This window comes from Cupressus sempervirens, chromosome 10 (genome assembly GCF_028749045.1).
Source record: "Cupressus sempervirens isolate cs-2001-9-10 chromosome 10, ASM2874904v1, whole genome shotgun sequence".
In the NCBI taxonomy this organism is placed as follows: Eukaryota; Viridiplantae; Streptophyta; class Pinopsida; order Cupressales; family Cupressaceae; genus Cupressus; species Cupressus sempervirens.
In genome coordinates, this window is record NC_143127.1 from 27,452,716 (window position 1) to 27,524,804 (window position 72,089).

At 36.8% G+C, this 72,089-nt stretch overlaps 1 protein-coding gene across 1 annotated transcript; it reads right to left on the reverse strand.

Moving 5' to 3' along the window:
• Positions 1 to 5,493: 5,493 nt before the first annotated feature.
• On the reverse strand, positions 5,494 to 52,903 carry LOC149532400 (transmembrane emp24 domain-containing protein p24delta3-like). Its single transcript, XM_089805468.1, has 4 exons — positions 52,520 to 52,903; positions 12,811 to 13,020; positions 6,129 to 6,205; positions 5,494 to 5,998 (listed from the first exon to the last, which is right to left on the reverse strand). The coding sequence occupies exons 1-4, from the start codon at positions 52,727 to 52,729 to the stop codon at positions 5,854 to 5,856; spliced, it is 642 nt and encodes a 213-aa protein (XP_089661594.1). The 5' UTR covers positions 52,730 to 52,903; the 3' UTR covers positions 5,494 to 5,853.
• Between the last annotated feature and the right edge of the window lie 19,186 nt (positions 52,904 to 72,089).

Here is a 72,089-nt window from a genome sequence, read left to right on the forward strand (position 1 = left end):
ACTACTACCAATGTTGTGGGTTGGTTTGTAGTTTTTCTAGTTTCTAGTCTTCCCTACCAAATCTTCATTATTGGAAGATAGAATCCTGGAGACCCTTAGTTTCTAGAAACATTGAGCTTTTCCCTGGTGATAGGTTTATTTTGTCCTTATAATTAAGACCTGATAATCAGTAAGTTGTGGGCTTTCTCTCTTTTTTCCAAACCTTGGATTGTTTCTTTCAACCCTCTTATTGAACCACTCAGTTTGCATCTAATGTGGGATCATCTTCCCCTTCACTTTTGGGAGAATTTTCGTTTGAGGTCATTGAAGGTAGATGATACCACAACCTCCATCGGTGTCTCCACCTTTGCAAACATTTTGGTTGACATTGACATCTCCACACCTCTTCTTAGGGATGTGGTTCTTATGCTTGGGGATAGGTCATGGACTCAATCATTGGATTATGAGGTCTCTCGTTTCTATTTTATCAGTGCTCCTCTACCAATCTCTTAGCAACAAATTATTCTCTATCACATTGTAGAGGTGTTGCCATCTGGATGTCATGGATTTTGTCTCTTCCTTTGATGACTCTACTCATATTGATGATGATTTCCCTCAATATGTTGTGTCTACAGTTGATTTGGCCTTCTTTGACCTTGTGGATTCTACACCTTTTACTATTGGTGTGATCTCCTCTAGCCACATGGACCCTTCTATGGATGTTTCTCATGTTCATCTCCAACTTTTGGTTGAATTTATGTAGCCTTGTCAACACTATGTCTCTTGTGTTGAGCCTCGTAATAAGGATTTCCTCGCCTTCTCCACCTCGTGAGAATCCTAGTGATAGTATTGCCTATACGATTTTTCTTTATTGTAGGAAAGATTTTATTTGGTGTCTCACTCTCCCCACATTGTGGGTGAGTTGTCTACCCACTCTTGATGTGGATTACTAGCTATGTTGCCAGTATGTTCTTGATGCTCTCTTGTCAACCTTATTGTCAATGGCCTTTTTATTATGTCTTTGTAAGGGTTAGCCATAGTTTTCCTATTGTTTAATATCAAAACATCTAAAGTGCATTATTCTCTTTTGGCTAGATGAATAAATATATCATGTGATCAACATTGATGTATCATATAAGAGGATCAAGCTAATAAAGTTCCTAATCCAAGGAATAATACCCAATAAACCATCTCCCAAACTCAACCATAATGATAATACAATAACAAAATACGCACAAGGAGAAATAATGCCCAAAATATATCATGTGATCAACATTGATATAACAAGATCAATGTCAAAGCTACAACAACAAAATCATTTGGTTAATTATGACAACATGATTTTGACCATCTCCTTCTAGGAGATAACATGATCCATATGAACCTATCAACTAACCATATCATGCCAAAACTCAAATCTAGAATAAAGAGTGTACCATAACATATTAATGAACCATTTTATCAAACAAGGAGAATGGACAATTTTTCAGTGAATGCATATACCACACCTTGACTAAGGGTCCCTTAAGTCCTTAAGATGTCAACATATCCAATCACTATGAATATAACCACCACCTACTACTGCACCAACCAATGCAAAAGACCCTTCCACATCATTTCCAACATCTCCCAGTAAAATGTAGTTTTGAGTCACACAAGGCATCATTACAACCTTCTCCTTAATGAATATCCTTCCAATCTACATATACACAAATGGTATGTTAGTATCATCAAGTGAAATTAAGATCTCCAAAACAAAGAGATGCATTAATTTTTAATACTACCAATAGGGAATAAATCATATACCACTACATCATCGCTATTAAAAGATCCCACTAAAAGTGTATACAAGTTAAATAGACATGATGATAAAACTATTCTCTAACATGAGAGTTGACCAAAACCTCACACCATCAAAAAACTCACAGTGCACATAATTTGCTCCTCAAAGAAGTTATGTCACCGTAACCAAATCAAGAATCCAATCAAATGATCACCAATCAAAGCACTTACAAATCCAACCAAATCATGTCAAAATTCCTATATACAAAACAAAACAAAGAATCAATGGCATCACGATCACATCCACAAAAAAGTATTTTATTCTCAATGTGTCCAACCTATAAGTGTCAAAAAATCAATACCACGAGTTCACCATGACTATACATGGTAATAACATCTCTCCTCCTCTACATGACAATAAATTAGCAAACTAAGCGACAAAGCTATGTCACCAATCTGAATAAGTATCAACAATGAAAGATCTACGGGCATCAACAACTTATATCAAAGCCATATATGCCATCTCTAAGTATAGACCGCCTACAACACTGCACAAGTTGTAGACCCCACAATGCAACATACATCTCCAAACCAAATATTGATAACCATGTCAACATGGGAGTTATCTAAATGCGAACCAAGAATACAATACATAAAATTTAAGCCTCCAATATGTTAAATGTCATAGACTCATAATGCTACCATAGTTTTCTTTTTAATCATAAGCAACTTAGATCAAAATATCAACAAATAAAGCATGTCAAACCTGCACTCAATCTAAGTAAAATGCAAAGCTCCAACTGGGCTAAAGATTCATCCACAAATGTCAAGGAAGAGATCAACACAACAAGAAGGCAACTTAGATTATTCAACACAAGTTTGAGGAAAAGAGGAACGATGCATACTTTGAAATGAATGCAAGATGTATAAAGAATGATAATTGTACAAGTGAAGAAAGCCACATTGACAAATAAAACCTATATATGGGGTCAACCACATCGCCAATATATTAAATAATTTTGGTCCAAATCCCGAGCTAATCACTCATTAGTTTACACATAAGTGGTCCCAAATCCTAGTTCAATCGCCAATGTAATCTACAATTTGGACAGTTATTTTAAAATTTTCACTAGCCTTTTCCTAATGTTATCTTATTGGACAATGTTATTTCGCCCTTCGAATTTTAAATTTAAAAAAAAAAAAAAAAAAAAAAAAAAAACCCGTAGGGTTGTGCATCACCTACCATTTTACTGGTTCGTGTCTCTAACTACCCTCATTTAGCCAACTATTTTATGTTTTGGGCTTTGGGACAGGTGTCTTGATTTCGAGAAGAATTAGAGTTTATGTTATAACATTTTTAATTAGGCCCGAAATAGAGTTGAGGCTATTGATCTATCTTACATCAATGGTCCAAATTAGTTCCTTTCACCATAAAAATCATAATATGAAAAGTGATGACGACCAAGTTGGTAATAAAGAGGACACATTATTAATTGAACCTTAATGAATTGTCATACTACAAGTCCACTATATAGTGTACACTTGGCATGTGGGCCATGGACCACTTGTGACTTTGTAAATTCACCAAAAAATTAAATAATTTCTCTATAGCAACCGACATATTAACCAACTATATTAATATTTTGTGTTATATGAAACAATTAACTCACCTTTTACATTACAAAAATGTTTATGACCCAAAAAAAAATCGCCTACATTCATATGCATACCAAAAATAAATAAATAAATCGCCACAAATATTATTGGATTTTGATACGGAAAGGAATAATAGAAAATAATTTTCTCCCTTGCCTCGAATGAAAAAATCGCCCTCGATTAAAAAATTTTCCTACACATTTAATGTTTTTGATTAAGGAAAACATGTTTTGAAGGGTGCTTGAAACCCTTTACGCAACAAAAGATTTTCAATGGAGCCCGAACAAAAGACACAACAGACCAAAAGTGAAATAGATCACCAACCAAAAAAAAGTGACTAGGGCGGCCTCACAGATATCACAGTACACATATGCCACCAAAAAAAAAAAACTCAAAAAGAAAAAAACCAATTAAGATACCCGACTCCCAAACGAGTGAGATCTAAGAAGACGATCAAAGGACTGTTGGGAACATTTGTATTTTTTACCTTTAACCTTTGTCCAACCTTCCTTCACCCAAGCAGCCTCCTCCTCCTAAACCAACGCTTCGTCATCTGACCCAACCAGAGAACTAGGCAAGATCACACTCGAAACTATATCCACCAAAGCCTAACCCGCAAAGGGAGTGGCAACTGCGGCAGCCAAATCCAACAACGGATCAAAATCCGAATCAGACGGTGTAGAGCTATTGGGACCATTAGCAACCCCAAAAGAGAGGGGAACCCTTGCACATTTAATGTAGAATTCACCAACATTTTACATATTTTTCTTAGGAGAGGTTTCTTAAAGTTATCCATGCATAGAAGATAGGATGGGTTAGTCATACTAGCAAACAAAAAGCACTGCCAAATTGAACCCATATCCAATTTGGGTCAAATTGGATTGAACCCAAACCAACTGAAATAGTTCAAACCCTAGTTTTACTAATTTCACTACATTAAATCATTAAAATAATTCCTATATATTGAAAAAATGGGTTTATTTGTTTTTAGAGATCGTATTTCATGTTTTAAGTGAAATTTCAAATAATAATAAAAATACTAATGTCACTCAGTATAGAGAAACAAAGGCTACTCATTTTTAGTTAGTTACATCTTTATCTCTAATGAATAACATCGATGATATAGCCTTTTGGAACTTGATGACGACCAATATTTCCCAAATTAAGTTAATCCATATGGGTTCGTTTAGTTGTAGAAATTACCAAATGCAACATTCAGTAATGTTGGAAGCACACTTCTAGAATTCGCACATTCGTAAAATAATTTCTGGAATATCATTTGGACCTATTTGGTTGAACTGGAAGAGGAATCAAAAGATGCATATTCTATGTTTGGTTGCAAGAATTGAAATTGGAATTGGAATAAGTTTTTTTTTTTTTTTTGAATATTTTAGCATCAAACAACATTAATAAGTCTTTCAAGAGTTGGGCTTGTTCAATACATTTGAGAAAAATCTGTTCAAACTCCCTGAATATGCCTCTGTCGTCGTTTGTCTCACCACATTTCACAAAAAAATATCTTCCCTCCAATAATTTGGCTTATGCAACTAGGGCCAGACCCAACGAGATATAAAATTTTGTTTTTAAAAAATGGAATAGGAATAGGCTATTCCTATTCCACCTTTTAAGTAGGAATCCTGCTATGCTCATTTTGGGCTAAAATTAGAATTAATAAATTCTAATTCTACTTTTTGTGTTTACAACCGAATGCTGAATTTCTGAATTCTAGCAGTTGGATTTTCCTATTCCCATCAAATTCCGACTACCAAATGGGCCCTAAAGGGTGAGAAGGAAAAAGGGTAGTAGAAAATCTCACACAATAAAAAATATGCTAGAAAGGCAGACAAACAAAAAGTTGGCAAAAGATTTAAGGGTAGCAGCGCCACAGTTTTTCCTTCCACAACTTGCAATGTCAAAAATACCGCCTATGTTCTTTTAGCCTCCTTTCATACACGTTGGGCACTCTTTGTCCTGACATCTCTTCTGTATCTAGCAATCATCTAAAATAGTAACATGTTAACACAAAATTAACCCATCCATTTAACAGATTATCAGCTAAGAATTTAGTAAACTCAGTTTGGAAATAAGAATTGTTTTTTATTGGAATATATATTTGATAGTTTCCAACATCTAGAGTTTTAGTACATATTGACCTTCAGATCTTTTTAACATTAGTATTAATCAAAATCCAGTGAAGGAAATGCACTAGCCACTTGAAGCTGATTCAGAAACAATTCTTTGCTGTACATATGATACAGAAACTTTAAAAGAAAAATATTTTCAAGTCAACAGAGAAAGAAGTGTGGGGTTAATAAAGATCAAGTGAGGGATAAGTTGTGTCATAAAGTTAACCTTGCATTTTGCACATTCAGAACACTGAACTCAGAACTTATACCCCAATAAATTAAGAATCTATAGAAGAGACACTATAATTGCTTAAATAAGTTTCTTCTTTTCAAAGAATCTCTTGAGGTGCCATAGTTGCCATGCAGCCACTGACAAGCAGACAGTAAGAGACATGATGCTGAACCATGCCACCCTAGAGTTGGTGATCTCACTTATCTCTCGCATTTCTGATTCCCTGCAGAGAAAACAAAGCATATAATACTTTTAATTGAATTGGACTCTATACAGATTAAGCCTAAACTAGCATAGGAGATGTCTACATTACATTTAATAAGGATAACATATATTCGTTGCTTCAAAATTACCTGCTTTTAATGTACAATAAGTTCTCATGAATACTTTCTATTGCTACTTCAATTTTTCTCAGCTCAAGCTCGACACCCTGCACTTGTAGCAAACAGGAAATTTCAGAATTAAATTTGGTAATAAATATAGATGTAAAGGAAAATATATCAAGCAAAAAAAATCCCTGAAATCATTTTCAATCATTGGCCTAGCTACAGCATAAAAAATATTAAACTTCTTCATGAGCGCAATCTTTTTCATATACAAATAAGATTGTCCAAGACGCAACTTGATGGATGAAAGGAATCATTAAATCATAACATGAATATCCTTCTTTGAAGTATCTATCTTTTCGGTTGTTGTGGAGGTGGAAACACCAAAGTTGTCTTTCCAAACAGCCACAAACAATTTTCCCTCTCTTCTGTGTGTGCAGGTTTATTGGAAGCATTAAATCACATGAGGGTTTGCATTTATTTTATTTCATTTCTATTTGTCTCAATTACAATCATCTCTATTATTTCATATATTTTATCACATTTCTAACTTTTACATTTTGTACAGTGTTAGAAGAACAAACTTGGGTTTTCATCTTTTCGGTCCTTAAAGGACTATAGCGTGCTGTGTAGAGTCTGCGTGTCAAGATAATGCCTGTCGCCAAGACACACATATTTGAACCGAAGACTGTTATATCTAGTCTTTCCATTTTTGGAACTAAAATATTCCTTCTTTTTATTTATGATAAGAAATTTCCACTAGTTTATCTAGTTTGGAGATATCTGAATGTATGTTGTGAATTTGCCTCTCAAGGGAATCTAGTCCTCCTTTCAAGGGTAAAATTTACACCATTACATTAATATAAAACAATTTGGGATCAACACTGTCCGTGATTCCATGATTAAAGAGTAGATCTACTGTGTGGGATTCAATTAAAATGGTACTAAGAACCTGGCCAAACAGTGGGAATTCATCTGTCCCAAGTATAAGTTTGCTTTGCAACCCATAGTTGTCCTAAAAGAGATTTAGGATATGAAACTTTGGGAAGGATGAACTACTTATTTGTTAGTCTGTGAAAGGACAATGGTCAAGGATTGTTGTCCAAACAAGGTCTTGTTGATGTGCATTTTATGACCTACCAACAATAGAACAATATATTGAGATAGCTTATCCTCTCTTGATCAAAATCGTGTGTATGCTAAGATTGTGAAAGATGATATAATTGATTCCAAGGTTCCTTTTATACCAGATCTTGACTTCGATAAGCTCAACAGTTGATGTGATATGCCAGTATCACCAGGGGCTTTACAGTATATTTCTCAAGTCAACTTCAAACGATACTCAATACAAGAGTTGTTATATGATGTAGCAGTAAGAGTACTTTTTGGATTTTTCACAAATATGCACAAAAAAAGAGAAAGTAGAGTAAAGGAATTATATTGTGCTCCTAAGAATGTGAATGACAAACATTTCTACGGTGAAGTTTACCAAATTTCGTTTCCCAAATTCAACAACTACGCAAAGTTGGTGCAATCTTCAAGGGGTGTGCAAAGGATCTTGATATCCCAACAAATACCATCATAACAAGCAATATGCATCAAAGATAGAAGTAAAGTTTCCACAAAACACTCTTTGTTATACCTTTAAGAGTTCTCTTTGCAACCTTGCATTCTTCGTTATCCTACAGATTTGCTAGAAAGGTGTTTGAGATGCCCATCTTTGGTCTTGATCTCTTACATCCTTTTAAGGCACTCTGAACTAAGGGATCAACATACTGCTGTTTAAGTGCTCTTTCTCTCCATTGTTGTTGTAACTAATCAACTGGATTTGTTGTTCAAGGGCAGTGCAAAATATCTATTTATCATCACAATTTATAAGGATTTTATCCAGATTATAACATTTTTTGCTAACACTCTGGGTATGTTCAATTTCAAGTTCTCTTGCTCTAACGTCCTTTTTAATAAATAAAGGCATGTTATCGGAGTTCAATTCCATAGGGCAGCTTTCAATCCTTAAATCCACTAATTTGGGAATTGCCGAGTGAGAGCATATCACATAATCCACCACGCTTTCCCCATTGTACATTTTACAACTGATTTTGTTTGGTCTTGGCCAATACTCCATGCCATAGCAAATAACCAGCCCCTTCAAGGCTACGCAGCCCCAACAACTCTGCTCCAAAGTGTGACACAAATCCCTTCTTTTCTTGAGAAATCCCACTGAAATTATCTTCACATTCCTTTAGTCACAAGGGGTTACTGTCCTCTACTAAATCGCTGCACAATTGAATAGACTGGTTATCTACTGTCCTAGCATTGCAATCTCCTATTAAAATCCTGTTTCCTATAGAACTAAAAGCAAAAATATTTTTCTTTAAAGCTGCAAAAGGGTCTTCATTGTCTAGATTTTTCTCCTTGTGGAACTCTGAGCTTTTAGGCACGAAATAACATGCAGCCAACCACGTGATCTCTTCACTGTCCTCAATTTTCAGCAATATAAATTGATTATTTGGATCTTCTCTCTCCACTTTTACATTTTTGCTCCAAGTTTCCTTTATTAGTATTGTGATCCCACCATGACCTTTACCTAATTATGTCTCTTCATTCCAAATAGAGATTTTGTTGTATCCTTCAAATTCCGGAATTCTACATCCTTTGTGTTCATGTGTTTCTATAAGACAAATAATGTCTTGTCCCTCAACTATGAGCCCCAACCCCGGTCCTCTTCTCTGCAGGTATGCCCTATAATTCCAACTCACCATGTTTAGATACTCTTGTGGGACCCCCAATTCCTATTTTTGTGTCGTTGATCTATCAGCGACCTATGCTTTACCATTTTTCAGCCATAACCATTTACCTACTTTCTCCCATTCTTTCCTCCTCTCCTCTTGCTGAATAATAGTTAAGTCATCATCTAAATAGATCTGAGTACCCCTCCCCCTCTTCTTCAAAATCGCATCCTTGTCCTCTACACTTCCTAAAGTAGTTCTCATATGTTTGTCTTTCCCTATTCCCATACTTTTTCCAATCCTTTTGGCTTGTCTTATATTCCCTGTCCAATTCAGCTTATTCCTGAGGAAGTCTCATTTTATAGAGCATAAAAGCAGAGTCTCACTTGGGATGATTTGTGATTTTGGTTTTGGACTTCATCATTCTATATTGCCTTCAAACTATGAGCTTCTATATGTTGCACAAATCTCTAAAATACTGAGGATTTATGTTTGGAGTCAAATATTGAGTTTTCGAATTTATAACCTTTCTCCACCATGAGTGTATATCCGCAAATGTGAAGAACTCCACATTTCTTTTAAATATTTCCTATGACATATCATTTAGCATTGTAGAGTACGTTGAAGGCTCGATGGTGGAATTCAAACTTTAGTGCAATCTTCACTGCAGGAGAACCAATGACTGCACATTCTCAGTGTGTTGGAAGATTTTTTTAACCTTGTATTGCTAGTGGATTTATGCACGGGGTACAAATGACTAGTTATACAAAATTATCTGAGTGTTACACTGCTCATAGTTATTATCCAAACTGTTTCGATCTATCAAAGTTTCCCATGCCTCCATTATTCAAGCGTTCGAGAGAGAATATTAATGCAATCAACGGGTCTTCATATCCTTGCCAGGATTCTACAAGTGCTAAGAAATTTCACTCAGAGCCTAGTCAAGCTCTTATTGAGAAGTTTTTTTATTTTTTTGAATTGGCTTTCCCATGAAATTCCATGGTGCCATGATATTGTTTTTGGATCCTTGGCATAAGTAAACCAGTGCTTTCGGGTGTCTGTTGTCTTCATTGGAGGATTCTCTATTTTCTATGGGACTCCACATATGGCATTGTTGGGTGCATTTAGTGTTTCTAATGAAGTCTTGTTCATTCATTTATTGGGCATGATATGTTGTTGTGGAATAATTCTCATGTACTTTACAAAATTTCTTGATATCACATTTTGATTTTCATTGCATTTTAAAGAAGATTTTGATATTTGAAACAATTCTTTAGATTTGAATTCCTCATGCAATTCAAGCCTTGCTCAGGATTTTTCACTTTGAATATTTACTTGCCCTGCTTAATTTAGTGTGTCCTTGGACTCCCAAAACTAGCTAATTTGCCATATATTCCTAAACAATCTCAGCCTTTGTAATTTCTGATCATTTCACTAGAATGATTGTCTTTTGAAACCGATGACCTTTCTGTTTTTCAAATTGCCTTTTCTAAGGGGCTTTAAAACTAAATACTTTATCCTAGTTCATAATTCCTAATTAGGAAAGGATCAAAAAAATCCCTCAAAGGTTGAAACAACTCTTCAATCTAGACTTAGCGAAAGTCATCACTTCTCATATGATACAAGAGGGCACCTTGGGAGATTGACACTAGAACCACCGAGAAAACAAAGCCAAAAACCAAGCACAAAAAGAACAGGGGTCCCATTTCCAATGGGCAATGTGTGAAAAGGTCACAATAGGTCTATTGAAAGTATTGGGCATGGGTTGAGAAAGCTCATCCTAAGGGATTAGGATTGTACGCATTCTTTTCTTGGCCAGTAAGACAATGTATCTGCCATCATGGATAGCAAATCCTGTCAAGGTCGGGAAGGACCCAAAAAGTCATTGAATTCATGTAAGAGATTGGTGGTGACATTGACAGCATGAAGCACGGTGCTTGCATTTATGAAAAAGCTTGGCCAAGGCAGTGTCATGCAGTGGTGTCGTAACTGGCAATCACTTGAACCAGGAGGCCATTGTCTAACAATGAATGTCATTCCCATCATTGTTACTGGACTCTGCAAGTCGTGGCAAAACTCTACAAGTCTAGGGTTAAGTCCCATAAAACCAGTCTTTTGGCCTCTGGACTCTGACTCGACGAGTTAGCCATCCCAGGACTCTGCGAGTCAATGACTCCGCTGACTCGCCTAGTCCTGACACCAGGAATCGACAAGCTTTATAAAGTGCAAAAAGAAACATTTTTTAATTGTTTTGCTTTTTGACTTTAAAAGTTTTTAGCTTTCCCTCAACTATGCAACATTCTTTCATTTCCAAACATATGAAAGAGGAAAAAAGGGATTAGAGGAAAACATTGGGGTTGATGATGTTGTCTTCAATGGTGAAGACTTGGAATGAGTTGATCAAGAGGATGAAGAGGTAGAGACAATTGCGATGGCAGAGAAGGAGGCTAGAGAACCACAAGACCCATTGGAGGACCTTGAGGCTGAGAGCGAGGAATCTAAGGATGAGGATGAGGATGTGGATGTCACTGAGGTTAAGCCCTACACACTAGCAGAGAAATGACTACAGAATCTCCCATGACCTATCGCGGGTGTACACCTAGGAAGTTTCAGGGTCGATCAGTCACTGATATTGACTACTCTAAGCCTTAGTCTTCTAGGCTCTAGCTTTTATTTTGATATATGCTTTGAGCATTCAGTTACATGGATTTCATATTCCGTGAATATTGCAGACATTTGACAGTGACACTATTTATATTTCTCTGTATTATTTATTTTAACTTATTTCCTTCAGAAAATTCACATTTATACTTATACGATCAATGTAAACTTGTGTATGTGTGCAAAGTAGATTCTATTTATGTCAATTATTGTGTCTTTGATGTTGATTTATTAAATGGTGCATGAAAAAAGTTTTAAATCACTTTGAAATCTTTGAATTTCTAGGGTTTTCAATTTGTCGAGTCCTTGCCGAGTTTTTCTTGAGCTTGAACACCAAGTCTGAGTCTGAGTCAAAACTCAGTTGTCCAAGTCCGAGGCGAGTCTGAGTCTTGTAACACTATGATTCTCATAGGCAAAGAAGCCTATAGAGCATGACTAGCTAAGACAATTGCTGGTTCTAAACACCAAGTCTCCGATGGAAAGAAAAAATGAATCCCTTTTTTGCACCTCTCGTGTAGGGTTGGGCCACTTCCAAAGGAAGTTGTGTGGGAGATTGTTAGGTTGAGATTGAAAAACCAACGGATGGGAGGTAAAACCTTTGATGATACGCTCCTCTCCTAGAAGATATTTAGGAGCACTTACAGAAGAGAAAACAAGAAAGAAACCCTCAAGCTTATCAGGTTGTATGGTTTCATGCATTGTTAGTTAATTCAGTTATTGCATTCTTTCTTTTGGCACGATTGTAATTGAAATGTTAGTTAAAATAATTTTCATGTGAAAGTAGATAATCCTGTAGTAATATTTTTTGACTGCAGTTAGTTAACAAACTTTTCAGTTATTCATGTTCATGTGAAAAGGAAAGTAGTTTCTTTCTGTTGGTAAGGATTAAAAGACAAAAATTTAGTTCCTATGAATTTTTCATTTAATTGTTATTAGTATCTAGTGGTTAGCTTTAGCATGTTACAAATATAGCAAGTGAAAATCAATAGGCCTCAGTTTTAGCAATTGTAAGGAAATTTACACAGCTAACATGAGAATGGCCACTCAGCATATCTTGACTGGAGAATGCAGAATCTGAAAGAAAGCCTAAATTAGAACCCCCTAGTCTATACTGGACAATCTTGCAGCATAACTGGTTCAGAATAAATGATTTGCCTTAAATATTGTTGTTCATTCTCTGATAAACTAATTTAAAAAGCCAAATTCACCTTTGTGGTTGACAAAACTCTTGTCTCTTCACACAAGATCAGTCAATGATAATAAAAAGGAAAATCTTGAGAGGAACAAACTACACTATACAAAAAGGGAAAAAATCTTACTTCAATTTTCTCCTTCCTTGCAATCACTTCCCAGTCCTTAGCAGCAACTCCAACTTTCCAGTCAAGATCAACAGTGGCAACAGCCCCGTAAGGGGAATTTGGAATCCAAAAACATGCTACATAGTTGCCAGATTCAGCTGCTGTGAATCCAAATTGACCTAGTGCAACATTTTCTGTATAATATAATGAATTCCCATAAGGTGATGACACCTGCACAACAATAAAACATAGAATCCACATGAAAGGGGCAATGTTAAAATGTCTAGAAAAACATCATGTGAAACCCAAATAGCAAGCATATATTACAGTAGGATCCAAACCCTATAATTCATTCTACATCTAGTTCATGAAAGAGAGCAATTTCAAACAGGTAGCATTCAAACTAGAATACAAGTATGTTGCTAAATCCTTTTTGTTCCTTAAAACTTTCCAAAAATCCATGTTTTGGGTTTGTTGATGCCTGGGAGTTTTAGGCAGGAATTCGTACCAGACTGTTATTGCAGTCATCAGGATGCGTAAACATAGGTAGATGTGAACGATTTTTAAAAGTAAAAATGTGTAGAGATACCTCTGGATCAGCCAAAATCTTTTCTCTGTCACTTTTGTTTGCAAATAAGGACCATAGGCGTGGGGTGGAAAAATTCTAGGATTTCAATTTGTGCAAAATCAAAGTTATTTTTCCCATATAAATTGGAGGTACCACTTGGAAAAATTCTCCATCTCGCACAATTGCCCCTCCACCTCCACCGTATGGCCACCTCTTCCCTTGTCACCGTACGGCCCTCCAAACCACTACTGTACAATCACTTGTTCCTACACCATACGGCTTCTCACTGCCTACTCCTTGTCGTATGGCCTCCTTGTGCTCCAACATTGCAGTACGGCCTCACTCCACTATGCATCGCCACCCAAAGGAACTACTTGAAGCACTGGCCACCCAAAGCACTAAGGGAGAACTACCTAAAGCACTAGCCACCCAAAGCATTGAAGGAGAACTATCTGAAGCATTAGCCACCCGAAGCACTGACTTGAAGCACTAAACATCCAAAGCATTGACCCGAAGCACTGACCGAAGGACTGACCTGAAACACTGACCCGAAGCACTAAGGGAGAACTACCTGAAGCACTGGCCACCCGAAGCACTAAGGGATACTATTTGGAGCACACGACCAGACTACCTGAAGCACACAGCAAGACTACCTAAAGCATACTATGGGACTTCATAAGGAAACTCTAGAACGAAACATTACAGTGGTATCAGAGCAGAAACCGTTTGGAAGCATCTCCAAAACCGTTCGGGAAATCTCCGAAACTTTCTAGAACATTACCAAAACCTTTTAAGAGCATCTCCGAAACTTTCGGGAACATTACCGAAACCGTTCGGAACATTACATAGAGTATTGGGTTGTAGGTGTAGAAGCCTAAATCATAATGCCTCCTAGAAGAAACACAATTAATGATTTGGCAAGAAGTATGGAAGAAATGAAAAATGTATTTCAATAACTTCAAGTCAGAATGGCTGCAATGGAGGGAAACCACCACAGGATCATGTACATGAAGATGAAGAGAGATAGAAGAAGAAGAAGAAAGAATAGAGTGAACATAACCACCCTTAGGCAAAGGAAACATATAATCTTGAGCAACCTTTGAGAAGCCAAATAGGAACAAAACCAGTTGTTTCCAATTTATCCAGAATTTGGAATTTGGAATTGCGTGTAGATTGGATTATTTGGAATAATAGTTTGATTATGCGGATGTAATGAATCCTCGAGAGAGCGAGGATGGTGACCAAACTAAAGAAGCAAATGCCCTTTGGTGAAGAGAAACACAAATTGATTGTCCTTCGGTGATTGCTGTGTCTTGCAAAGAAAGAAAGAAACTCAACTATATGAAACATACACTAAAGGTTTGGAATAGGGAGAATATCAAAAATGTGTTTGAAGAAACAGAAAGGGTGGAGAAAGAACTGTCAGAATCAAATGAAATTGTAATTGCCAGGGGAATGAGGGTTAAAGAGTTTGAAAAAAGAAAAGGCATTGAAGGATGAGTTGGCAGAGATTCAAGCAAGAGAAGAATGCTAATGCAGCCAAAAGTCTAGGGAAATGTCGCTCAAAGACGGGAATGGAAGTACTAAGTTATTTCACAATGCTACAATAGTAAATAGGAACAAAAAGAGAGCAGCATAAATAAGGAGGCAAGATGGAAGTAAGGTCTGTAGAAGAGTATATACAGAAGCACCGAACTATTTTGAAGAAATCTTAAACCTCAAACACAAAACCACCACATGGAAAGCGATGAAATTCTCCAACAATAATCACAGATGAACAGAACAAAATACTATACAAGGAAATCACTAGAGAGTAAGTCAAGAATGTTATATTTCAATTCAACCCGAAGCTTTGGGACCAGATGGCTTGGCAGCCAATTTCTTTCAGCACTTTTGGGATATTAGAAGACGTAACAGTTGTTGTTGAGGAGTCCAGGAGAAGGAAGGTTGTGCTTCTGAGAACTAATTACAACTTCCTAACACTCGTCCTAAAGAAAAAGGAGGCACGGACCATGAGCAAGTTCCGACCTATAGCCTTGTGCAATATGACACATAAGATTATAACGAAGATTGCTCCAAATAGATTTAAAGAAGTTTTAAAGCACATAATTATAAATGAACACAGCGGTTTCTCTTTGGGCAGGTCAATCTCGGAAGGGATAATAATCACCCATGAAGCAATACATATAGCTAGGAAATTGGCTGAAGGGATTGATGATATTTCACAACAGCAGTTCACAGATGATACTGTTCTTTTGGAGACGTGAGCAAAACAATAGCAAGAATCATGAAAGAAGTATTGCAAAGCCTCTGGACAGAGTATTAACAGGAGGAAGTGTAAAGTTTTCTTTTTGAGCACACAATTGAAGGTGCAAAGGGATATAGCCTATGTTCTAGGTCTCAGAATTGCTACTCTTCCTGGAAGATTTTTAGGTGTGCCATTATTTGCTGGAATAAACAAAATGGGCTACTGAGAGAACTTAATCAACAGGTGCAAAAGTAGAATAGAGACATGGAAGAAAAAGTGGCTCAGCTCTGCAGGAAAGTCGATGATGATAAAAGCAGTACTATCAGTAATCTCTATTTACTCTACGTGCATGAAACTCCCCAAATCAAAAGAGGACGTACTAAATTAGATAATGAGGTGGCTTTTCTCGAGTGAGTTCCCACTGATGGCATGGGACAAAGTTTGCTCCTCTACTGAGGCTAGAGGAGTTGGCTATGGGTGATAAGCTTGTGAGGAAAATGTATACCTGTTGACATCAGAAATGGGTCCAAACACTATGGCAGATATGTCCAGACTAAAATGAAGATACATGAGTTTTGACAATTTGATAATTGCAAATCAACCCAAATGATCCGCCATTTGGAACTAAGCCCTAGAACGCAGGTACATTGTCTGCCACCATGTCAATTGGGAAATTAGAAATGGAAGCAGGGCCATGTTTTGGACTGACTATTGGGGAGGAGAGAAACCCCGTGCAGAGTACCCAGATTTGCATATCTTAAGGGATGTAACATTGAGAGCATGGGAATTGAAAGTCTGCAATTACAAAAGATCTGTTCAACAGAGTTTGACGATCATGTGGGAATGGAAATCACTAGACAAAATCAATGCTCCAAAGAACCAAAAATGGCACTATGACAACTTTTAGGAAAAATGTGTTCTACAAACAAACGGGGAAGGCATCAGTCAGTGGTGCGGAACTGATAAAGAGACCTACAATGTTAGTGCAAGCTACAAAATCAAAGAAGTTGTCATAGCAAGAAGAAACTGACCAACCAAACTAATATGGAGCAAGGCTATTCTACCCAAGACTGGGATTTTCACTTGAACGGCTCTACAGGAAAAGGGTTTTGATAGAAAACAAATTGCAAAAAATGGGGATCCATGGTTATGGGAGGTGTGCAATATGTCAAGCAGAGGAAGAAACAGTGGATCATATTCTGATAAACTGCCAATATGCTAATGATTGTTGAAAATACCTCATAGACAAACTAGAATTTCAATATCCACTCCCAAATGATATTGAGGTTTGGTTCAATGTGGCCCATAGTAAGGACACAGGACCTATTTCGTTGTCTATGGAAGATCATTCCTTCCACAATCATATGGAAATTGTGGAAGGAAAAAAAACAGGCGAATAATTAAAGGGAAATCCATAGACACCAAAGATTTATGGTTAAACAGAAAAAAGAACAGTGGTAGAACTAGTCAATAATGCAATCAAGACGATCAAGAACAATGCCTTCACTAGCTGGGATGACCAGATGCACAAGACCTTAAAAGGCCTTCAAATACCAAAGATTGATAGTGCAGGAATGAAGAACAAAATGGTGAATCCGAGGGAAGGCATCAAATGGACTCCGCCAGAGTTGATCTGGATCAAAAATAATTTTGACGACATGTCCAGGGGCAATCCTGGTCCTCATAAAATTGGATGTGTGACCAAAGTGTGGGAATGCATACAGTTGCAGAAAAATCAATCTTCATCGAAGAAACAATGAACAATGATGCAGAATTCAGAATCGCGCTTGCAGGACTACAAATGGACCTCAACATCGATGCCAAGAGAATACACTTAGAGGGAGACTCATTGAATGTAATAAATGCAATCAGACAGAAAGCCACACTAAATTGGAAATCAGCAATCGATAAGGCCAATTTGGGAAATAATGTCTAAAATTGAAGGACTTCAAAATATTGCACATATAGACAGAGGGAGAACAGCGTTGCAAACAAATTGGCAAAGACAGTGACCAATAACCCAGATGGTACGATCCCACATGAATAAATAGGGGATGGATATGGAGTATGATGGATTTGAATTACAAATCACTTGTATAACTGGAATTGAATGACAAATGCCATACGCCAATGCATAAACCAAATGGAGTCATCTGATGACATGTCAAGCGTATAATGACAATCAGTGGTGGCAAGTTGCATCATGAAATAAACTGGAAAGTACCCACACTGAGGTTTTCTAGGAAATACCATATCATACCATTAATAGCCAATATGTGTGAGTTGATATTGTAAGATTTTGAAGCACAAAGACAGATGGTTGGAGGCTACATACACCTGAAAATAGCAAAGGATGAGTCAGACATTTTGAATAAATGATCTGCAGGCAAGCTAAGGAGAGAGGGACACGCTGATCAGCTTGGAGTCCACAAATGTCCTTCTCCGGTGAAGTAACTGACAAGTGTCTACAATTGGTGCTCACAGTTGTTATGTTTAGTAGCTTCAGTCAGATAAAACTATGAGACTAAGTGCGGCTATATATGTGTGTGTGTGTGTGAGATATAATATATATTAATTAAATAATAAAAATTATATATATATAATAATTTTAATGAATAGACATGTCCATTCATGGGACATGTCTCCTCTTGATATAATTGTAAGAATTTGCCTTAGGGCAAAATCACCCAAGACCAAGAAGCACAATAACTAGCACAAAATAGACCAATAGAGTATGATTAGAATAACAATATGATATTCAATTGATGTAATTGTACACTAGGAGTGCTTGTATATAAAGGCCTCTAAAATGTCTAGGAGTTAGCAATATGATAAGCCTGACAACTAAGCACATCTCTACCAAGAGTGGATTATCCTCCATTAAGCACAAGAGTTAGTGCGATGATGAGAGGATAAGCCTACAAAGGTGTGTCACGTAAAATTATGTTGTAGACACCATGTGCTTAATTAACAGTGCGAACAACTGTGTTGTCAACATGACAACTCAGTTGATTATGCATACTCTAGTGTTGTAGACACCATGTGCTAAATTAGAGTTGCTTACTCCTGTGTTGTCAATAAGACAACTCATATGAGTACACAAACTCCTAGGTGTCTAACATAATACATAATAAAATAATGCATTTATCCTAAGTAAACTTAAGTAAAGTGTAAATAATAATTATTTACACTAACAATAATCTCAATATAAATTAGTGATTGCTGCCAATTGGAAAACATATACCAAATATAATGGCAGTGCTTAATACATTTGCAGCAGATCTAGGAAAAAAACTAACAATAAAGCGTCCATGGCAGATGGTTTTAGGATGGGAATTTATGTGGGCTTACCCCAAATATCATGTCAACACTCATGTAACTGCAATATTTCTTGCATTTGAACTGTGTCATGGGGTGGCAAAGGCAAAAAAACTTTGTCAAATGCTCGTCAAACACGCCTTCCTTGGAGAAATTGATGTTGTACTAGACAATGTGGATAAAAACCATATGGTGTTGGTGCCACAACATTACTACTTAACTAGTGGGCAAGAGTGTAGGGGTGAAATTAAGAAATTCCCACTCCTTTTGAAAGGCTCGGGGATATAGACAAGAACTTGAAATTCCTTCAGCATCGCCGAGTATCCTGCAATGCAAAAAGAGGACATTATATGATGCTGCCAAACTGTGGAGAAGAATGGATTAAAGATGACCCTAGAGATGTGGGGGATGCAGCAAAAAGACCAGCACATAGGTATTGCGGACCAAATTATCCAATGATTTCTCATGCAATGCATGCCAGGAGAACCAAAAAAGGAAATGGCAAAAAGGGGCATGGAGGCAGCTGCAAAGGTGCCCCTGATAATGATGGTCTGTGGCCCCAAGAGGACCATGAGATGGAGATCAAGCTAAGTCTTCCGCTGCCATATTTTGATATAGCATTTAGTTCTCAGAATGATATTTTTTTGTTATAGATAGTGATGGTCTGATTTTCCACAATGCAAAAAAAATTCCTAAAATATGGGTGAAAATCAGATAGATCTATATGTATTCTGCAAATTAGGGTTTTGGTCTTTTCAAAATTGGTTAACCCTAATAAAAACCAAATTTGTGCCCTAAGTAAATCCTTTAGGTCGTATGCCTTTACTTTGAAGATCGAGTGGGAAAATCATTTTTGAAAAGGGTATATATTTTCAAAAACTTTTAAGTTTTTTCTTTTGGCTTCATTATTCCCCCGAAAATTTCCTCACCATCAGATCTTTTTGAGATCTACGGTGGTTGTCTTGTTGCTATGGAAATTTGCAGTCACTTTATCTCATGTGACATGGCGACCAAACAAGTATTATACCTGGGACCCAGCTGATATAAGCATTGTTTTAATGTGTTTCGCCCGCATCGTCAGAACTTTCCAGATCAACAGTGGTCGCTATGTCACCACCGGAAAAAGCAAGAGTTCCGCTGGTAGTGGCATGGCAACCTCCCACAAGAGTGAAACATGGCAGGCCAAAAGTGAATACAGCACCGAAAGCTTTGCCTGTCATTAATGAACCATGTCAACACAACTGACTATAAGAGGTGTCAGAAGAGCAGTAAATATAGTTATGGCTAGAGCATGTGTTATTTTCACGGTGCTGTAATTTTTCAAGAATTATGGTGGTCGCTATTGCGCCACCGAAATGTGTAAGAGTTTCGCGAGTAACAACATGGCGACTACGTGTGAATTAAAACACGATGGGACCTGATTTCGAAAGAGCAGCACCAAAAGGGTTTACAGTTATAAATGACAATGTCGACATGGCAAGGTGGTCTGATGTCACATGCTACGTGGACCCACACTCATAAAAGGATACATGTTGATTAAAGCTGTCAGATTGAAGATGCATCAACGATAGGCGCCGTGTCACTATGAAAACCTACTCAATGTTTAGTGCACACGACATAGCAACCAAAGAAAAAACAAAAGGACCCACCAGAGTTGCATTAAAACCCTCGTGAAATACACATCATCAAATCAGAGATGAATCAACGATGATCACTATGTCGCATACAAAAGTTGCTCGATGTTATGCATAGAGACATAGCGAGAATGTGACACGTGTTCGTGAGTGCCAGTGGGGCCAAAACAAGTTGCCAGCAATGGAAAAAATGCTTATGTGGAGAAACTTGATTGGGATGACTACCAACCTGGAAAATCGAAAATGAGTCATTCACGATTTTATCCCTAGATCGTCGGATTTTTTAGAATCGACAGTGTATTTTCAAAATTAGGTGTTGCCACCGTGTTTCTCCTTACAGTTCATTTATGAAAATTGATGGCTCCTCGTGCGAACTAGAACCAAAGATATATTGCAAAATTTCGCCATTTCCTATCTACGCAAACGAATTTCAGAATTACAGAGAGCAAAGAGCCAACTGAAGAATTGTTACTCGCACGTTTGAAATTGCAAAAGATTTTTAGTATCCACCATTTGTTGCAGAATTTCAAGAAGGATAACTAAAGAGCCAGGTAAGTATCCGAATCCATTAGACAGTGAAGAGTTCTGGTATTTTCTATGTCACTCGTAAACATGCCTCCAAAGAAAGTTTTCTCAGGAAAGGTAGATTATGCAAGTAGAAATATACATGATGACCTTCTTGAATTATTGCTCGAGTCTACAAACGAGCCTATCCAAATGAAAAAGCTAATTTCTGTAAACCCTAGGCTCAAGATTGCGGATGGGCTATATGATAGAGGGAATTGAGTTAAAGATGCTACCACTACTAAAACAAGGCTCCATCTTTTTAAAAAGTGGTTCTTAGAAAGAAAATTGTTTGCTCCCCACGGGAACATTTAGAATTTTGATTTGGGAAAACTAGACGTCCCTAGTGTTTTTATGGATTCTGACCTACTAATTGCCATTGCCCCAAATTATGACCTAGCAGCTAGGATAGTGAGAAGAATGGATGATGAATGCCTGGTCAGAATAAATCCTGAAGAAATTCAAGACATTTTTGGTCTAGAACCATTTTCAGATTATCATGTACCCATTGACCTGCCAAGACTGGAGAAAGTATATTTATCTAAGAAGGATAAGATTAGGCAGGGTGCACTGAGGGCACACATAGGTTCAATAGGAAATTTGCCAATAGTCATAGCGTCTACTAAGGAGCCTTTTAAAAAGGAATTTTTCACTTCTAGGGCCATAGAAATATATGACTCTGTGTAGGGTTTTTGGTGAGGATGAGGAAAATTTTGTGCCAATAAAATTTATGTATATGTTGATTCAGATTTCCTCTTTTGGTGTTGATATTATTTTTTATTTTGCATCCTATATAGGGTTAGTTGGAATTGCGAAGGGCAAGGTGGAAAAAAAATTTGGCCATTATTCACTGTTAATGCACATGTTCCTATTTAAGGGGGTTACACATTTCGAAAAGGAGATAGTTTTAAACCGAAAGTATGGAGAAGAAGATCTGCCAGTCCAGTTGTGGAGTGCAGACATGACCTGGGATGCAAGAGAGCCCAATTTTTTCAGGTTTGATAGGTACTTTGCATCTAGATTAAGATGCCTCATATTAAGGGACAATCCTAGAATCCCCAAGGCATTGATGGATTTTATCAGACCCATGGATAATCTTTCTGATTTGAATGTATCACATAATTGGGCAAATATCATACCATATTTCGTTTCAATTGTTTTTAGGGTTTATCGTTTCCAAGGGACTCCCCATGTATTGCCCTACCAAGTGCCTTTGAAGGTAGGAATAGCTGAGATGTTGTGGCAGTTAGGGGGAATTGGAGGAAGCATATTTGGTTAGAAGAAACAAAGGCTCAATTTTTCCCACTTGTATTGTAGCTCATCATTTCGTAATCACAAAAGGTGGTTGGTTATTCTTGTATGAATTCTTGGACCAATACAAGATGGCTGTGTCTCACCCCCCGTTTTTGTGATACTGAGGGATTTTTTGATATGTTTAGACTAAGGGCTAAAGTTGGCTCCAAAAAAACATGAACCTTACTTCCCTAAAGATATAATAAGGAATGAGTTCTCTTTGCAAGAGCAAGAGATCAAGAAAGAGAAATGGAGAGTTTATTCTAGAGTTTTGGAATTCATCCATTGTTTTGATAATAATTACAAGCCTCTTGCTGATGCAAAAACAGAGGCAGACAAATTGAATAAACTCATGACCACTTTTCCTAAAATCATGGAGGTCATGAATGAAAAGAAATTATTCTTTATTAATTCTTTTCCAAACAAAGCCAAAGAGGTCACGAGGAGGTTATCTTTTACTCCACAGTAGGATCAGGGCAGTTGATCATCCAAAAGAGACCTGGCTATAATGTGATCCAAAATAAAAGGGCTTCTATAAATAAAGGAAAACAAATTATGGGATCAACCCGTGTAGTTCTTGAGGAAAGATCTGATGAGCCCTCACCCAAGAGACAAAAAATAATATAGTAACAAACACCTCAAATTGAGGAATATTCACGCACACAATCCCCACTACAATTAGGAGATGGACAGCTTACTAGGGAGCAGATGGAGCAATTGGGATCTCAAGGGGGAGTGTTCATCACTCAAGCAGACTTAGAAGAGGAAAGGAGTTGGACCCTATGATGGAATAGGCCAGCAATGAATTCATCTCTGATGACAATTTTGTCAAATCTCGAGCCTTCTACCAATTTGTTTGGAGAACAAACATGGGAATATTTGAAGAAAGATGCAATAAGCTGAAAACAGAGCATCTAGAAATGGAGGAGGCACATGTGCAAAATCAGATAAAGGAAGAGATGATGCAAGAATTCAAGAACATGACCCCTGAGGAAGGGAGACAAATGATAAAGGCATCCGGTGTTTTGCTGCTACCCAATTAGGATATTGTAGATGCTTTGGTTTTTAACTCTGTTGTAGACAAAATGAGTATAGAGGATCAAGGGAAGAAAGAAATGAAAGGTGTCAAATTCAGTGAAGACCAAACTGCATTGGTCATTTAGTCAGGAAGGAAAGGATCTAGGACTGGCTCTTCCCAGCTTGATGTGTTTAAGATGGTAGCTGCGATAGAGATCTTTATCTCTAGAAATATGAATGCTATTACCGTTATTTTTACGTTCAACTGAAAAGGACACTTATGTTTAAATTGTAATATTAAATGTAATGACATGTGTTATTTGACATGCATTAAGGCATGGAAACTCAAAGAGTTGTTATTGTATTTGTAATAAAGAGTCTCATTTTGGGAATTTGTAGAGACCTTCGGTTGGAATTTGAAGAGTCTCACCTTAAGTTATTTCTATTGCATCAAGTGATAGGTATTGTACACTTGAATTCCATTATCAATAAAATGATCTTTTTCATTGTGGCTGGGTTTTTCCCTTCATTCTAGAAGGGTTTTCCAGGATATTTTTGGTGTCTTTGTTTCAGATTTATCTCTTTCTTATTGCTGGTTATCTTCTTTGATTTCTGAGCTCCAGTTTTAACATGGTATAAGAGCCAGGTTTGTGTCCTTCATGTGCATGATTATGGTCACCTAACAGTTTATAGAGGTATTATCCTGAAATGCAATCATAGAATTTGCAAGGATGTTGTAATGGTTGTCCCATGCACTTCCATGTGAATCTGTCAGCATCATCATGGTGATTGACTCATCCAAATGAAAAGAGTCTGAAGGGTCTCAGTGTGTGATACTTTTGTGTATCATGTTTTTTTATTTGCAAAGGAAGCTTGTACCCCAAAATGTGTTCATAGATCTGAAACCGACTATTTTTGTCTAAGATTGATTTGGGGGATTTCAAAAATACGTTGACCAACTGATCTCTAGATAGAAGATGTTCGAGTGAGAAATCATGCAAATCAAAGTTACAGGCAATCATCAAGATCGCTCAATTGATTTCAATATGTCTCCCGTGTTAGTATCATATTCCATCAGTATAGGTGGAAGATATTTGTATATGATATTGTCATCAAATTTATTTTGATATCATGTGTCAAGGGAATTAGGAGTTATTGGGATGAGACGATTGCTTGCTAGCGTAAATGTTTCAACTCAACTTAGCATGGCACTTTGTAATGCTTATTCTTCGTTGTCTTTCACCTTGTAACATCAGTTCGTAATGATTGAGGTAGAATTTTAGCATAATGTTTACAATGGGTTAAAGGCACGAAAGTAGGATTTGAATTACGCAACTGCGGGCGATGGGACCCTGTCTATTTTTCAAATTTTTTTTAAATCTTCTCCTTGCTCTTTTGTTCAATGTGAACAGCAAGTGGTCAAATGGACGCTTCTAGTGTGAATCATGACCTACCATCTTGTTATATTCTCCCATGACATGTTCACTACTCTCTAGTAGCGTTTCATTTTAAAAGACACCATGCTTATTCATATTTGCGCTTGCAAGTGTCGTTTATGCCAAGATAGGGAACATTGACAGTTTTCCCTTGTCGATTGCATCATAAAGATGGTTAATACTCTACACTCTGCACTCGTGCGTTCAAAGATGGTGAATTCAGGCACTCTACCATTATTTCTTTTCACTCGTGTGTGTCATCAAAGATCATATTTTTCAGATAAGTATTAGTCTTTCTCAAGTTTTAATCAGTCTGGAGGTCTTTTTTGGAGGCTTATTTTCTGAGAATTTGTTATAGCTTCATGCGGTGAAATCTCTTGTGGATTCTATTTTTTATTTTTTTTAATCCCATTTGTGCTCCTCGAGTGTGATTAAGTTGCATTCATTTGCAATCTTTGTAGTCTTTCCTTTATGTAAAGAGTATTTTGGCTATCTAGGAACTTGAAAGGTTATTGCTGCCATCGATTGGTATTCTGGCAACGTATTTACCTTTGTCAATCCTCTGTTTTTATTTATTTTATTTTATTTGACAAGCAAGTAATTTGGTGTGAGCTTTTGGAAGATGAAAGGATTCATTCTCTCTTTAGCTTTGTTCTGTTCATCAGAATTCCTCTGTGGAGTATAGAGCACTTAGTTTATTGTGTCGTAAGATATTATTTTGTAGCTAGAATTTCTCTAGTAGCGTTTCATTTTAAAAGACACCATGCTTATTCATATTTGCGCTTGCAAGTGTCGTTTATGCCAAGATAGGGAACATTGACAGTTTTCCCTTGTCGATTGCATCATAAAGATGGTTAATACTCTACACTCTGCACTCGTGCGTTCAAAGATGGTGAATTCAGGCACTCTACCATTATTTCTTTTCACTCGTGTGTGTCATCAAAGATCATATTTTTCAGATAAGTATTAGTCTTTCTCAAGTTTTAATCAGTCTGGAGGTCTTTTTTGGAGGCTTATTTTCTGAGAATTTGTTATAGCTTCATGCGGTGAAATCTCTTGTGGATTCTATTTTTTATTTTTTTTAATCCCATTTGTGCTCCTCGAGTGTGATTAAGTTGCATTCATTTGCAATCTTTGTAGTCTTTCCTTTATGTAAAGAGTATTTTGGCTATCTAGGAACTTGAAAGGTTATTGCTGCCATCGATTGGTATTCTGGCAACGTATTTACCTTTGTCAATCCTCTGTTTTTATTTATTTTATTTTATTTGACAAGCAAGTAATTTGGTGTGAGCTTTTGGAAGATGAAAGGATTCATTCTCTCTTTAGCTTTGTTCTGTTCATCAGAATTCCTCTGTGGAGTATAGAGCACTTAGTTTATTGTGTCGTAAGATATTATTTTGTTGTCTGGATTAATACATTTTGGTTTGTATAATCTGTCATATTGTATGAGATTCATTATGTAATGTTGAAAAGTCAATATTGCTTTGTACATTCTAGAGATGTTTTCTTAACTTAACAATAAAGGAAAGGAAAATCATCTACAACATTACCATGGTAAAGTGACAGAATTGCATGAGGTTGCAGAGATAAGTATTGCATGGAATTGAAGAGATAAGTATTCTTATAATTATATTGATGCTATGAGATTTACATTAGTTGTAGAGGCATTATTCTGAATCTCATTGTGTATGTATGAATTAGACCACAAAGAGATGAGTATTTATGATTATATTGCTCGAAAGAAATTATTTTTAGCATTGATAGTTGATTTTAATAATCTCTCTTGGTTGCAAGATGCAACAAGATAAGGATTATAGCTCTAGAGGAAGATGTTGAGCTTTAGAGTGAGATTTTAGCTTCAGAGGGAGGCTTCATAATTAAGAGGGAGTGCTTAAGAAATCCCCTTCATTCTCATTTATGATTGTGATGCTTGTGGTATCTGTAAAATTTGAGACTTAAATGGAACCAAGTCTTGCTTTTATTATGCCTATTTCTATTCTTGTATGAATAAATGAGATTGTAAGATCAGCTATGATAACTCTTTCACTATGTGATAGTGAACATCATGTTGAGAGAGTCCATGATGTCATCGCGTTGAGAGATTCCATGATGGGAGTTGAATGTCATGTTGAGATATTCCATGACAGTTCATGTTGAGAGAGTTCATGAATAAAGGCTTAGCTGTGAGTCTTGCAAATTTTTTCATGATGAGTGATTCCATGAATAATTAATTGATACAGGTTATCATGTTGAGTGATTCCATGAATATGAGTAAATGTTACAGGGTTTCATGTTGAGTGATTCCATGAATATGATTGATTGTTACAAGTTTTCATGAATTTTATAGGATATATGAGATGAGATTTTATCATTGACATTTTGGTTTCAGTCTTGTGCGATTGTTCAACTAAAGATGTCTCTTTGGCTAAGAGGGAGTGTTGAAGATGGTAGCTGCAATAGAGATCTTTATCTCTAGAAATATGAATGCTATTACCGTTATTTTTACGTTCAGCTGAAAAGGACACTTATGTTTAAATTGTAATATTAAATGTAATGACATGTGTCATTTGACATGCATTGAGGCATGGAAACTCGAAGAGTTGTTATTGTATTTGTAATAGAGAGTCTCATTTTGGGAATTTGTAGAGACCTTCAGTTGGAATGTGAAGAGTCTCTCCTTAAGTTATTTATATCGCATTAAGCAATAGGTATTGTACACTTGAATTCCATTATCAATAAAATGATCTTTTTCGTTGTGGTTGGGTTTTTCCCTCCATTCTAGAAGGGTTTTCCCAAGATATTTTTGGTGTCATTGTTTTAGATTTATCTCTTTCTTATTTCTGGTTATCTTCTTTGATTTCTAGGCTCCAATTTTAACATGATGATACTAGGTTGATAGGCAACCTAATTGTAAGAAGAGTTGAAGAAACTACTAGTGTAGAAGTTGCACATTTGGGTGTTGGATCAGCCCACTTTACCTTAGCCACAACTCTAAGAGATGAAAAGGAAAAGTTGGAGTTACAAGACAAGTATGAAAAGGTTCTGGATGCATATAATAAAAAAGTTCAAAAAAGAATTGAACTTGAGAATAAAGTGATGGGACGATCCACTCCTCTCATTGAAATCCTAGACACACCACAAAGGCCACAGTATTATACTGTAGAAGATTTTGAAGAAGAAAAGAGCAAATTGTGGGCATTACATGTAGAATTGAATGTACAATATGAGGATAAGCTAAGAAAAGCTCTCATGTATTTAGTTGATAAAATTGATTGGCCCTCATTTTTATGAGCAACTAGCAAAGACAATAAACATATGGGATGAAATAAAGGCAAATGATGAAGCCTTGAAACCAACTGTCAACAAGTGGAGTAAGAGGAGAAAAGAGGTCACCTTTTTATGTTTTTCTGTCATCAATTTATCACATGATCATATAGAAAAAACTTATGATGCTGCCAATGATCTTTCAAAATGTGATGATAAAAGAGTTGAGCTACAAAGGAGAATTGTCAGTTATCTGGACAAGTACAAGACTGTTAAATTTGATTTGTTCCCACATGCTTTAGGTAAAAAAGAATAAATTGAAAAGTAAGGAGGAATGGGCCCAAGAATTAGATGATCTATTCTGTCTAAGGATGAATAGAGTCATAAATGAAAGAGGAAATGCATGCTGGGCAGCTACTACTGAAATTGTAGTTCAGTTATTCTTTGATTTTTTAAAACAAGATTTTATTGAAATTGACAAAATTGTTGAAAATGTGATTAAGAAACAGCATGATATTCTACAATTTAATTGGCTAGATGACACACCTTTTGACAAGTGGATGGCAAATATCGCTCATGGTGAGCAGTTAGAAGATGTTGAAACTAATGATGATGAAGAAATGGAACAAGATGATGTACAGATAATTGATACATCAATAAGAGATCAAAAAGAAGAAGAGAACAAAGGTGAGCAACCAATTGCAGTTGCTAGCACAAAAATCCAAACTAATGACTTAGCAGAAGAGAAAATAGATATAACTGTTGCCTTATCAGTTCATGATGATATACATGGAGATCCTCGAGTGGAGGTTGTAGACACCTAAAAATCTTTAGAAAATAAAGTATTTTTATTTTCTGAAAAAGTCCTGATGACATCATCATTTATTAATTAATTAATTATTTAATTAATTAATTAATTTTTATGCCATTAAATTCCTTTATCTTAATTAAAAATATTTAATTAAGGAATCCCTCCCAAAAATGTTTAAATCTTATTTAAACATTATTTCCTTATTTATTAATTATTTAATTAATAAATTGACCAAAAATCCTAAAATAAATAAAAAATTTATTTTTTTCCCAAAAGTTGGCCAATTTCCTTATGACCAATAACCTCTTCCAAAATCTTCTAATCCTTCTTTAATTTTGATTAAAGGCTAATCCCATCATTTCCTACCCCTAACCCCAACTCAAAATATTTAATTAAAATTAAATATTAATCCTCATGTTTATTAAAAAAGTTTTAATAAATATCTCCTCAACCCAAACCCTTGAAATAAATAAAACTTTATTTATTTCCTAAAAATCTAATTTATCCTCACCCTAAGAAGTTCTAGACTCTTCTAGAAAGTCTTCATCCTCATCCTAGGAAATTCTAGACTATTCTAGAAAGTCTTTATCCTCATCCAAAATCTAGACTCTTCTAGAAGATGTCTTTAAACCTAATCCTAATCCCCTCCTAACCTTGTCACATTCCCTAAACATGGGTTAAAACTTACTAACCCAAGCCAAAGTTAACAAATATCTCTTCCTTCACCCACCCTCATTAAATGCCATCCACTTGCCTATCCTTAAGCTAATCCTAAACCATCCTAATCCATCCTCTAATCATTTGCACAAGCCTAAACAAGCTTAAAACATTTCTAATCAAGTCCAAGTCGAATTTGCTCTCATCACCCTCAAAATATCTCAACCATAAAACTTTATGAAGTCCACTAGGTCATAAATGACTCTTACAAGCCCTTTTATTGCTCTTACAAGTCATTATGAGGGTCTTTATGAAGATTTTATCTCTTGAGCCTCCTTTGTTGACTCATCCTTGCCCTTTCCTCCATCCTCTCACCATGTGACATGTGTCACTCCTTGATTGGCTATAAGGAAGCACAATCCATGTGCTCTCCTCTCATGCAATCTGAGCCTTCCATAAGCTTTTTCCCATCCTTGCATCTTAGCCCTCAATCCCTCAAGCCTCTTGCCTATAAATTGGATCCTTCCCTTTTGCAAAATAACACAATCCATGAAGTAAAGTTATAATGCTATTTTGAGAGCCAAATCCATACTAAAGCCATCTATCCACACCAAAAATCCACAATCATCCATTGAAGCCTTTGGAAGCATATTGAGCATACATCCTATCTTTTTAGACAAAGCTACTCAACAAGAGAGCTTCTCATTGAGAGAGCCCATTAATGGCTCATATTTTCAATTGAGATCTCATCTTAGTCTATCTTGAAGTTTATGAATTTTTTTTAGTTTGTAGAAGCTTTATTTAAATTTGGTTTCTATTAGCATACTAACATTGCTCATATACATTTTGGCACGCCCGGTGGGACCCCGCATGGGTCATCTTCATTAGCTTTTTTAGTCAAGTTTTGTATGTCATTTGCTGACTTTGGCTAATTTTTCTTGTTTTTGTGATTGGTAGGATTGTATAAATTGGTTTTGTAGGTCCACATGAGCATGAAGAAGACAAAGGAACTCATAATCTATCTCATAGTGTTTGCAGATTTTTCAAGCTTATAGGTGGACAAAGAACTTGAAATTCTTCTTCTTCTTCTTGTCTATATTCTTCTTATTCCATCTACTTCTTCTTCTTCTTCTTGTGGGAGATCTTGGCCATTTTTTTTGAAGAAAGCAAAATCATACACACTTCTTTTTAGTGCTTAAAATGAACCCCCAAATCATACTTAAATCCATTGAAAAACTAAAAATTTGCAAAAAAGAAAAAATCTTTTAACAAGTGAAACTAAACTAATCTAATCATTTGCATCCTTGCAACATCAAGGTTTTAGATACATTCATGCAAAATTAGGAACACTTCATTTTTGGGAATTTAAAAAGAACTTCAAGTTTCCATTTCAAAAGGTTCAAAATCAACACTAAGTGCACACTAAAGTTCTTTTAAAAAATCTCATAAAAACTAAGAGTCCTAAATGGTTGCCAAAAATTGTCCTAAAAGCTTTGTTATTTGTTCCAAACAAATGTCTTATTGCAAAATCTTGAATGTTTCTTAAGATTTTCATGCATCAAAACAATCTAGGAATATCATTTTTGGGCTTAAAATATGCAAACTAGAACACAAAATCTTGAATGAAAACCAAAGTCCAAAGAGTCATTTTCACTTTTGAGTCCAAAACAATCTTGAATGATCTAAGGTTAAAACAAAGCACTTCAAAGTTCTTAAAACAACACACAAAATCTCAATCTTGAATGCTCAAAAGAAAACACTTGAATGTTTAACCACTTTTCTTTGAATGCATGTTGCTAAAATCACTCTTGAATGCCATGGATTAAAATCAAATTTTCCTTGAATGCATGGTTAAAACAACAAATTCAATCTTGAATTCTAAGGATCAATTAACTATTGCAATATCAAACACTTCATTTGGAGCTTCTAAAAATTGAACAAAACAAATCTCTTTTCCACATGCAATCTAGGTAAAGTTTGATTTTTGGACATTTAAGAAACCTTGTTAAGTTAAAATACAAATTTGCAAAAATCAATTTGAGTAGTTCCTTGGACTCACCTCTTTTCTAATCACCCATCAAATATTAACCATTGGTTGCAATCTCAGCGCCATTTATGGGGATGGGTCTACTTGAAAAAGGTGTTAAATGTTCCACAATCTAACTCACTCACTTGGTCTTTGAATTTTTGCTTTAACTTTATCAAAATTCTTAAATGATCAAAACTCTAGATTAAATCGATCACACTTCAAGTTTGGGCACTAAAATTGAACAAACAACTGACGTGGAGAGCCTCCGGGCGCGCGCTTGAAATCGAATCTCACACACTTTTTTTTTGGGCTTAAAACAAACTCACACTCAATCTTGAATGCCTTAAAGAAAATTAATCGATACTTGACGTGGAGGGCCTCTGGGCGCGCGAGTTTGCTTTTGTTGACCCTAACTCTTCTTATTGTTTTCATTCTTCGATCGATTTACTTTTGTTGGCGCTTCAAGTTGGAATAAACATTGTATCTTAAACATGAGTGCTTGCAAAGTCTAGATCAGAAAACTTAAGCGTCAGTTGGTAAAAGAACAAATGTGTTTTTTAGCCCAAGGTCATCCAAGTCTTCTCTCCTCTTGTCGTCTTTCGAGGCCATCTTGGGTGCATAAGATTAGGATCCAAAACCTTGTTTCTTTTTAGGAGGCCTGCTTGGGGATTTCATCACCCCTTGGACGACCTCAACTCCAGCGTTCTGGCGGAGTATAAGAATCGGAAGGTGAATCGAAAGACACCTCTCTTGGGATCAAGATTTTGTCACTCGGGCTAAGCCTCAAGGAACTTTATACCCTTGAGAAGTGAAAGAGGAGAAGTGGGTTACCGCTCCTCTCGGCTGTGTGACATCTTTTTGGTCTCATCTACGGATTTGGGCCTCACGTACCTTGGGTATATCGAGGACTCCTTAGCTAAACCAACTTTCAGCCTTGTAGACAACCATCTAGGATGTTAATGTGTTTGAGGTGATTGATCGAAACATTTGTAGAACATACACACTCCTTGGCGCAAGTATCACTTTCTGAGAATCAAAAACTTCTATCTGGTTGTTTCTATCTATTGCTTGATCTTTTATTTGTTGAATGAATGTTTGCCAAACTTGGTCAATCCTAGCTTAGGGCATACTTAGCGTAGTCACTGCCTATTCCAGAAGTTGAATGAGTTGAAGCAAAACAACCATGATCTCTCAAAGCCAAGAAGATTTAGAAATTGATGTTAGAGCAACCCAAACCCAAACAGAAGTTCCACAAAGTTAAACTCAAACCATCTCTAGCATACCAAGAACTTTCAGCCAAGAGAAAAGAAATAACACCAAGCCCACGAATTGCCAAATTCCACAAAGCAGAGGACAAAGCTACCGACGAAGCACTTCAAGAGGCCTGGTTAGAGCGCACCATCAAATTTAGCCAACATCCAGGAGTTAATCCTGCTTATGCCTTACCAACTAGGCATGATTTCTATGATTAGACACCCTTGTTTCTCCCCATCTTCTTGGATTAGCTTCACTTTAGAGTCATCTTTGTAGAAAAGCCAGCCATCTTAGGTTATCCCCTTAAGCATTATTAGCTCATCCATCTCATTTAGAATCAAACCATCTAGCCAGCAATCAACACCACACATCCAAGCCTTCAAAATTGTTGTCACTTTTGCCAAAAGTTTGCCACTCCTAAAATCTTCTAAATCCATCAATCTCACCAAGGTTATCCCTTTGACAGAGCTTTGTCTAGGGTAATCCAGCTTTGTCACTTGTTATCCCTCATCACCTTGAGCTAAAGGTTGGGATCCACAAGTGGTCAATCTCGTGTTCTTCCTAAAGGATCATCAGTCTATCCTTAAGTTGACACAATCACCACCAAGCTTGCACATAGGAAAGCAGACCTTTCGTGCTTTGGCAACATATCTTTGAAGTTAGAATCTCCAACCCAATCCTCCTTAGGTTTTTTCATATAGCTTTGCCTTAACCTAGGAAATCATTTGCATAGAGAAGCCTTCCCCCTTTTGCATCCATCAGCATTATTGCATCTCATCCCTAGGAGCATTTTTCATGCCACCCATCACTCGCTTAGCCAAGAAGAAAGAAACAATGGAGCCCTATCATTTGGATCGAACAGCCTCACCCCCCTTTGAGCACTCAGCCATCCTTCAGCCCAGAGAAAGCTATGCCATCACGTACTGACATTGAAGCTTTCATGAACCAACCAGGAAATGCAGTATTGGTAAATGCCATTATAGACAAGAACAAAGAGACAATCATGGCTAATTTTCGAAGGGAAAATGTAGGAACCTTTGACTTTGGAAGACCCCCTCCATTATCAGATCCATCTCACCCATTGTTTGGGCAGCTACCACCACCCATAGGCTCTTATGATCCAAATTATCCTCAATATATGCCAAAAGAAGAGCCTCCAGCCAATCCATATGATCCAACAGACCCAAACATACCATCATCCACCCAAGTTGAAATCTCCATGCCGCAAGCCAACCCAGCCACCACCACTCCATCCTTGGTTCATACCTCTCCGCTCCAAACCCCCTTTACCCAAAATAGCTCACCGTTCACCCCCTTCACTATTGCTGCTGCTGCTCCCCAAACTAGCCTTCCAAATCCACCCATCTCCCAAATCAGTGCTAGCATCTTTGGCCAACCTCAGCAATATACAACAGGGATGCCACCCATGGGGCCAAGTAATCAACCTTTCATCACCCCCAGCTTGTTCACTGCAGCCCAACACACAATCCCATCATTTCCATTAGGTCTTGGGAGCTCAATACCATTAGCCACAAATCTACAAGCTACTACCCTCACTCCACAAAGCTATCAAATCCCACAAGCTACTACCAATTTTCTACCAAGCTCCCAAGTGACCCCAGCCCCTGCCACCACTCTACCAAGCTTCCAAATCCAACCACAAAGCTATCAAACCCCATCAGTTCCATTCCCAAGCTTTCAATTCCCACCACCTCCACCACCAACTAATCCATTACCTCCAATTACCAACTACTTTTCAATGCCACTTCTAGGAGGTAATCCACCACCCCAGCCAACCACCAATTATTTGCAGATACCATCCCAAATGGGGGCACAACCCACATATATTGGTCAAACCCCACAAGCCCCCCGATCCTTTCCCCAAGCCTCTCAACCATCTTATACCTTACCTCCACAAAGCAATCCATTTATCCCACAGCCAGCTTCTGTTCCTCAATCCCAACCTCAAATCCCATATCAACAGCAACCCTCGCAGCACATGCAGCAATATGCGCCACCTCCCCCTCAGCAACCTGTCATCCATCATGCAACTGCCCAAACAATGTACAATCCCTATCAGCAAATCCCTCATAGCCATCCATATTCAGCGGCCCCATCCAGCACATACCTACCTCAAGGCACTCCTACATTGGGGGCACCCCAGCCATCACCTATCAATTCAGAATGGGAGCAAATGAAGATAGCTCTGAAAGCCATCCAAGAAGGGAATGATCCGAAGACATTCAAGTTTGAGAATGTGTGTCCTTACCCATTTGACAGAGCCATTACCATGACACCATTTCCCAAACACTTTGAGGTACCCAAATTTGACAAATTCAGAGGAAAAGGAGACCCTGTCACACATATCAAAGAATTTTACATGCACTGCCAAGACGTAGCATACAATGATGTCTTCCTCTTGCGCCTTTTTCCCAAAAGCTTAGCTGGACCAGCTCTTGAATGGTTTTATAGAATCCCCTATGGCACAATTAAAAACTTTGTTGAATTATCTGAGGCATTTGTAGCCCAATATGCCCATCTTGTTGAAACAGAGCTATCAATAGTTGATCTTGTCCACACCAAGCAAAAAGGTGGAGAAAGCCTTGCCGAATACCTGCAAAGATGGCAAACCCTTACCACCCGCATATCCTGCACCTTGCCAGAACGCCATGTTGTGAAAATGTTTATTGATAATGCCCATCCTAGCTTGGCTCACCACATGACCATGAACTGTTTGCAAACCTACAAAGATATCAAAGAGAAAGGAATGATCCTTGAGCAAGGACTCATTAAAGATGGTGTGGTCAAGCTTTACAAGGAAGCCAACCAAAATCAATCACATTCCAATGACAAGTCTAGGTATTGGAACAAAAACAAGCACGTTGCAACAGATGGCGTCACTGACACCAGACATGTGAATATTGTTGGTCCTTCTCACAACCAGTCCAACCCACCATATCAACCAAAAAATCAACAAGCTATCAACTACCAACAACAGAATAACCAAAGCTATCAAAACCACAATCCAAGACCCAACTTCCAAGGGTCTAGCAATCAAGCTAATGCCATCAATGTAGCTGCAGGACAAAAGCCTAGATTCCAACCTACACCTAGAAACTATACACCCCTTGGTGAACCATTGGATGTCATTTTTGAGAAATTAGTCAAAGAAAACCTCATCAAATTTCCTCCTACCCAGCAAATTGACCCAAGCCAATCCAAAGCTGCATGGTACAAAGATAATGAGTACTGCAAATTTCATAGGGTAAAAGGTCACACTACCCTCAGATGCATGAAACTAAAAGACTATGTGCAGGACCTCATTGATCGGAAGGAAATCACTGTTGGTGCCCAAACCTCTCCCAATGCAGGCTTACAGATCTATCAAAATGCTTTTCCTCCACACCACAACCAAAATCCTGGAAAAGCACCTATCCAAACCAACAACAACAACACCAACAACCGTCAGCCAAACCAACAGCATGGGAAGAACAATGACCACACTTCATCCTATATAGACTATGGTAGCCTTATAGGTTGTATATCCGAGAAAGAGCCTTCCGTCAATGTTATCAATATCCAAGGACCAAACAATGAGTGTGCAGTCACCACTCGAAGAGCGCGATTTAACATCGCAGGCCCACCTGTTACACCAACACCATCAGCTCCATCAAAAAGCCAGTACAATATCTTGGAACACCTTGGGAACATGCCAGCCCAAATCTCCATTTTAGACCTTCTTCGCACTAGTCCTGTGTACAAGAACATCCTTGATAGTGCTCTCATAGAATCTCGTGTCCCTTTTGATATCAATGCTACTGATTTTCGTAATCTTGTTGGACACCTCTCATCCTCATGTGCCCTATCATTCAAACCCACCGACATACCCGTGGTCGAGCCAGATCACACCCTTCCGCTTCGCATAGCCATCATGGTATCCAACTTTGCTGTAAAAAGAGTAATGATAGATAATGGATCAGTCTTGAATATTTGCACCCTAAAATTCATAAAACACGCTGGGTATACTGAGGCAGATATCATCAGTGAGGTTATCACCATCAAAGCTTATGACAACTTGGAAAGAACCACAGAAGGAACTATTTTGCTGCCAATCAAGGTTGGGCCAGTCATCCAAGAGACACTCTGCCATGTTATTGATCTAAACCTACCATTTAACATCCTCCTTGGTCGCCCATGGATTCATGCCATGAAAGCCGTTCCATCCACTTACCATCAGTGCATCAAATTTCCGCATCAAGGCACTGAGGTAACCATCCATGCCGATCCAGAACCCTTTGCTTACTGCAATGCGGTTGAAGCTTCATATACAAACCATTGCCCTGGAATTGATATTGGCACATCCATCGCCAGCTCATCCCACACTTATAATGACCCAGAAACCATCCTCGCCTCTACCCTGTCTACCGTGAAGATCAATAACAAAGGTTGTGGAGAGTATAGTCTGTCAGATGCATTTGTTGTCGGGGCACTCCCACTTGATCCACATGCCCATGGACGACCGACATATCACAAAGCTAAGGAGGTTCCACCTCCTCGATACAAACAGTTTGGCCCAACAACCTTTGTATCCTCAAAAATCCCTCTTCATGAGGAGCTCACTCCAGATATCAACAAATGGTTACATAAGGATGCACCTCAAAGAAATCAAGCACGCCTTGATCACTTCAGCCAAAAGTATCCCCAAGAACATAAGCTCATCACTGACAAATGGAACTATCAAGGTGGTGGTCTAGGACCAGAAGAAAGAGGCATGCAGTGCCCCATCGATGCACATAAGTGGGAATCGAAGTCAGGTCTTGGCTTTGGCATATCCACAACTGGGGGCACCAATGAGAACGGTCACGCTTTTTCGAACATTCACCGCAACCTTGTCGAAATCGAAGACATTCCTGAGGAAGTTGAAAAGAGAGCCTACGACGATATCCTAGACCAAATCTCCCTCGGAGACTCTGTTCTCCAAGAACCATCCATCCACCTCATTGACCTACCACTCGCCCATCCACAACTCATAGATTGGGACCAACCAAGTGTCATACACATCGATGAGTTCACATCAGAGGAGGCACTTCTAAGATTCATGGGAGCTGAAACTCCTCACAAGAAAACAAAGCCAGATTCTACCTATATCTACAAGCTAGATCCCAAGGGGTATTTTGGAGAAAATCCCCAACCTAGTTCCGATACACCCAAAATTGGAACTAAGGTGAATCTGAGACTAGCTAAGGCAACGAAGAGAACCCCTCAGCAAGAAAATCCAGAGCCACAAGAAGAACATGAGGATTTAGCATTGCCTCCTCAAGATAATCGACCAGAGGTGTCTTCTATTCTAATTGAGGATACTCGAGAAGTCAACATTGGTTCTTCAGAGATCCCCAGACTTGTTCACATTGCTGCATCCCTATCACAAGACCAAGCTGACCTCCTCTTTGAGGTCTTAAGAGAGAATATTGGCCGATTTGCATGGTCATATCAGAACATGCCAGGACTTGATCCAAAGCTTGTAGTTCATCATCTTGCAGTTGATCCAAAGATCAAGCCCGTCAGACAAAAGCTTAGAAAAATGCACCCCAAGGTGGCATTATTGGTCAAAGCTGAATTAGAAAGAATGCTAGCTGCTAAGGTTATCCGAACTATCGACTACTCAGAGTGGATCTCCAACATGGTCCCTGTCACTAAACCTTCTGGTGACATCAGAATCTGCACTGATTTTAGAGATCTTAACAAAGCTTGTCCAAAAGATGATTTTCCCTTGCCCAACATAGATATGATTGTAGATCTTACAGCTGGACATGAAATTTTGTCCCTCATGGATGGATTTTCTGGGTATAATCAAATCAAGATTGCAGAAGAGGATCAGCATAAGACAGCATTCACTACCCCTTGGGGAACCTTTTGCTACAACATGATGCCTTTTGGCCTAAAGAATGCTGGGGCTACCTATCAAAGAGCTATGACAGCCATTTTTCATGATCTCATCCATAGCATTTTGGAGGATTATGTGGATGATATCTTGGTCAAGTCTCATACCTTCATGGATCATCTTGCTGACCTGGAGAAAGTCTTTGATAGGTTAGCCAAATATCATCTCATGCTGAATCCCAAGAAATGTGTCTTTGGGGTCACATCTGGCAAGCTTCTAGGTTTCATAGTTTCTAAACGAGGTATAGAGATTGACCCCAAGAAGGTCAAGGCTATCTTAGACATGCCTCCTCCCCAGACACTGCGACAGCTTCGCTCTCTTCAAGGAAAGCTCCAATCTGTTCGGCGCTTCATCTCCCAGCTTGCAGATAAGTGTACACCATTTTCACATTTACTGAAGAAGGATGAGAACTTCAAGTGGGATCCTTTATGTCAACGCAGCTTCGACCATCTCAAGCAATATCTCATCAATCCCCCTATCTTGGTTCCACCAGTTCCTGGTCGTCCCCTAATTTTGTACATATCAGCAACACCTACTGCTCTAGGGGCACTTCTAGCACAGCTTGATGACTACAACAGAGAAAGAGCCATCTACTACATCAGTAGAACCCTAGTTGGTTATGAACTCAATTACACTCCTATGGAAAAAGCTTGTTTGGCAGTTGTTTTCTCAACTCAAAAACTTCGCCATTACATGCTAAGTCATACCATCCAACTAGTCTCCAAGATTGACCCTCTCAAGTATATGCTCTCTAGAACAGCACTTACAGGCCGATTGGCCAAATGGGTTATGCTCCTTAGTGAATTTGACATCCAGTATGTGGATAGAAAGGCAATCAAAGGGCAAGCTATAGCAGATCACCTAGCTGATGCACCTCTAATAGATGTTTATCCGTTGATCACAGAATTTCCAGATGAGCATATCTGTCTAATTGAAGAACAACCCCCATGGAAACTTTATTTTGATGGCTCATACACATCTCATGGATCAGGGGCAGGAATATTGTTGGTCACACCTCAAGGAGATTACATTCCAAAAGCCTTCAAGCTACAATTCCCTAGCACCAACAATATAGCTGAATATGAGGCCCTCATAGCAGGATTAAAGATAGCTGTAGAATGGAACATTGTTGAGCTACAAATCTTTGGCGATTCTCAGCTCATCATCAAGCAAGCCCTAAATGAATATCAAACCAAAGATGAAAAGCTATTACCCTACAAAGAGCTAGTTGATCAGCTAACCCAACATTTTACAAAGCTTCAGTTTACACAAGTGCCTCGAATACAGAACAAAGCAGCAGATGCTATGGCTACTATAGGCTCGCTCTTGGAAATTCCCCAAGCAGCTACACAATATGAGTTTTTAGTGGAGCAGCTCCTCACACCCGCTTATGCGAATGAGGATTCAAACCGTGTTTGTATCTTGGTTGGTCCCCAATCCCCTTGGTACCATGAGATTCATGCTTACCTTAACGATGGTATCATATCCCCTCACCTCACACGTACCCAACGCCAGAACCTCATCCGAAAATCATCCCGCTATGTTATCATAGCCAATACCCTATATCGTCGGGGTTATCACGATACTCTCTCTCGATGTTTAGACCAAAATGAGGCCGCGATGGTGTTAAAGGAAGTACACTCTGGACTTTGCGGTGCCCACACGAGTGGTATTGTCCTAGCGCGACAAATCCTTAGAGCAGGCTACTATTGGCCTACCATTGAAGAAGACTCTTGTGACTTTGTCAGAAAGTGTCTCCAGTGTCAGCAGCATGCAAATCTTGTGCACGCTCCGGCACAGGATCTACAGCCTATTGCACCACCTTGGCCTTTCGCTTGTTGGGGCCTTGACCTAGTTGGAACTATCACACCCCTCTCATCTGATGGACATAAATGGATAATAACAGCTACAGACTATTTCACTAAATGGGTGGAAGCAGTCCCCCTAGTCTCAGCTACAGGAGTTCAGGTCTCCAAGTTCATCTTGTACCACATTGTTTGCCGCTTCGGCATCCCATCCACCATCTTCACCGACCACGGAGGTAACTTTGAAAATCTCAACATGGAAGAATTATGCACTTCCCTCCGCATCCATCACCGCTTTTCTAGCCCATATTTCCCACAAGGTAACGGCCAGGCAGAGGCAACTAACAAAACCCTCCTCAAAATTCTAAAGAAAGTTGTCAATGATTCCGGCCGTGATTGGCACCTACAAATAAATCCAGCCTTATGGGCCTATCGAACTTCCTTCCGTACATCCACAGGCACAACTCCATACTCCCTAGTCTATGGTGCCGAAGCGGTACTACCTATAGAGGTTGAACTTCCCTCCTTGCGCATATCTTTGCAAGGGCAAATATCAGATGAAGAATATAGAGTAGCTCGACTCACCCAGCTAGATCTCTTAGACGAGAAGCGGCAACAAGCCTATGATCATCTCACAGTCTATCAAACTCGTCTCAAAAGAAATTTCAACAAGAAGGTGCTTCCACGACACTTTCAGCCAGGTGACATGGTCCTCAAAGAAAACATGAAAGTCCAAGTAGATCGAGAAAAGAAAGGCAAGTTTGAACCTACATGGCTTGGTCCTTATGTTGTCACTGCTTCCTTTGGCTCTGGAGCTTATCAGCTATCTACACCAGAAGGAGAACTCTTGAATGATCCTACTAACATCATTCATCTCAAGAAGTTCTATGCTTGAAGATCCTTGGTATACCTAGCTTTTGAAAAACACAAAAGAAAAAAATAGTAAAGAGAAATAAGCGTCCAATGGTGAAAACTTGGCAATTCAAGCACCTTGGATAGGTACCTTGGTGAAAACCTGGTAATTCAGGCGCCTTGTGTACTAAAGACTAATCCATTATCTATCACTATCCTATCCCTCATCCATTTACCCACCATCCCATAAGACACACTTGCTTGTTCCCTTGGTGTTCCAACCAAATATCCAAAATCTGATGAAGCTTGTAAATACCTCCTGTACAGCTTGTAAATCTTGTACCAAAGCTTGTATTATACCTTGTAAATCTTGTACCATACCTTGTCTATCCAAATCTTGTCCAACGTTTGTACCATATTCCAGCCTATAAATAATCCTGTATCCTAGCTTGTATACTATCACGTGCACACACAAAATTCCATTTTCCTTAAGCTTTTCGCAAACCATCTACCTATCCACCTATCACCTATTATAGACATCCCATCCTTCACAAACATTTCCATCTCACAAAAACCAAAACATGAACAAACTTGTACATTTGTAACATATCTTGGTCCATCAGCTTGTACATCCTCTTTAACTTAGTACCATTGTATCTATCCAGCGTTCATGTCAGTTTGTCCTTGATCAGCATCTTGCACCCATCACACATCTTGGTTAGCTATTCCAATGCATCCTTTAGCTAGATTTCCTGTCACCAAAGTGTTATCTTTCTTAGTTCAGCTTGCCAGACGCACCACTCATCCCGATCCACCAACTTAGGTGCTCTCCGATAGGTCCTTGCAGGATATAGCTTTTCTCAAGTCTAATCTTGGTCCGTTAGTACCTCGTCCTACCCATCTCGTTGGCAAACAACTCTCTTTTGGATTTTCACTTTCTTTTGATTTGGAATCTCCCCTTTTGGGTCTTGAAGTATCTTTTCCAAGCAATCTCCTTGTTCCCTCCTCAAGGTTGCCACGATCTTCCATATCATGGTATGCTGCGAATGGGGCAATTAGAGTGTAAGGTCTTGATCAGGTCTTTCGTTTGTTTTTCTTTTCTGCTTGTGGGTTCTCCAGTGTCGTTTCCACGCTGCTTCCTCTAGGATTCATGTGTGATGCTGGGGCAATCCTTGTGTGTTTGTTTTGAGTTAGTTTGTTAGTCCTTTGGACGGTTGGTGAAAAGGCCTTGATGTTCTTGGTAACCTTGGCAATTAACCAATAGTCCTATAGCAAATCTAGTGCTCAACTACATGGTGGTACTTCTCTTTGAAGTATCCCCCCGCTCAAAAAGCTTCAATGGTTTTCCTTCATCTCCATTATCCCCCATCCATATCCAGCATCTGTCTCTCCTACCCCAGCTGATGCATCAGTATCTCTTTGAATCACTCATCACTCTTAGCTTTAGGGATCCACAATCCTAGTCTTAGGGATCCACCAATCCAAATCAACCCACCAAGCCTCATCTTTCGAGATCCACAATCCTAGTCCTAGGGATCTCCGAAACCCATCTTCCACCAATCTAACTCTTTGAAATCCTGTTGCATCAGCTTTTTAATCCCCTCATCCATCTCCCTATCTTGGATTCTTTTTTATAGCGCTCTACTCCTTCATCCTCCACCTTACCTAAAGTCTTAAGCTTGCTTCCTCTTGTGCATCTGATTCTCCTTTATCATTCTCCCATTGTGAGAGTTTGAGCTAATTTAGCCCCTTCTCTTTGCCAATCTGAGTTTCCTTGCTCATCCAAGATTCTTGTACTTTTCAAGAAGCCATCGAGCCTCACTTTCTCTCCCCGCTGCCTTCTTGAGGGGGCATCTCACAGTCCATTCTCTCCTCTTCTGCTCTAGCCTTGGGCATCTTATTTTCTTATCTTTGATGTCATGCCACTTGCGGCATCACATCAAAGAGGGGCAAAATGTAGACACCTAAAAATCTTTAGAAAATAAAGTATTTTTATTTTCTGAAAAAGTCCTGATGACATCATCATTTATTAATTAATTAATTATTTAATTAATTAATTAATTTTTATGCCATTAAATTCCTTTATCTTAATTAAAAATATTTAATTAAGGAATCCCTCCCAAAAATGTTTAAATCTTATTTAAACATTATTTCCTTATTTATTAATTATTTAATTAATAAATTGACCAAAAATCCTAAAATAAATAAAAAATTTATTTTTTTCCCAAAAGTTGGCCAATTTCCTTATGACCAATAACCTCTTCCAAAATCTTCTAATCCTTCTTTAATTTTGATTAAAGGCTAATCCCATCATTTCCTACCCCTAACCCCAACTCAAAATATTTAATTAAAATTAAATATTAATCCTCATGTTTATTAAAAAAGTTTTAATAAATATCTCCTCAACCCAAACCCTTGAAATAAATAAAACTTTATTTATTTCCTAAAAATCTAATTTATCCTCACCCTAAGAAGTTCTAGACTCTTCTAGAAAGTCTTCATCCTCATCCTAGGAAATTCTAGACTATTCTAGAAAGTCTTTATCCTCATCCAAAATCTAGACTCTTCTAGAAGATGTCTTTAAACCTAATCCTAATCCCCTCCTAACCTTGTCACATTCCCTAAACATGGGTTAAAACTTACTAACCCAAGCCAAAGTTAACAAATATCTCTTCCTTCACCCACCCTCATTAAATGCCATCCACTTGCCTATCCTTAAGCTAATCCTAAACCATCCTAATCCATCCTCTAATCATTTGCACAAGCCTAAACAAGCTTAAAACATTTCTAATCAAGTCCAAGTCGAATTTGCTCTCATCACCCTCAAAATATCTCAACCATAAAACTTTATGAAGTCCACTAGGTCATAAATGACTCTTACAAGCCCTTTTATTGCTCTTACAAGTCATTATGAGGGTCTTTATGAAGATTTTATCTCTTGAGCCTCCTTTGTTGACTCATCCTTGCCCTTTCCTCCATCCTCTCACCATGTGACATGTGTCACTCCTTGATTGGCTATAAGGAAGCACAATCCATGTGCTCTCCTCTCATGCAATCTGAGCCTTCCATAAGCTTTTTCCCATCCTTGCATCTTAGCCCTCAATCCCTCAAGCCTCTTGCCTATAAATTGGATCCTTCCCCTTTGCAAAATAACACAATCCATGAAGTAAAGTTATAATGCTATTTTGAGAGCCAAATCCATACTAAAGCCATCTATCCACACCAAAAATCCACAATCATCCATTGAAGCCTTTGGAAGCATATTGAGCATACATCCTATCTTTTTAGACAAAGCTACTCAACAAGAGAGCTTCTCATTGAGAGAGCCCATTAATGGCTCATATTTTCAATTGAGATCTCATCTTAGTCTATCTTGAAGTTTATGAATTTTTTTTAGTTTGTAGAAGCTTTATTTAAATTTGGTTTCTATTAGCATACTAACATTGCTCATATACAGAGGTCAGTTTGGAACAAGCAAACCCAGATATGTCACAATCAATCCCATTGGCTACAACATTCGAGGAGCAACAATAGTAATAGGGCCAATCATCAAATTTTTCACTCACAAAGAAATGCAACAAAAGATGTAACAAAAAATGGTCCCACCAAATGGCGTTATAATGTAAAGTTTTTCTTGTTGAACATTTCTTTGTCTTTTGTGACAATAATGATGTAAATAGTTTGTCTTAAGGACAGTTGTCAGTTCTCTATACCTGAAGCTTGTTACATCTCACCCTCTATAAGTGAGATCCCAAGGTTAGAGAAGAGGTCCGTGAATTTTGTAATTTTGCCTTGTTCAAAAGTATAGTCGGTCCATTTTTTTTTTGTGTAGTCTTCTGAATTTACTTTCAAGCTTTGTAATTTCCTGATGTTTTCCATATCAATGACAAAATTAGCAAGATATTCTGAGTTTCATTGAGTTTCTATTAGTTATTGTATCAGTCTTTCCAAAGGATAATACAAAAGGGCACTTACACTATATCTGTGTTATCAAGCTCTGGCACTTACACTACATCTGTGTTAAATAAGGTTTAATTGATTGAATGCAATCTGGATAGGTTGTATATTGATTCTATTGTTGCTTTTAATTCAAGGAGTTAAGGAAGTGCTTCAATGAATCAATAGGGTCTATGAGTTTATAAATGGGATATTTCACAAGAATGGGAATTGGTGATAATAGTTGATATAATTCATTTACAAGTTATTTGAGTTAGATCCCCTGCTAATAGTTGACTCTATGTAACAATGGATAAGGCACTAGTCATATGAATCAGAGACAAACTAAAGTAAATTCTGCTGCATGTATCCAATTTATATTCAAATCTAAATCAATCAATTATTGTATCAAGTGTATAAGGGTGGTCATCATCTATCTGTGGGAATTTATGGGTTATTGTTAGCTATTGTATCTCATCTTTATCTCACATTTATCAGAGAAATTGGACCACATCTGTTGTTTCTAGGGATTAAGGATAAGAATCAAGAAATTATTTGAATCCCTAAGGTACTCCCACCTTGGTTTTAGCCAAAAGTGTAGGAAGCAATTGTACTTTATGCAGTTGGCTCAGAGACATAGTTTATTATGCTAAATATGAGCACTGGCTACCTCTAGGTATAATAAATTTTGTTGTCTGTTGGTAATAATAATCACTATTAAATCAAGAGCCAACAGATAGATAGATACAATGATACGCATTCTTTTTGTAAAGAGGGATGGGTATAGATACCGTATATGGTCCATAGGTATAGGTTTATTAGTGTAATGGTTCTAGAAGCGGTGAAGTTCAATCATTGCCGTCTCTTCGTCTTCCATGCCCTTTCGTCTTCTATTGAAAGACTGAAAAAGAATATGTATAACCAGTTGATTGCTGCTGTAGCATAGTAATTGTGATTTATCTAAATAAGAGAAATTCCCCTACTTGAAGAGTGGATGTAGTCCAAATTAGTTCGATGAACCACTATAAATCTGTGTGTTAAATCTTATGCGTTTTTGTTGTCTAATTTAGTTTTAGTTCTTATTTTATTTCTCAATTTTCTTTAGCTCAACAATTGGTATCAGAGCTATAACTCGTTCCATTTTCTGAAATCGGTGAAGATTTGCAGACGCCATGGATGAGGTGAATCAGTGGAAAATCGAAAAGTTTTTTGGGCAAAGCTTCGGGCTATGGAAAGTGTAGATAGAGTCTTTGTTCATCAAGCAAGATTTACAACTTGCATTGCCTGGTAAAACATAGGGCAAAAGAACATTGATAGACAGAGAATGGGAAAAATTGGATTTGAAAGCACGAGCAACAATTTTCTTAGCTCTCTCAAGTAACGCGTTGTTTAATGTTTCGGCTGAGAAGACAACTAGAGAGCTAGTTGAGAAATTATCTCCACTATATGAGGTACTTTCAGCATCGAATAAAGTTTTTATAATAAAGAAGTTATATAATCTGAAAATGAAAGAAGGGGGAGTGATGTCGAATCATCTAAATGAGTTTAATACATTAAGCAATCAACTCATTTCAGTTGGTATACCATTAGATGATGAAATAAAAACCATTTTATTATTATGATCACTTCCGAATAAGTAGGAAGGTGTGGTAATAGCAGCCAAGAGCAAGCTGAAATTCGATGATGTTGCAGCCACATTGCTCAGTGAAGACATGCGAAGGAAGCACCAAGAACCCTTTTCCGGTGATGCTCTAACAACTGTGAGAACAAGAAATAGAGGTAGAAGTCGTAGAAGAGGAAGTCATAATAACAATGGAAGAGGTAGATCGAATCATCGTTCAAGATCTAGAGGAAGAAATGGCACTTACTAGTTTTGTGGTAAACCAGGGCACACAAAGAAGCAATTTTGGAATTACAAAAAGGCGCAAAACAAAGTAATAAGTGATGGTGTCAATACTACACTTGTTAAAGATGATGGAGTTTTGGTACTTGCAACTGGTGACATGAATACAAGTTCGTGGGTTCTCAACTCCAATGCATCTTTCCATGCCACTCCATGTCAGAGTGCATTGACAAATTACCATGGAGGTTTGTTCAGTAAAAAAATTCTTGGGGATAACAAAGAATGTGATATTGTCAGAAAAGGGGATATTTTATTGTTGCTGAAAAATGGTAATCAATGGATTTTAAAAGATATTAGACATGTTCCTACACTCATGTGTAATCTGATTTCAGTTAGTCAATTGTATACACAAGGCTCTAATGTTAACTTTGATCTTGATTCATGGAAAGTGTACAAAGGTTGGTTAGTTTTGGCTAAAGGAAAGAAATCAAGGCAGTCTTTATACTTTAGAGTGTAATAGTGAAGTGGGACCAGCCATGGCCGTTGCGGATAGTAATGCTGAAATTTGGCATAAGAGGCTCGGTCATATGAGTAAAAAGGGTCTTGAAGTGATGCTTTAAAGAGACCAACTTTCGGGTCTCAAATCACTAGATTTGGAGTTATGCGAACATTGTCTTTTGGGCAAGCAATATTGCACTAGCTTCGTAAGGACAGGTCATGAGAAGAAATCTTCTTCATTAGAGCTCGTGCATTCCAATGTTTTTGGTCCTATGGAGGTAACATCAATCAATTGTGCTAATTTCAAAACTTCTCTTGATGATTGCACTTGCAAAGTCTAGACTTATATGTTGAATAAGAAATCAGAAGTGTTTTCGAAATTTAAATTTTTTAAGGCTATGGTTGTAAATCAGGTTGGGAAGAAGATTAAATATTTACTAACGAATAATGGTGGTGAGTTTTGCTCTTTGGAGTTTGATAGTTTTTGCGCAGATCATGGCATTCAAAGGATTAAAACAATCTCTTATACACTTCAAGAAAATGGTGCAGCCGAGAGGTTAAATCGAACTATTTTGGAGAGAGCTCGGTGTATGTTTTCTAATGCTGGTTTGGGGAAGGAATTTTGGGCAAAGGTGTGTAGTACAGCAGTCTATTTAATTAATTGGGCTCCTTCATCTTGTCTTGATTTTGACATACTGGAGGAGGAGTGGCTTGGAAAAAGAATTTTATTTAATCATTTGTGTGCGTTTGGTTGTGATGCGTATGTTCACATCCCAAAAGAACAGAGGACAAAGTTGGATTTTAAATCAAAAAAAATGTGTCTTTCTGGAGTATAGAGAAGATCAGTATGGCTTTCGATTGTGGGATCCAATAGTTCATAAAGTTGTTTGCAGCCGCAATGTTATTTTCAATGAGAAATCATTCTCAGGTTTGCATAAGACAGTCACTTCTGAAAATGGTTTTAAATACAATTTATTTGATAATGGAACGCAGTCTACTTTAAAAGGCAACATCCAACATGGTAGATGTGTTAGATACTCCCCCACTATTTCATTTTCTTCTACTAACAGTTACACCTATAGTCACTCACATCTTCACGCCTCAACATTATGGGTTTGTGGTCTCAATTTTGCCCCCGCCCACCACTGTCACTTCACAACCTCATGAAGAAGGTTCGCAGCAAATGGTACATGCTCCCATTCCCACATCTTGTGGCCTAATGTATGGCACTGCCGCTACCAAAGTGCACGATGCTCTGTTTCAATCACACCCACCATCGTATTCAACAACTCCCGAGCTTGGTATTCCAAATGTTGGAGTTCATATTTCCAACAGTCTTCAGTCGTGGGTGATCAATACAGAGACCCCTATTTTGTTCAACACATCATTGGGAGAGGTATCCATGGCAAACCCCTCTTCTCTGCCCACACAGTTTCAATCGCTATCAACCTTGCTGCCTCACTTAAGTGCTCCCCACAATTCAACGCAAGAAGAGACCATGCTCGGCTAGTCGCTAAGATACACAATCCCTGCAAACTTGATCCCATACAACTTGGGACAGGCGTTAGACATGGGAAATTTTGGAGCAAATGAAAGTTCACAACCATTTGGGTGCATTTCGACTTGGGCAAATACGAAGACTTTTGGTGAACAAAATATACAAGAGCCGAGCATTGATAATAATCTTCCTAGTTCCAAATACAAAAACTATGAATGATATTCCTTATCCAGCAAATCAGTAGGCTACACAATTGCGAAAATCTACCAGAGAATGAAAACGTCCAAAGAAATTGGATGACTATGAATTATTGTTTTCTCTTTATTTTGATTAGGCAGAGCCACAAACTTTTAAGCAAGCCTACAGTGATGTATATTCGGTGCATTGGATGGATGCCATGAAAGATAAAATGGAGTCGTTGAATGCAAATCAGACTTGGGATTTGGTTCCTCTCCCACCAAATCGTAAGGCCTTGAAAAATAAATGGGTATATCGAATAAAAGAGGAAGAACGAGGACGGAAAAGGTATAAGGCCACATTGGTGGTGAAAGGATTTGCTCAACAAAAGGGCATGGATTTTAATGAGATTCTCTCTCCAGTGGTGAAGATGCATATGATTCGTTTGGTTTTGGGCATAGCAACAGCTTGGGGTCTTGAGCTTGAGCAACTCGATGTCAAAACAGCGTTTCTACATGGGGGATATTGAGGAGGAATGATACATGGAGCAGCCGGAAGGATTTGTTAAATAGGGGCAAGAACATCTATGTTGCAGGTTAAAGAGGAGTTTATATGGGCTGAAGCAAGCTCCATGCCAATGGTATTTAAAGTTTGATAACTTCATGACACAACACGGATTCACTAGTTGCGAATCAGACCCGTGTGTTTACTACAAAAGGCTTCCTACTAGTGAGTTTGTGATTTTTCTACTTTATGTGGATGATATGTTGACTACTGGAAATAGTTTGAGAGTATTCATGACCTAAAGACGCAATTAAAGATTTAGGGGCAGCAAAGAGGATTCTTGGGATGGACATAATCTGTTATAGATATAATAGAGAAATTAGATTATCTCAAGAAAAGTATATTCTTAAAGTTCTAGAAAAGTTTAATATGTCAAAAGCTAAATCCGTTGCCACTCCATTAGCTAATCATTTTCAATTGTCTTCCAAGATGTGTCCTTCCACTCCAGCAGAAAAACAAGAGATGGATGGTATTCCTTATTCTTCAGCAGCTGGGAGTTTGACGTATGCAATGGTCAGCACACACCTGAATCTTGCTCATGCAGTGGAAGTCGTAAGTGGTTTTATGAGCAATCCAAGAAAAACTCATTGGCAAGCGGTTCAATGGATTCTGCGATATTTGAGAGGCCCTTCCTCTCATGTTTTATGCTTTAACAGTAAGACTCCTTATATTTGTAATTATACTGACTCTGATATGGCTGGAGATTTAAATAAAAGATCTACTATAAGCTATGTGTTTATTTTTGCCAGGGCAGCAATTAGTTGGACTTCTCGTAAGTAACTTGCTCTTTCCTCTACCGAAGCTGAATATATTGCTCTTACTGAAGAGGCTAAAGAGTTGATATGGTTACAGCGATTTTTTGGAGAGTTGGGATTTAAACAATCCAACTTTACTCTATTTTTTGTCAGCAGGAGTACCATTCATTTGGCTAAAAATTCAGCTTTCCACAGTCGCACAAAGCATATAGAAACCAGATTTCACTTGATCCATCATACTCTTGAACAGGGAAGGCTACAATTAGAGAAGATTGATACAAAGGTTAATCCAGCTGATGTGTTTACAAAGGTTGTACCTCGAGAGAAGTTCAAATTCTGTAGAGCTTCTCTCAGCACTGTCACGACATAACCATAAGCATTCCAAGTAGGGAATATCTCTGTGCAGCACTGATTAGCCTTCAAGTGGGAGATTGTAATGGTTCTGGAAGCAGAATATTGTAATGGTTATGGAAGCAGAATATTGTAACGGTTCTGATTGTTTGAGGGTGAAGTCCAATCATTGTCATCTCTTCATCTTCCATGGCTTTTCGTCTTCCATTGAAAGTCTGAAAAAGAATATATATAACCAGTTGATTACTTCTGTAGCATAGTAAATGTGATTTATCTGAATAAGAGAAATTCCCCTGTTTGAAGAGTGGATGTAGTCCAGATTAGCTGGATGAACCACTATAAATCTATGTGGCAAATCTTATGTGTTTTTGTTGTCTGATTAGTTTTAGTTCTTATTTTATTTATTAATTTTCTTTAGCTCAACAATTACGTTGCAATTTTGAGTTATTGCCGTTGTGATTATCTATGAAGAATGTGGATATGGCATAACCTGTAACAGAACAATGTACTTTCTTTTTATATATAATACAAAGGGTGTTGGCCCAATCCAGCTATAAATTTACCCGAAAAAAAAAGGTAGATGACCAGGTAAACTATTTGGCCGCATCTACTTCCAGCAATTGAAGAATTGCCTTCATGTGCCTGAAACTAGTATCTTCTGCGGCTGCATATTGAAGCATTGAAACAGTTCGTTTGTGGTATCAGAGGCCAGAAACGGAGTTCAGAAGTATTTGATTAAATTGTGAGGCTGGGTTACTGTAACCGAATTTGTTTCCAGATCTGTTTCTGAAGTCCATTGTGACTTGTTGTCACTGCCTATGTAGTTGTAATAGGCTAAAATTGCCTATTTGTGTTGAGGCTGAGCCTCATTTGCTTTGTATTTGAAATCTGAAAATAACACTCCGTGTTCGTTTATCGTTAAATTGGTCCTTCTCCTGTGAAAGTGTGGACTTCGCTGCCTGGGTTCGGTAAATTTATCTAACCTACTCCAACAACTGCTTCACTAGTCGGTCCTGCCAACTTAGGGTATTCTTTTAGGGTTCCCTCCTGACCATAGCTTTGGCCTGTCCATTCTGGTCACTGGAAGATTTCAAATCTCACCAATAATTATCCTGTTCGAATTTTTAGACTTACTTTAGATCGCGAAACACGATCGAGCCCTATGTATTTCTTAAAATGTAGACTTCATAACTGCAGCTTCGAATAAGCGTGTGCTGAATGGGATAAGTCCACAGAAGATTGTCCAAAAACAGAATTCATCATATCAAATAAACATATAAGATAGCCTACCCTTTTCAATTTTCATGGGTCAGCATATTTCAAGTGTCAATATTTTTCTGATATCTTTGACATTTTTTGCGAGAACCGGAAATGGAGTTGCATAGTAAGACATAATCGAGAATAACAGTAGATTCACCTTGATAGAAATATTGTGGGGTTGGAGCGAACTATCGTGATTCACAACTGAGAAATTGGCGAGGACAATGACATTGGTCTGAATCTCCTCCGACACACACTTGCTTCCCAAATCGCCCTTCACATCGAAACGGATTCCTTCAACCAATAGAGCTGCCCACCATATCATCGTCGTGAATCGTATAAATAATTTGCAGTTCTTATGATCCATTTCTGCGTTGGGAAGGTTAAGTTCAAATGCCAAGATCAACACCCAGTTTACTCCCAATGGACATGCCTGCTTTTATCAGATCTGCTTATAATTTGGTTTTTCCCGCTCTGGATCAACGCAAACAATGGTCGAATTGGTGGTTTTCTATTCGAGGATTTATTGACGGAAAAAGATAGATAAAGATAGATAAAAGATAAAATTTTAACCTCCACGAGGCTAAAAATAGTCTATGGGACAGCAAGACAGCTCAAGCAGACTTAAGTAACAATGTTCATTGGTTGTGTAGGATGATGATGAGTCCACCCAATTGCTCAATGTACTCTTCGTTGAATAGGTTATGCCAAGAACTGTCACATATAGTGTCCGCAAATTTATCTCTACTACTCTTGTAGGCTTCACATTCTAAAATAAAGTGTTGTTCAGTTTCCACTTTTCCAGAATTGCAGAATCTGCAAATTCTTTCTTCCCAAGCCTCCTTTGGCCTCTTCCAACGTCCGGTCTCACAACGAAGTTGGTGAGAGTTGGTTCCCAACTGAGCAATAAGAATTTTAGCCCTCCAAGAAATGTTGGCTCCTATGTATGCTTTTTGGAGTTGATCACAAGCGGGGTTGAACTCATTTATATAATATAATTTCTTCCTTCCGATCTCGCTTCTCCAATTTCTCTTGTAGAATTTCTCTATGACAAAGACCTTTATTTCTTTATTATTTGTGGGGCACATATTGAATTGAATATTCCATTTACTCATCCATTTGATGTTTTGTTGCATCCATGTCCTTTTTCGTTGACATAGTGTGTCACTAAAGACCACTTTAGGCCATCTATCCTCTTCCATTTTTTCGATTCTTTTTAGATAACTTAGAAGGCGAACCATAGCAAGTGCCTCAATAGGAGCAGCCCCCATTTCATTTCAATAGGAGCAGCCCCCATATGAAGTAGGCAACACGTGCCTTCTCTTCTATTTTTTGGGTTTGGGTTTTTATATTTTTAATTAATTTTTTTAAGAAATTATTAGTTTTTACCGAAGGAGGAACATTATTGTACTCATTTAGTGTGATACAAAAACTAATAAAATTATTTGCTTGATCAATCACATTTAAGAATTTTCTAAAGAATTAGGTTTTTATAAAGTTTTTAAAAAAATCATTAGTAAATGGTTGAAGTCTTATGAATTATGTTAATAAAACAAATAAAATTACAATTATCTTCGTTCAAACGAGCACTGGCAGAAAAGAACAAAGAAGAAAGACTAGTCCAAGACCTGAATCCTTTACAAATTACAGAAATAAAAGGGGCATAACCCAATTTCAGATCTTTACAAATGACAAACTCTTTTTTACTACATTATTTGTTTTATACTTTATTTCATGCTATATTATCACTATTTTATTTGAGTTTATATACATATGCCCTCAATACAATTAAGGTCTAAGAAAAGCATTATTTCCTTTACATCTTTAATAATTCGATTGAAGGGAGATTTGGTTTAGATGTTTCCACACTTTTGGGTTTCCAAAGTGAAGCCACATGTGAATCCTCTTACCACCTCAATTGTGAATTTGCCTTTTTTTGGTATGAATTTCCTTCTTGGCTCCCTCCATCTTAAGAACACTTCAAGCTTACTTTTAAACATTAGTCATCTAATGTCATTATTGTCCTATTGTCTAGGAACCTTGCCCCTTTTTAAACTTTTGTCTTTAAAAAATATTATTAGTATTTACCATTTGAAATTCCTATATATGAGTTCAAATACTTTAATAAGGCATCATTAATTTAAAGTTGTGACTTATGATTGTGTTTTGATGCTAATGTTATTTAGGATATTGGTCAAAAAAATTTAAATATAAGCAATCTATAAATAGTATAGTTTTTTTTAAATTGTTATATTGGGGAAATTTAAAATGAGTTTTAACATGTCCTAATAAGAGAAATCAAATAAGTTGAGATAAATTGTAACATGTTCCAATAAGAGAAAATTGAAATATAGAGTTCTTGCATTATTCCCCATAAAATGTTATATTATTCTATTCTTGTGAGTCTTCTTTTCTAATGAAGGGATTTAATATATCTTCATTGAGTTATTTTTATTAATGATAGAGGGAAAAAGAATGTTATTGGATTCACATTAGATATTAGAAATGCTTTATAATGTATCAAAATAATTTGATGCATGTTTTGGAGAATACTTCCTTATGAAAAAAATTGACTAAAGTATGAAATACTCAATCTTTTCCAAACCATCTTAATTTTATTGGTCCTTTCAAATTGCCTTTACATTTTAACTCTAGAAATATACCAATCACAAGAAAAGGGGTTTTCAGTGTAAAATTGTGGAGATTCTGAAATTCTTAGATGATGTTTATGTGTGGATACTTTACTTGGGAATATTTGTAAGGTAAATTTCCTCACCATCAGCTCCTTTGTTGGCTAAAAGGTTTTCATCTTTATTACCTTCTCTATAAATGTGTTGAATTCTTGTTTCCTCAAACTTATCTTAAAGGGGAAGAATGTTTTCAAGCTTTGAGTTTCTCCAGCTTGTAGAATGAAGCTTCCTAATAGCGTTTAAAATTATTTGAGAATCTCGCTCTATTATTATCTTATTTATGTCTAATTATAAGCTCACACTAGGTCACTCCATCAACGCTTCCATTTATGTTATATCATTTGTTATTTGTTGTGATTCCTAATGATTTTGCTCATTTTAAATAAAGTTTAAACTTTTAATATATATTTTAAAATTAAAAAAGATTATTTGTTGTAATGAAAAATAGTACGAGAGAAAAATATTTTTCCAAAGAATAATTGTAAAAAGTATTTAGGCTTTTACAGATATTATGGAAGATTCTAGACATTTTCACATTTGTTAGCTTATAGGTCTTATGGCTAAGTCATCTACCAAGACAACTTCATTTTAGGCAATGTTAAGGCTAGAAACAAGTGGTCAACATACACTCTGAAAATGATAGTTTTGATGAATTTCACTTCTCCTAGCATTTTTTGAAATTTCAAGAATGACCCATAAGCTCTAAAAACCTTTCTCTCCAAGTTCAACCAGTTCAAAGCAAAAACTGAATTATTTTGTTTTAGTGTTTTCCATTATAGAATTGACAAGGGCATTCAAGTAGGTTTCAGGTGATTTTCTAGTAGTATAAGTATCCATATTTTCTATACAGAAAGTAATGTTTTGTTATACACTATTAATCCTACCCCCACTTTTGTCACTACCCTACCCACAACACCAAGTTCACAATAGCCAAAATTAAAACCTTACTTCCACAAAATGTCACATAATCTATTGATTTAATGAGTAACTGAAACTTTCCATTCAAATGAAAATGTTACCCTAATCCTCTACATAGGGCTTGTAGAAACCAAAACTAGGAACTTCCTATGCATTTTTTGCAAGATTATTTAGTGTGTAAGAGAGCCTCTATTCATTCTAATTTTGAATATTAAAATATGTGGCAAGTCGTTGGTTTAAAAGCTTCTCATCGCTTTTGGGTCTTTCTTTGATGGTATTACTTACGTTTATCATTTTCTTTATGATATTTACAAAAGAAGAAATGGGTTTCTCAAATTCATCTATTCATATAAAAATGTTTTCCCCCATCATTTTCATAGGTAGAAACAAAAATCATGATTTTGTGTGCCCCTTTTTAGGATTTTTTTTGGCACACAACAGTACTCTAGGGTTTTCATACTACAAGTGTTGGACCTTAGCATTTTCTCAAGATCCATGCCTAGAGGTACTTTTTAACAATTTAGTTTTTGATTTTCAAATATTTTAAAGTTTCGTGGGTAAAAGTTGTTATTTCATTTACATATTTCCAATGTGAGCTCTGAATCAACGCACATTTTAATAATATATCGTATTTCATTTATTGTATTTAAAATGGCCTTTAGAGCCTCTTTGTAAATTATGGTGAGAATTAAAGCCGAAAGACTTGCAATATGTATAAATTCTTCTATAAGAAGTTGTAATTTATTCATAATATTCCACTTTCCTCTCGAGGTTTTAACTAGTACATTCTTTGCTAGAAAATGTTGAGACTATTGCCATCAATTATGTTTAAAGGCTAATTCGGATTCACTACAAGATTCTTCCATGTTTATGCAAAAATAAATTTGATTTATGCAATTATAGATTTGGAATAGTTGGGGATGGAGAGGGGGGGCATTCCAATAAGTACACATATTTTCTACACAAAAAGCAATGTTTTGCTATGCACAATTAATCCTACCCCGACTTTTGCCACTACCCTACCCACAACACTAGGTTCCCATTAGCCAAAATTAAAAACTTATTACTTCCACAAAATCTCCCATAATCTATTAATTTAATGACTTACTAAAATTTTCCATTCAAATGAAATTGTTACCCTAATCCTCTTCATAGGGCTTGTAGAAACCAAAATTAGGAATTTCTTATGCATTTTTTGCAAGATTATTTAATGTGCAACAAAGCCCCTATTCATTCTAATTTTGAATATTAAAAGATGCAGCAAGTCATTAGTTTAAAATCTTCTCAACCCTTTTGGGTTTTTCTTTGATGGTATCACCTACGACGATCAATTTATTTATGATATTTACACAAGAAGAAATGGGTTTCTCAAATTCATCTATTAAAATAAAATTTTTTCCCCTAATCCTTTTCACAGGAAGAAACGAAAATCATGATTTCATGTGCCCCTTTTCAAGATTTCTTGGCATGCAATAGTGCCCTGTGATGTTCATACTACAAGTGTTTGACCTTAGAATTTGCTCAAGATCCATGCCTAGAGGTACTTTTTACAATTTGGTTTTTTATTTCCAAATATTTTAAAGTTTTCTAGGTAAACATTGTTATTTAATTTACACCTTTCCAATGTGAGCTCTGCATCAACACACATTTTAATAAGATCTTGTGTTTGATTTAGTATATTTAAAATGGCCTTTAGAACCTCTTTGTAAATTATGGTGAGAATTGAAGCTGAAAGACCTGCAATATGTGTAATTTCTTTTATAAGAAGTTGTAATTTTGTTCATAATATTCCACTTTCCTCTTAAGGTTTTAACTAGTACAATTTTTTCTATAATAATTGATAGAAGATGTTGAGACTGTTGCCAACAATTATGTTTAAAGGCCAATTCTTCTTCACTGTAAGATTCTTCTATGTTTTTGCAAAGATAAATTTGATTTATGTAATTATAGATTTGGATTACTTGGGGGGCGGAGTGGGGTAATAGAATTGACAAGGGCATTCCAATAGGTTTCAAGTGATTTCTAGAAATGTTTAGAATAACTGGGGGGGCGGGGTATAAATTAGTTACTCAAGGTCCATAAGTACCATTTGAACAATTAAACATAAAACATTTATTGTTATGCTTATCTTGTCGATGCTTGATCTCTACTATACTAAAAAAATTAGTGTCTCAAACATAACATACGTTGTTCAATGTAAAAATTACAAATGTAAAACATATAAAGCATTCAACATAGGTTTGACATTAGGATTTTATGTGGAAACCCAATTTGGGAAAAACCACCAGTAACATGTCACCACTTTTTCACTCTTTTGAGGTGAGCTCTATTAGGACCCAACCCTATTAAAGGTTTACAATACACACTATTAAATGTGACCTAGTTAGAGGATTTAATGATCTTGTTAGGAGTGACCTTGTTAGAGGACTTTGATCATTCCATTTAGAATGTCACCTTGTTAAAGGATTTGCATAAATTTTTAAGTCTTTCAAATGACTATTAGGTCAACCTCTGTTAAAAAGATTTCAATACAAACGATTTACAATGATTAGAAAGAAAACAATAGGTTTTGATCTGTATGATTACAACTCACTTTGCAAGTTCAGATTACTATTTGATTCTTGTGCTAATTCACTAGTAAGCTTCCCATTGTCATCTTTATACTTAATTCACTTGGCAACCCTTCAAGTAATCAATCTTCTTCTTGAACAAAACTTAAGCCATATGCTCAAATTCACTTATTGATATCAACAACATTTGTGCAAGCAATCTCCTTGTGCTTCACATTCACTCTCACACACTTGTGTGTCTATGATTAAATTTCTTATGTACATGCCTCACACACACACACACACACACACACACACACACACACACACACACACACACACACACACACACACAATTTGTCTGGCTCTATACCTCTTTAAATAAATAATTCTTTCTTTTTCATTTTCCACAATCACGGTAGATCTTAGGGTTTATGATCAAGTTCAACATGATTCATTGTATTTGTCCATCTTCTTGATTATCCCCTAGAAACTTCTCTAGAATCCATCTACTAGGTTGTTACCTAATCCTCACATTGAATTTAATGATCCAACTCATCAATCTTATCTTCGACATGGTTTGCATCTCCCAAGAAATCAACAAAGTCAGCTAGATTCCACGATTTCCTCAAATTCATCCTTAACATTGTTACTTGCTAATTACTAAATTTTGACACTTGATCATCATTGAATTACTCAGTCATTGTAAAATGTATGGCTTGACATTAACTATCTTTCTCATTTAATAATGGTGCTTGGTCAAAACTAGATTCACTCGACACTTAGTGTGGCTCAGTTGACACTAGCATCACTCAACATTCTTTAACATTTTACTCTATTGCTCGGCTTAGCTTAACTTTCTTGATATCAACAATCAATTTGCTTTATCAAAGTCTGTCTAATCAAATGCCCATTGTAACTTGCTTTTCATAACTCAACCTTTCCTCTAGGTGCTATTGCTATGAGCAATTTCTCAAATCCTCTTCATCAATCAAATAGATATGACATTTAGATTAGGTAGCAAGGTGTCTTATCAATAGATTTGACATCAACGACAAAACAACAATTGTTCCAATTGTAAGTTTCCAGCAATCTCTCTCTTTGGCATTGATGAAAACATCTCAATATTAGCAATACCTTCATCTATCTAACTTTGTTACCATACAATCCAAAAGATTTCACTATCATGAGTGATCAATATCCTTAGTTTCATTCTAATTTTCTCTCTCTAAAATAATAGATCTCCCTCTTGGATACATTTTTTTTAATATTCTCCTTCTTTGATGTTTCTATATCTCCCTCTTTGTATATTTCTTCTTCTATTTATATTCTCCTTCTCCTCTTGGTCATACTCTCCCTCTTTATATATTACTTTGTACATTCTCCCTCTTTCACAACAATACCAAAGATACTTAGCTTTCCTAGCATCAATCTCTTCATACATTTGAATTATGTAGATTTTCCATGTCTAGCTGATTTCTATCATCTGTCTATGATTGATCTGTTATGATGTACTTGACTATCTACCTTAGGCATTTCCAAAAGTAGAGTAGTTTTACATCAATGTGTAAGATATTCTTATTAGCACATTTGACGTAATGCACCTTGTCTCCTTAAGTAGCTTCGTTTAGGGAAATCACCCCTAATTTACCTCTAAGATATTAATGAGCATCTTTAGGTAAGGCTTTAGTGATTATCCTTTTCAATGTCATCAGTGATTCTCTTTAGGATTTTCTAAAAATCTAGCAACTATCCCAACCGCTAATGCAATATCAGGTTTGTTGTGAACAACATATTGCAATTTTCCAATCATGGATCTATATAATGGTTGGTTCAAATCAATAGAAACATCATTCTTAGAGAGCTTATGTCTTGTAGACATAGGTGTGCTCACTAGTATTGAATCTTGATCCATACTAAAACTCTTTAGTATCTCCTTGATGTATTTAGATTGAGTAATGAAAATACCAAACTTCATTTGACATACCTGTAATGCAACAAAGAATTTGATTTCATAAAACATAGATATTTCAAATTTCTTCTTCATTTCATCAGCAAATGATTTTCATAATGCTTCTCTTCCTCCAAATATAATGTCATCAACAAATATTTCAGATAACAACACTTGATTATTCTTACCATTCTTCAAATATATATTATTGTTATCATTTTTCCTTTCAAAACAAATCTTTATCAAATAATTATGAAATCTTTCATACCATGCTCTTAGGGCTTGTTTCAATCCATAAAGGGATTTTTTTAGTTTACATACCATATTCTTCCAATCTAGATCTACAAATCCTTTAGGTTGTTCAATGTATACTTCTTCCTCAAGTATACCATTAGAAAACATAGATTTGACATCCATTTGATATATCTTAAAATTCTTGTAGGAAAAATATGCAAGCAGAGTTCTAACTCCTTCAAGTCTTGCCACAAGAGCAAAAGTTTCTCCATAATTGACTCCTTCTTGAGCATACTCTTTGCATACCAGTCTTGCCTTATTTTTTGTTACTGCACCATTTTCATTGAGTTTGTTTCTAAAAACCTATTTTTTTCCAATAATATTTTTGTCTTCAGGTCTTGGCACTAAAGTCAAAGTATTGTTCTTCTCAATTTGGTCAATTTCCTCATTTTTTGCCTGAATCCAATCTTCATTGCCTAAAGTATCTTTTACTAATTTAGGCTCAAATTGACAAAGTAATCATGTGTCATCTTTGAGTCTTTTCCTTGTCATAATAGTGGATTCAACATCACCAATGATTTGATAAGTTTTGTGATATCTTCTTACAAATTTTGCTAGCACAAGGGGTTTCCTTCTTTGTTCTTCTACAAGTTCATATTGAAAAATATTCTCAAGCTCATTTTCTCTTTCTTATTCAGCTTTGGGTTCAACTTCTATATGCTTAGTATTTTCTATCTAATGGTCGACATTGCCTATCTGTGATTTAGCATCTTCAGTCTGTTGCTCGGCACCCACTATCTGATGCTCAATAATTTGTTGTTGCACTATATCATTTTCTTTCTGCTGGGAAACTGCAACATGATTTTCTTGTTCATTTGGAGTGTTCGGAGCACCATCATCCATATAGATGAATGTAATATAATCTTCAAGTTCTTCTTTACATGTAATGTAACTTCTCTCTGCAAATTCATCAATTTTTACATTTGCACATTCCACAACTTTGTTAGTGTTAGAGTTCAAACTTTTGAAAGATTTACTCTTGGTGGAATATCCTAGAAATATACCTTCATCACTCTTTGCATCAAGTTTTCCATTCCTATTATAATTAAGAATATGACATTCACTTCCAAAGATTTTGAAATATTTAACATTAGGAGCATATCCATACCATAGTTCAAAAGGTGTAGCATTTGTGCATTTCTCAACTTGTACTATATTCAATGTATAGACAACAGTACTAACAACGTCTCTCCAATACTTCTTTGATACATTCTTCTCCTTCATTAATGTTCTTGCATAGTCCATTATTGATATATTTCTCCTTTAAGCTATCCCATTCTGAGGAGGGTTCCCTAGTGTTGACATCTATCTTTTAATTCCTCTATCATTATAGAATGTATTGAATTCATTTGAAATGAATTCACCACCTTTGTTAGATCTCAAGTACTTCAAACTATTCTCTATTTCTTTTTCAACTCTGGCTAAATAGCACTTGAATAGTTGAAAAAAATCAGATTTAGCTTTAAGGAACATCACAATCATCATCCTATAGTACTCATCAACAAATAAAATAAAGAACTTATCTCCACAATAGTTTTGAACATCAATAGGTCCACATAGGTCAGTATGAACTAGTTCCAAAATATCACTAGAAGTGTATTTTTTTCTTTTAAAACTAGACTTGGTCATTTTTCCCAATTGACATTGTTTACACATAACATTGTTAGGCTTCTTTAGTTTAGGCAATCCTCTTAGTTTCTCCATCTTACTGATATCCACCAAATTGTTAAAGTTCACATGGCATAGCCTCTTGTGCCATAACCAAGCATCTTCTTGTTGTGCAAACAAACATGTTTCATTAGATAAATCTATATAGAACAAGTTACCTCTTGTCTAATCACCACTTCCAATCAGCTCGCCATCAGCATCATATATCTTGGCCTTCTTATTGTGGAATTCAACTCTGTAACCTAATTTGTCCAGCTATTAAACACTCAATAGATTATAGTTAAGTTCTTCAACCCAGTAAGAATTGTCACATTTTATCTTGTCATTCAGTTGAATAGTACCTTTACCTTTTACAACACATGGGATATCATTACCAAATTTAACACATCCACCTTTATATGGACCAATATCCTCAAATTTGTCTTTATCACCAATCATATGATTGGAGCATCCACTATCAATTATACATCTATCACTTTTGTTTGTATAAAAGACTAATGCATTTTTCTCATCTTCTTTCATAGCAACATAAACATGATTCATTACTTTAATATTCATTGTCAAACTCTTCTTCATAAATACAACAAGATTTCTTATCTTTGTCATCCTTGTTTCTCTTATAGTCTTGGTCATCTTTTCTTCCTATGTACTTGCTTTCCTTTCGTTTATCCTTATCCTCTTTGTTAGGACACCTAGCAGCTATATGACCAACCTTTTTACATGAGAAACAAATAATAGATAGTTTACCTCTTCCTCTTCCAAATATTTTTGCAATAAGGGCTTCAAGTTCATCAGAACTGTCACTGTCACTCTTCACATATTTTCCTTTCCTTTTGCTAAGAACTAATTGTGACTTAAAGGAAGATCCAATAGTAGGAGGTGTGTAGTTATCAAATCTAGACATCTTAGAAGTAGCATGTCTACCAACTACACCTTCTAAGGTCAAAGTGTTACCTGGTGTGCATCTTAGTTCTTAAATTACAAAAATTCTAATGGCATATATAGGGAGTAGAGTCTTCAATACCTTGCTTATACAGTTTCATCTTTGATTTCTCCATTTACATCACAAATAGCATTAACAACTTCTTTGACTCTTGTGCAGTACTACACTATAATATTCTCACCTTCCATCATTCTCATATCATCAAATTTACCTTGCAGGTACTCTAATTTGGCTCTCAAGACATTGTCATCACCTCCATATATGGTTTTCAATTTGTCCCACATATTCTTTGCACTATCACAATCTTTTAAGTCATCAAACTTGGCATAGCTTAGGGCTGAGACAATCTCCAAGGTTACTTGATTGTGTTCTTTATTTTGCTTCAGTTGTTCAACTGTCAGAGAAGTAGTTGTTACCTTTACATACTCATTGTCCACAAAGTTGATAGCAACATCATTGATATTGGATATATGAAACCTCATCAAGATTTTCCATGTAGGAAATTTATCCTTACTCAACTTTGGTACATCTATCTTATGAGTCATGATCTTTATCTTTAAGTACCTTCAAACTTTTTTCTATAAGAATGAAGCTTTGATACCAATTGTTAGAAATGTTTAAAATAACTGGGGGTGGGGGGGCAGGTTGAATTGTTGGAAATATTGATAAGTAGATGAGTAAGTATTGTCATTTATGGAAACATACATATTTTGGTATTTCATTATGAAATCAATGTTAGAAAATTGTCTAAGTATTGGACAGTTTGCAACAAACAGAGAGAGATTCAATAAGTACAAATGATAGAGTTTGAGTTTTCTTATGCATAATTAAGGACTAATAGATGATAGTGTCACGATGATGTTGTTGGTCTTAAATAGTTTTGACATTTGAGTGTCAACACACTTAACCACTTTCTATGTTGAAGCTGAGTACACTATGTACGTCAAGCCACAGTGTGTGTCGAGCTAGTATTTCAACGAGTGTCGAGTGACTTCAGGTGCTGAGCAGTATATAAGTGTCAAGTGATATACAGATGTTGAGTCACAGTTGATGCTGAGCAAGCTAGAATGCTTCATATGCTGAGTGAGCTAGAATCATATATGTGTCGAGCAAGATAAAGTGTAATAGGTGCCAAGCAATCCAGGATAGTATGTGTGCCAAGCACCAGTAGTCCAATATGTGTCGAGTAACACAAAATCATCATATGAGTTTGTGCCCTCAAAAACTCAGATGTAAACCATTTTTGGAGCTAACATAGAAGGATTTCGAAGAGTAAAAGGATAAAAATGAATCTTTTACATTCCCTATGCAATCTGCATGTAGCTAATCAAAAAAATGGAGAAGGCATACAACCAATAAGAAAAATACAAGGAATGAGCAGGAATTTGAGATTCAATATGGATCATAAATCCATACCTAACCCTAAGTCTTCACAATCTTTAAAAGGAGGTTGAAAACTCCATTAGAAAAGAGAGAGAGAGAGCGAGAGAGAGAGAGAGAAACATATGGGGAGATTATAGCGAAATTCAGAGTGAAAGTGTAAAAGACTTAGAGGACTAGAGCAACAATTTCATATCTAGATGATCAAAACAGCACAAGGGACAAGGAACATGATCAGATATCAAATCTCAAAGGATCAAGATCAAAGAAAGTAGATCAAGTACCTGAATTCAACAATTAGATATTGCATACTATCAAGTTTATTGTTCTAATACTTTCTTGCCATTGTATTAGATGCTGGAAATCCTATATTGATAGGTTAGCTTAATATCTAGGTAGGAGAACCTTTGGAGAAGGTGATTGAAAATCCTATGTATTGGGTAGGTTTAACAGCCTATTGTAAATCCTTTAATAGGGTGACACTTCATGTAAAGTGTTTGTGAATCCTCTAACCAGGTCACTATTGATATAGTGTAAAACCTTTAATAGGGTAGGCCTTTCATAGGGCAGACCATCAGAAGTGGTTGAACATTTATTGTTGTAGTGATTTTTGTGGGTATCATCCCCACCCCAATTTTACCTTCTTATTCTTGGAGGGTTTCTAGGTTACCAAATCTAATGTTATGTGTTATTGCATGTGATTTACTTCATATTCATTTATACATTTACTTGCATGCAATTTGCTTTTCAGTTATATGCTTAAATGGTTGAAAAAGATTAAAAGTGTGGTACTTTCGATTCACCCCCCTCTCAGAAGTACTCTTCCCATTTTGAACATTCCAACAATTGGTATCAGAGCATAGGTTCTCACAAGGAGAAGCCTAATAGCTTAGAGAAACAGGTTTGAAGATGGACGTCTTCAAACTTGGGAAGATCATAAACAATCAGGTGATTAATGTGCACCTAGCTCTACACAAAGTGGAAGAAGCCAGAGAGGAATTGAGAAGTCCTTAAAAAGAAGGAAGGAGATAGCCATAGCTGAAAATGACATACACTACAAGGAGATTGATGCCACACAAGTGTTTTCCAATGGAGATTCCAAGGAATTTGATGCAACAATAGCAAAACTGATGGAGAAAAATAGAGCACAAGCAAAAGAAATCAGATTACTCAAGCTTGAACAAGAATCACAAGCTATAATACTTTGTGAAGTGATTGAACAAAAGAAAAGAGCTATTGAAGACAAGGCCATGATAGAAGATGACAAGAGAAATCTCACCAATAGACTGGAGAAGAAGACAATTGAATTTGAAAAGATCTCAAACATGCAGCTAGACACCTTAAGCTAGATGATGAATGCTCATCATGAGCTAAACATGAAGGACATTAAGATCTCTACCTTGAAGATGTAGAATGAACAATTTTAGAATGAATTAAAAAGAGAAAAGGAGATAGCAAAAAGCTACAACAAACCCAATGAGTCTATCAAGTACTTTGAGCAACTACTAAAATCACCAAGAGCTAGTAATGATATTTCAGGACTTGGTTACACCAGCACTGAACAAGGAGAATCATCCAAGATTGTAGAAGAAAGGAGCAACAAAGGTAAGAACACTAAAACTACTTGTAATTTTTGTGGTAAAAAGGGACATACCTCTAATGTGTGCAGGAGCAAGAATAGTCATCAACATGGTAAGCCCACAAATGCAAGTTTTTGTCACAAGTGCAAAAAACAAGAACATCAAGCATATGAATGTAGAACCAAGACTATGAGGACACCAAGATTTGAAGGTCACTACTACAATTGCAAAAAATATGGACATAGAGCATTTGAGTGCTGATCAAAGCCTATATGGATGTCTAATCAGCCTACAAGACGAAGCAACCATGCACATCACTACAACTGAGATTACAATACCAGGTATAGCTATCACTATTGTTAGGAGTATGGACACATTCTTGAAAATTGCATAAGAACACATTTTAAGGAAAGTTACAGCAGATGGCTAAAGCTAAACTACATGTTTTAGTTGCTTGAAGACTGGTCATATCAGCAAGAATTGCCCAACAAAGTAAAAAACACCCAAGAAAAAAGTCAACAAAGGAAAAGAGAAGGTTGATGTTGAAAAAATAAGAGGACAAATGAATAAGACTTGGAAGAAGAAAGGTGAGTGCAACACATCGAATGAAGAGATCACTTTACCTAAGAGGTCAAGTGATCACACTTCATCCAACTAAACAAAAATAGATGTATGGGACTAATATACTAAGTTAAATCATACATCAGTTCTAAAGAACAAAAGAGTACAGTAGATAAGAAATCAACATGAGAAAAGATGCCAAGAAATTTTTTGAAGAAGCTACCAAGTTACCCTTAGATGCTAAGTAAAGCTCCAATGGATGTCAAGTTTCCAATAGCTGTCGAGCTGATAATTGAAGCTGAGTAAAGTAGAAGTCTAGTGGAGGCTGAGTAAATGAATTACAGTGGGAGCTGAGACATGTTGAATCCTTCAAGTGCTGAGTTTATAGCTGTATGCATGAAGCATTTAATGCTAGGTCTTTGATAAGTATAAGGCCAAATTTCATTCATTTTCATGACATTCTAACACAGAGAAAAGACGAGAAGAGCGAAGAGGTGATCAAGCAGCTACCTTACAGTCATTTGCATGGATTTCAACAGTAATTTAGAATAAGTTCATTGATTCAAAGGTATTTATCAAGTGCCAAGCTACGTAGAGTTACAATTTTTTAATACGTTTAAAACCCTAGTTTGATAAAATGGCCTCTAGTTCAAGAAATCCCAAGGCTAAAGAATATCATGAGATCCAACTAGTTAGCAATGAAGTCAAACAACCTAAATTTAGGCCAATTCCTGAAGTTGCCTATAAAAATGACCCGACTGGTGCATTATCTATTATCCCACCTAAGGTTGTCATGGTTCAAGACATAAGGAAGTGCTACAATTGCAAAATTGGTTCCATAGGTGATCTAGAAATCTTTCATGCCTATGATAAGTTTTGTGACAATGGGATATTGAAGGACGAGTTCCAGATTGTTGAGAAGAAGGGTCTGACCAAAACCCTAGTTTTTTCTACGGTGTTTAAGACATAATGGATTCATATTGTCTTGAGTCAAATTCATGATGGATGTCTGTGGTTGGAGACAAGACCTGTCAAGATTACCAAGAGAATAGTTCACGGGGTTACTGTTCTCCCAACCCTAGATCAGCCAAAGACCTTGAGAAGTGATAGAAAGGAGGTTATTGAGAAGAATACTGGGACAAAATGGAATAATAGGGGAATGACTATTGACACTATGATTGAACCCCTACTTGAATTTGCTATGAGAATAATTTCACATAAATTCTATCAATCTAGTAGACTGAACAACATACCTTGTATAGCTATTGATGTGGCTTATAAGTTGGTAAAGAAAGATCATACCTATGATTTGGTAGAACTCATGTTGCAAAAAATTAATGAGAACCTAGGAGCTATAAGGAGATCAAAAGGTGCTCAATGCAAATTTGGCTTAGTTCTTATGTGCATATTCTTTTATGTGATGGAAGAATTCCCTTCAATTGGGAAGGTGAACTAGAATTCTAACAAGTCTACAGTAACACAGTTAATGAGTTCATTGATTAGATGGGTGACAACTTTGAAGCCCATATGACTAGCTACTTTGAAGACTTTAAGAAGTCTATGAAGCAAAGAATGAGAATACCAGTTTCACTGGTAGAGAAACATGTCAATGACATATGTTTCTTGGTTGACATTGATTATACCTATATCCAAGCAGCAATACCAAGAGTAAGATGGCTAAGTCCATTAGGATATGAGTTTGATATAGATGAAGCCTCAACAGCAATCATAGCATTGCTAGCAAAAGAAATTGATAAGGCAGCTCCTCACTTTGGGACATATGATGTTGTCAAGTCCAAAGTTGAGACTGAATTGAAAATAGCCTTTGTCATCAAGAAGAAGGATAAAATGGTAAGGAAAATAAAGAAGACATTTGGAGCAAACATTGAAGGAGAAGTAGAAGAAGAAGAAGTAGAAGGAGACAGTGAGGAAGAAGAAGAACAAGGGCAAGGCCTAGTTGAGCTAACATAAGGTCTAGGAGAAGACAAGGAGGAAGGTGTCGAGGGAGAAGAAGCTGAGGAAGCACCAACACTTGCCAAGCAAAAGAAGAGAAAGGTAGAAACACAGCCTTCAGCTCAGCCTAAGCCCAAAAAGGTCACCAAACAAGCTCAAACCAAGCTAGCTCCAGCTAAGCCAACAACAACAAGGGCCACAACAAGAGCATCTACTCAAAAGGCCAAAGAGGCATCAAAGGAAAAGAAGAAAGCCACTGCATAGCCTACTGAAGAGCCCAAGAAAAGAAGAAGGTATGTGGCTCAACCAGATATAGATGATGAAGAAATGACTAAGTTAGAGGACATAAGCCAATTTAAAGTGGTAAGCCATCCTCCTAAATCTGCAATTGACAAACTTTGTAATAAGATTAAAAATGCAAATTTAAATGATTTAAAGTCTCTTAATTTCAATAAGCTCTATAGGGAAGAGCATAATAAAATAGAGGAATCTGTGTATGCCATGATGGTAGAATTCAAAAACATACCTCTAGAGCTTGATAATACTATGCCAAAGGAACTATATGAGATAGTTGAGAATAAGTGGCATTATTGTCTAAAGATGGAGAGGGAGATCAGAGAATCTACCCTAGCTCAAGTGAAGCCTGACATGATAAAGGCTCAAATAATAAAGGCAAACAAAAAACATAGTGGCAAGTTTGCACCCAAGTACAGAGCCTTTTACATCATTCAGAACAAAATTGAGGATGTTGTAAATAAATCCACACAGATATGGAAAACAATATATAAAATTACTGATGATAAAGTTAAGGAAACCAATAAGGTAGAAACCAGTGCCAAACAGAAGGTAGAGGAAAAGAAGGTAGAAGAGCAGAAAGGAGAGGTAGAGTCAAAGGAAACAAAAGAAGAAAAGAAAGGAGAAAAAGAAAAGAAAGATGAGGAAGAGAAAGGAGAAGAAGAGAATAAGGAGAAAGAAGAGGAACCAACAAAGGGAGAAAAAACTATGGCAACAATTGACCAACAAGAAGAAGAAGAATAGAGTGTGCAAGACACACAATTGCCACCTCCCAGTCCATCTCATGCAACCACTACACCTGTAGAGATAGTAATCATAAAGGATGTTACTAACAAGTCAATTCAGAACATCAATCCACTTACTGTAGAGGATCTCTCAAAGATCCTTCACCAATCTACTCTATAGGTACAATTGTGTACAAGCCCTATATTGGTGAGTGTAGATGAACTACAAAGAGCAGTAGCAGCCCCAAAAAAAGAAAAGGTGAAGCCAAAGGATACACCTTTCACATACACTACTACTAGAACTAAAGTTTTGATGCTTCCACCACCACCTCCACCAAGTGCAACAAGTGATAATGATCAGATGCTGAGTGCAGAGGAGAGGAAATTAGATGTGAAAGAGGACACAACAAAATAAAAGGAGTAGGCTGCAATTCAGAGATTGGTAGAATTACCAAAGACTGGCACTCCTACTAAGACCATTCAGAAGCCGAGCAATGAAGCCATTCCATTGCAATTTTCAACTCCAGGCTCAAGTTCAACAAGAGTGGCCAAGGTACTTCACTATGGAGACCCTAAATTAGATGAAGATATTGTGATTCCTTCCTATGATTCCAAGATTATCACAATGGCACAAATGACTGAAATGCAAAATGCATTGGATAGAAGGATGAGGCAGGAAATACTGAGGAAGGCGTTTAAACACAAGCAAGCACTTCATGATATAAAGGGAATCTTTCTGGATGCCTTCAACTTGAAGTCACCAGATGAAGCCAAGCCAATAATTGAGAAACTATCAAACATAGTTGACCAGGTGAGACACCAATGTTAAACTCATAGAATGGTCAAAGAGAAAATTTCAAGGAAAGGTGAATGAAAAGATATCAAGTGGCATTGCACTTGAACAAGTAGAGTTGGCCAAGAAAATTGATAAGGTCAAAATTGTCCTTGAAAACATTTTTTCATTGTATAGGAAGTTGTGTGATTTTTCAAATTTCACACAAGAAACTAATCAAAGAATAATGAGCTTGAAAAGAAACTTAAAAATCTCTAGCATGCAATTACCTAGAGATCCAGCTTAGAGTGAGAAGCATTTTGCACAATCGCGTCACACATAAAGGGAGTTAGTTGTACCAACAGCAGAGGAGGCCAATATTAAAGCCAAATTGATGCAAATCTAGTCCTCCATATTTAGAAGTCCTCCACAAGGAACAAGTTTATGTTGAAATAGTTTTAAAGAAATATCCAAATCTTTCTACCCTTGATGGACTTGTACACCTTGCTGCAGAGACTACCATCCAGCACAAGTCACTTGACATAGCTTTGGAGAATTGGGATGCAGCTCTAAAAACAATAATGGAGGTGAATAGCAATTCTTTTGGCTAAGTATGGTATTACTCATTAGAACCCTTTGACATTAGTGTCAAAAAGGGGGAGAAATAATAAAGGAGTTAATATATGTTTTAGGGAGATATAAGGAAGATATAACTAAGGGGTAGAATACCATAAATTTTTGATAGTAAAGAAGGGGAGAAACAAATTTTTTGACAAGCATATGAAGATTAGTTACAGAATACAAATACAACATACAGGTATAGAATGTAGGAATAGGACAGAAAGACAAAGAGTATTAGGCACATTTAGCACAGAATTTTGGTTGCAAAAATGACAAGGCAGAAATCAACTCAAGGGGAGTTAAGGTATTTTGAACAAATTTTGAAATTTTGTGAATAAGGCACTCATAAGGACAGACTAGTAATGTCAAGTGTTTTTGACACTCATGTAAAAGGGGGAGATTGTTGGTCTTAAATAGTTTTGACATTTGAGTGTCAACACACTTAACCACTTTCTATGTCGAAGCCGAGTACACTATGTATGCCAAGCCACAGTGTGTGTCGAGCTAGTATTTCAACAAGTGCCAAGTGAATTCAAGTGCTGAGCAGTATATAAGTGTCAAGTGATATATAGGTGCCGAGACATAGTTGATGCCGAGCAAGCTAGAATGCTTCATATGTCAAGTGAGCCACAATCATATATGTGCAGAGACAAAGTGTAATAGGTGCTGAGCAATCTAGGATAGTATGTGTGTCGAGCACTAGTAGTCCAGTATGTACCGAGTAACACAGAATCAACATATGAGTTTGTGCCTTCACAAACTCAGATGTAAGCCATTTTTGGAGCTGACATAGAAGGATTTTGAAGAGTAAAAGTATAAAAATGAATC

Coding starts and splice junctions, on each gene's coding strand:
- LOC149532400 (XM_089805468.1), bottom strand. CDS start 52,729: ATGGATCATAAGAACTGCAAATTATTTATACGATTCACGACGATGATA. Junction 13,021..52,519: donor CCCACAATATTTCTATCAAG/GTGAATCTACTG, acceptor ATTGTTGTGCAG/GTGTCATCACCTTATGGGAA. Junction 6,206..12,810: donor CAAGGAAGGAGAAAATTGAA/GTAAGATTTTTT, acceptor CTACAAGTGCAG/GGTGTCGAGCTTGAGCTGAG.